At 45.0% G+C, this 64,796-nt stretch overlaps 9 protein-coding genes across 11 annotated transcripts; 1 reads left to right on the forward strand and 8 right to left on the reverse strand.

Annotated features, from left to right (window-relative positions):
* Positions 1–3,289: 3,289 nt before the first annotated feature.
* LOC120640183 lies at positions 3,290–4,655 on the reverse strand. Its single transcript, XM_039916047.1, has 4 exons — positions 4,650–4,655; positions 4,483–4,561; positions 3,925–4,379; positions 3,290–3,298 (listed from the first exon to the last, which is right to left on the reverse strand). Exons 1-4 carry the CDS (start codon positions 4,653–4,655, stop codon positions 3,290–3,292), a joined length of 549 nt encoding a protein of 182 aa, XP_039771981.1.
* Positions 4,656–8,458: 3,803 nt separating this feature from the next.
* On the reverse strand, positions 8,459–9,747 carry LOC120641197 (disease resistance protein RGA5-like). Its single transcript, XM_039917207.1, has 3 exons — positions 9,603–9,747; positions 9,357–9,435; positions 8,459–9,201 (listed from the first exon to the last, which is right to left on the reverse strand). The coding sequence occupies exons 1-3, from the start codon at positions 9,606–9,608 to the stop codon at positions 8,732–8,734; spliced, it is 555 nt and encodes a 184-aa protein (XP_039773141.1). The 5' UTR covers positions 9,609–9,747; the 3' UTR covers positions 8,459–8,731.
* A 4,536-nt stretch (positions 9,748–14,283) lies between these two features.
* LOC120643050 lies at positions 14,284–16,309 on the forward strand. Its single transcript, XM_039919586.1, has 3 exons — positions 14,284–14,462; positions 14,881–15,233; positions 15,336–16,309. The coding sequence occupies exons 2-3, from the start codon at positions 14,919–14,921 to the stop codon at positions 15,591–15,593; spliced, it is 573 nt and encodes a 190-aa protein (XP_039775520.1). The 5' UTR covers positions 14,284–14,462; positions 14,881–14,918; the 3' UTR covers positions 15,594–16,309.
* An 8,370-nt stretch (positions 16,310–24,679) lies between these two features.
* Positions 24,680–25,465, reverse strand: LOC120640184 (heavy metal-associated isoprenylated plant protein 47-like). Its single transcript, XM_039916048.1, has 3 exons — positions 25,457–25,465; positions 25,270–25,348; positions 24,680–25,172 (listed from the first exon to the last, which is right to left on the reverse strand). Exons 1-3 carry the CDS (start codon positions 25,463–25,465, stop codon positions 24,835–24,837), a joined length of 426 nt encoding a protein of 141 aa, XP_039771982.1. The 3' UTR covers positions 24,680–24,834.
* Positions 25,466–29,259: 3,794 nt separating this feature from the next.
* On the reverse strand, positions 29,260–30,307 carry LOC120643051 (heavy metal-associated isoprenylated plant protein 16-like). The gene is made up of 3 exons (XM_039919587.1): positions 29,997–30,307; positions 29,774–29,852; positions 29,260–29,675 (listed from the first exon to the last, which is right to left on the reverse strand). The coding sequence occupies exons 1-3, from the start codon at positions 30,000–30,002 to the stop codon at positions 29,386–29,388; spliced, it is 375 nt and encodes a 124-aa protein (XP_039775521.1). The 5' UTR covers positions 30,003–30,307; the 3' UTR covers positions 29,260–29,385.
* A 4,439-nt stretch (positions 30,308–34,746) lies between these two features.
* On the reverse strand, positions 34,747–35,731 carry LOC120641199 (heavy metal-associated isoprenylated plant protein 16-like). Of its 2 annotated transcripts, XM_039917209.1 has the most exons (3): positions 35,534–35,731; positions 35,309–35,387; positions 34,747–35,184 (listed from the first exon to the last, which is right to left on the reverse strand). In XM_039917209.1, the coding sequence occupies exons 1-3, from the start codon at positions 35,714–35,716 to the stop codon at positions 34,931–34,933; spliced, it is 516 nt and encodes a 171-aa protein (XP_039773143.1). In that variant the 5' UTR covers positions 35,717–35,731; the 3' UTR covers positions 34,747–34,930. The 2 variants fall into 2 exon arrangements, with proteins under 2 accessions (XP_039773143.1, XP_039773142.1); XM_039917208.1 differs by having other exon boundaries at positions 35,309–35,727.
* Positions 35,732–43,045: 7,314 nt separating this feature from the next.
* On the reverse strand, positions 43,046–45,163 carry LOC120641200 (heavy metal-associated isoprenylated plant protein 47-like). Its single transcript, XM_039917210.1, has 4 exons — positions 44,791–45,163; positions 44,613–44,691; positions 44,217–44,506; positions 43,046–43,223 (listed from the first exon to the last, which is right to left on the reverse strand). Exons 1-3 carry the CDS (start codon positions 44,797–44,799, stop codon positions 44,217–44,219), a joined length of 378 nt encoding a protein of 125 aa, XP_039773144.1. The 5' UTR covers positions 44,800–45,163; the 3' UTR covers positions 43,046–43,223.
* Positions 45,164–48,701: 3,538 nt separating this feature from the next.
* On the reverse strand, positions 48,702–49,745 carry LOC120641201 (disease resistance protein RGA5-like). 2 transcript variants are annotated; one of them, XM_039917213.1, is made up of 2 exons: positions 49,495–49,745; positions 48,702–49,367 (listed from the first exon to the last, which is right to left on the reverse strand). In XM_039917213.1, exons 1-2 carry the CDS (start codon positions 49,501–49,503, stop codon positions 48,996–48,998), a joined length of 381 nt encoding a protein of 126 aa, XP_039773147.1. In that variant the 5' UTR covers positions 49,504–49,745; the 3' UTR covers positions 48,702–48,995. The 2 variants fall into 2 exon arrangements, with proteins under 2 accessions (XP_039773147.1, XP_039773146.1); XM_039917212.1 differs by having other exon boundaries at positions 48,702–49,370; positions 49,495–49,727.
* Positions 49,746–61,034: 11,289 nt separating this feature from the next.
* LOC120643052 (disease resistance protein Pik-1-like) lies at positions 61,035–61,978 on the reverse strand. Its single transcript, XM_039919588.1, has 3 exons — positions 61,836–61,978; positions 61,642–61,720; positions 61,035–61,540 (listed from the first exon to the last, which is right to left on the reverse strand). Exons 1-3 carry the CDS (start codon positions 61,839–61,841, stop codon positions 61,197–61,199), a joined length of 429 nt encoding a protein of 142 aa, XP_039775522.1. The 5' UTR covers positions 61,842–61,978; the 3' UTR covers positions 61,035–61,196.
* Positions 61,979–64,796: the final 2,818 nt, after the last annotated feature.

Consider the following 64,796-nt stretch of genomic DNA (forward strand, 5'->3'; position numbering starts at 1 on the left):
GTGATAAACAATAATATTTCATTACATACCTGTCAACCCAATCGTGGTGTATAGAGATCTGCTCCCCAGGTGGACGAGGACGTAGCACCTCTAGGGCTCGGTGCTCAACTGCTGCAAAGAAAGACCTGTGGCTCGAGTCGATAACTGGGTCTAGCAAGGAGTCCATCTCCATACCTATATTCAAAAATATATGAGAACACATAGGTACATATATGTTCCATACAAACTGGACGCACGATATTTATACATTACAGATAGCTTCGATACAAACTGGACGCATGATTGATACATAGGTACATATATGTTCCATACAAACTGGACGCATGATTGATACATATGTACATATATGTTCCATACAAACTGGACGCATGATTACTACATATTACAGATAGGTTCGATACAAACTCCACGCACGATTAGTCTGCTCAATGTGTCGAACAATCATTTTTGGCTCATAATTTAGGTTGTCCATAATCAACCCATATATTTACTTTGCAACAAAGTCGCATGATATATTGCGATGCGAGGGCTGAACTTCTGACAGCAAACAAGTGTGCTCTGTCACAATGAAACATATCCAGTTCAACTTCCATTTTCCCTTGAATGCATGTACTCGCCATGGACATCCATCATTCACACACTTCACTTCATATTCTTTACTGCCAGACTTCACGACTCTAAATTCTCGCTTCAATGATATTGCCCATACTCTCACAGCATCTTTTACGGCTTCAATGTTTGGATATATTGCACCTTGTACTACCTCATTCCCTCTGTACTCACACTTCTGATTTCGTACGTCTTCTACGACATGATTGCCAAAACCATGCTCCTTCCACTCTTTTGGCAATGAGTACTGCTCGTCATCAGATGAGCCCTCATATTATCACATCTCCATTGCGGCTTGGTCTTCTGCCTCCATCTCGTCCACGATACTATATATCCTCTCTCCCTCATCAGTAAGGCCCTGTGGTCCGATGTTTTGGTTCTCTATCTCTTCTGACTCATCTTGCTCAACATAGTTGGTCTCTCTTCGAATACTCGGAGTTGCTTGATCTGCACCATGTTGGATTTCATTTTGTGTCTTCTCCCGAGTTTGAACAAGAATGGCCAGAGGCCACCCACGCTCTAGAGCTGCGGCAGGAACTGGCTTTTCGGCCTGGGGCAGCGGGAGAATGTGTGCTCGTATGGACGAGCACGGAGTGTGGAGAAGGGTGGTCGTTCGCCGGTTTGTCCTTGGTGCTCGCGCCAGGGGCCCCCGCGCCTGGCGGGGTCCTGTCTGCAGCAGCACCAAGCACCCCGGGTGGTGCCGTAGACGGTACGACGACACGGCCAACTTCCTCCAGGATGGCCGTCGGCTCCAGGCTCCATGTTGAGAGAAAGCCTTGAGCCGACGCCATGCCGCCGCAGAGGAAGCATGGCCGTTGCTTGAGAGAAAACCTTGAGCCGACGTAGGGGCGGCAGCGCCCAGCGGCACCTCCGCTGTGCGTTGTTGCGCCGGCTCTGAGGTGTCACAGTGGCGACGCACAACAAATGCCGCTGCCGTGCGCCGCCGCACCGTGGGCGTTGGTGCCCTAGTGCCACGGCATGTGGCGTGGGTGACGCCCTGCCTTCCTTCATCTTCTCATTCGCCGTTGCAGAGGATGAACACAGCCCCAGAAGCCTGAAGATCCAGCCAGCGCCTGACCTCCCCACAGACGGCGCCAAATGTCGTGGGATTTCTAGGGTACCCACAGCCGGGTGGCGGAGCGCACCCGCCTATTCCCAGAGAGGGAGTACTCGGGAAGTTACTAGGCGATTGGGCTGATCTAGCTCTGAGACAAGCACACAAGAACACACGATTTAGAGTGGTTCGGGCCGCCAGAGCGCAATACCCTACATCCACTGGGAGAGGTATTGATCTTGATTGTGTATGAATCTATCCTCTGCCGGGCCTTGGCTTTTACCCAGCCTGAGTTTTCCTTCTAGCGGGCGCCCCCTTTTATAGACCAAGGGGTGCGGATACATAGGACGTTGGGGCCCCGACAAGTGGGCCCAACGTGACTGTGCAGCATACTGCGCGGAGTATTTAAATGGCTACAGTGGTTACGAATCTTTCCTCCGATATGCTTCCATGCCCTGCTGACCCTCTGACGAAGGGTGGTCTTCTCTTGTCCCGTCAGCTAGGTGCCCGTTGGGGGAACGTAGCTTGCGGCGTGACCTGTTGAAGCTATTATGTAGGCGTCATAATGGGTGAAGCTGAGCCGTCGTATCCATCTGTTGTGGCAAACTGACAAGCGCGGCGTGGGCGGCGCCAGCAGCCCCACCATGCATCTTGGTAATACGCGATCAATAGTGCCCCCTGGTCAAAGAATCTCCTCGGCTTCTGCTACATCAATGTGGACGTCCTCCTACCGCAATGAATACAGCGGTAGGTGAACCTTAATATGGAGACCAAGCGACTTTATATACGTGTCTGTGCTTGCAGACACGTGGCGGCTCCGGACCACCCCGAGGCGGAGTGTCGATTCCTTCCCATGGCGAGGGGTCCGGTTACTATACCGGGGGTCCGAGACCCCAAATGGGGGTCCGGGATTCCGTGGGGATCCGGACCTCCACGGGAGGTCCGGAGCCTCCGGCTGTTCGGGCTGAGCGCCTGCTTCTTCCGGAACACGTGGAGCTCCCGGACCTTTCCCAACCAGAGGACGGGTCCGGGACCGTTGTCGGGTGAACAGGGCTTCCGGAGGGGTTCGGCTGCTGGACGTAGTTAACGATAACTACAAAGCTCTTCTTGCCTAGACACAGCAAGAGGGGGTACCCCAGTCCTGCGGTACCGACACTTGCATATACTTCTTTCAGTCATCAGTGTTGTGTATCATCATCAATTCTCATAAATCACTTTCTACTTCCCAATTAACAAGAGAATGGACGGTCATCACATGTGTCTCCGAATCAACACGGAACCCACGCTGCAGCCATTTATATATGGAACCAAAACTTCTCTCCAGAGCTTTATCTATGGCGCTAGATGTGCACTTAAAGGCAGAAATGTCTACTTCATTTGGCCCATACAAAATATTGTAGTCACCAAAAAATACTTGAAACTGCATCTTGCTCGACATATCTGTATATCACAGAATACTTATTGAGTTATACTCTTTACTTCACTACCTTATTTAATAATCCGTAAAAACTAAGTATAGATTTCCACTACAACATTTAAGTATTCATAACTACGTGATGACACTCAAATTCTATATTGCATATGCGAAATTCTATTCTAAATCGTAATTAATTTATAAACACGTCTCTAATAGTACTGCAATTATAATAATAAACGCGCAGTCTTAATTTCCTAAACTAATAATAAATACGTATCCTTAAACTCCTACTTAAATTAGTTCTACTATAGCACTAATTAAATTTAATTACTCTACAATTTCAATGGAAAAGTACATAAGTTAAATATAAATACCTGCAGATCACAAGTGCGGAATCCGGTAGGGCTTTGCCGCTTTCCTTGTCCTCATCCCTATTTTTTTTGGATTTTTGGTGGAATTTTTTGGTTCAAATGAGGAGGAAATGGGGGTGGAGGGCTTATATAGGGGACCCTGTCGCCCGGGGGCAATATGCTACAAGCCTATAACGCGTAAGTTCTTTTATTTGCAAGTCCGGTTTTGGTCGATTCCATCTGAATATCTGATAGGAAAAAAAAAGTCTGCATATGCATACAAGTATACAACCTGCAAATAGCTTGGGCACACACGCAACAGCTTCGATCTGCCGTTACGGCAATAGAAAAGAGAGAGAAAAAATGCGCTACAATATCGAGCAGCAGTTGAGCTCTGCACCGCCGTGCTCTCGCCCCTCGCCGCCCGCCGCGCGCGGTGGCGGGCGGGCGGCGGCGCTCAGATCGTGCCGCGCGATCATCGGGGAGTAGTTCACCGGGTGGCTGCGCGCCACCTCGCGCGCATACAAGCTGCTGCCCCCCGCGTAGCCGTAGCCGTAGCCGCCTTGCGCCGCCATCGGCGACGGCGCATAGTGCTGGTAGTATCCCGGGCTGGGGGTGCGGTGGTAGTAGCTGACTGCCTGCCTGTCGTGCTCGCCGGGCCACCGCCGGGCGGCGGCGACGACCGGCCACTCGATCCGGCCGCCTCCGGGCACGCTCTGGCCGAGAGTGGGGTGCCGCTGGTACGGGGACAGGGTGACGACGGTGTCCTTGGACGACGCGCCCCGTGACAGCGCGTCGTGGGCACGGCCCGGCAGAGTCCGCAGCTCCAAGATCTCGGCCTCTCCGACCTCCTCCTTGAGCTTCCTCGCCAGCTTGCCCGCGTCTATGGCATCGCCGATCACCAGCAGCAGGTCCTTGCCGCTGCCGGTCACCGTCACCGACTCGACCCCTGGCCAATGTCACGTACGCTTCCATGTCATTGCCCAAGAAATTCTGGATGAACTCCACGGGTTTCCCGATCACGAAGGACGAGAGCGGTAGTAGTGGCATACCGCTGACTGAAGCTGCCACTTTCAGAGCCTTGTTGCGGCCCTTGTCGGAATCCGGCTGCATTCGGATGATTATCTCCTTCTGAAGAAAAATTGCCAATTCAGATGTTAGCTTTTGCTAAACAGGGAGCGTCAACTGAAGGTGAGTCTGAGGAGAAATCAGCTCTCACCCTCATGGATGGTTGTGCAACGCTGTTCAGTTGGAACCCAACTGCAGCCAATTTGGCTGATGCTGAGGGAAGATGCCAAGATGGAATGTTTCTGCTGCAGAGTTACCGGCAGGATGTGTGCTGGAAACTTGTCAGACTCATATATACTCAGCTCCCATCTTCGTGACGTTCACGGTTGCAATCTTTTTTTTACTGGTTATTAAGATTAGTAAACTCATAACTAATCAAGGCGACTCTTGGTTGAAAAGAATTAAGCAGAGGTTAAACAAAAGTTTCAGAAAACGGTATGGCGGTTCAGAGCTTCAGAAAATCTGATGGTGACTCGACATCGGCCCATCGCAGACTTTGTGCCAAAGTCAAACAATGCATCCCAAATGGGCCGGCTTTGTGCAAAGTAGCTTAGACTATTGCAACTAACCGCGTAGAATAATCGCGAAGATTGGAGTTGATGTCATGATCCAGGGGTTTGAGTTGGGTCGTTCGGTAGTTTTGGCTGATCTTCACCAGCCACAAACTCAGGACAAACGCGCCTTCGGTTGAAGTACGGCCATGTTGGGGGGGCAAAATGAAAGCTAAACATGTCTTCATTATTTTTGAGGAGCACAAAACACCGTACGATAATCCAGTATTTGCAGCCTAGGACCAACGTTTTGCATTGCTAATAAACTTTCCCCTCCATTTGCCAGCGAAGTAGCCATGACCGGAGTCCATCTGTCCATGACTGGTGGCCACCGTTTGCAACAAGTAAAATGCAGTGACTGGCACGGCATGTTCGTTGTTACTTGTTTTTTTTTTTTGAACATAAGGCATGTTTGTTGTTGTTGTTGTTATTTCCTGTTTCGTTCTGTATGCGAGACAGGCAAGTCTGCTGAGCGAGCTTGGCCAAGAAGAATCTTAGCAGTTGCGAGGTAGATGCCGCAGATCCGAGGCCGTGTTTAGTTCCGCACGTAAAAATTTTTGCGTTGGGATCTTGTCAATTTGAAGTATTAAATGAAGTTTATTTATAAATTTTTTTGCACAGATGAGTTATAAATCGCGAGACGAATCTAATGATGCTAATTAATTCATGATTAATCAATAATTAGCGGATGGTTACTGTAGCATCACTGTTGTAAATCATAGATTAAGTAGGCTCATTAGATTCGTCTCGCGATTTACAACCCATTCATACAAAAAGTTTTGTAAATAGACATCATTTAATACTCCATGCATGTGTCGAAATATTCGATGTGATATTTTTTTTTACGAGTTTAGGAGGTGTGATCTAAACAGGGTCTGAATGCATGATCTGATTGACCAAACAGACTCTCTCTCTGTCTCTCTCCGTCTGACGTCTTCAGCTTGCGAGAGGTTGGTGTCGCCATGGTCACGTCATCGTCTATACGCGTAGCGCAGGGGAAAGAAAAAATTGCAAGTATCGAGAGTAGATTGGCGTCACTCGTCAGGGTGCTTGAATTTTATAAATGTCCAGAACACGGTTCTTTTTTTTAATTGTCCAGAACACGGTTCGAGTGCGCAAAAGAACTCATGGATGGTTCCGCTACTGACCAGGCGTGCTTATCCTACGCGAGAAGTGGTGTTGACGTGTCACTGGCCAGAGAAGATGGCGTATCAGTACATTTCATGAAGCAAGATAATACTTTTAGGGTGCTTTTGGTTAGGCTTTCAACGTGCTTTTACTTTTGCAAAAGCCAAAAGTCCAACCAAAAAGTTCAAAAGCCACAGCTGCTTTTGTCCAAAGCCAGCTTTTGCCTAGCACAAATTCAAAAGCACCTTCACCCAGCTTGCTTTTGGGTCAAATATTTACTCACCTACCATTCGTTACGATGCATACCAGTTCGGGGTTCTTTTTTCCTCTCGCGACCCTCCACGCCAGCTCGCCGGCGCCTCCCCGCGAGCTTGCCTCGCCGCCACCGTGAGGCTGCTCCGCCGCGCGGCCACCCCGCCTCTGCTGCGAGCTCACCCGCCGCCGCGAGCTCGGGCTGCGGGCGGTCACGGCACGCATGGCGCCGGGCGGGGGCGGCGCGCGTTGCCGCTGGCGGGGCCGTGAGCGCAGTGCCGCGGGCGGCGGCGGCACGGCTGCTCGCCGGTGACCTTGCGCAGCACCAATCTCATCCCGTGCTCGTGCTGTTGCTCAAGGAGAAAGAAGGAAGAAGATGACGAGTGGACCCCACTCGTGAGAGATGGAGAGGGCTGAGTGGTGTGTACCGTTAATGACATGTGGGGCCTATTTGTAGGTCCTTTTCAAAAGCCACAGCTTTCCACCAAACGGCCTTCTGCTTTTTCTACAGTCACTTTCTCACTGCTACTTTTTCAACAGGCACAGCTTACAGCAACTTTTCCAAAAGCTACAGCCTAACCAAACACACCTTTAGACTCTTAATAACAAACGCTTACGAGAAGTCACACGTACGTACTGGAGACCACTCGATGTCTAATTGAGCGGTACCTCCTCATACCACAAATAGAGCATCTCCAACAATTTTTCATTCCCTGATAAACTCCTGCTGTTAGAAAAAGAATATGCTCTACTAGTTCCCTCTTATATCTTCCTTTCCCGATAACTATTGGGTTATTCTAATATTTCACCCAACTCTCTTCAAACAAACAGAGGGTTCATGCTCTCTCAATATGTTGTTATATTGGTATAAGATTATTGGAAGACAACAAAAGCAACTCCCCATATAATTCTAAAAATCCCAATACTAGTTATTAAGAGAGGATTATTGGGGAACTACTGGAGATGCTTATTTAGTTTTGTTTCAACAAATCCACTTGTCCCATGTGTCTGGTTTGATGAAGTTACATAAGAGCTTGCTGGTTAAGCGCGGCAAGCTTATAGCTGACAATACATATTGTTGCTAGCAGATGATAGTTATAAATAAATTTTTCTTCTTGAACTTTTCAATTCATTATCCAATTGTGTTTTTGGTGTTAGTTGCTGATTAAGCACATCAAGCTTATAGTTAACAATAATTAATTTTTGCTAGCAGAATCCTAGACTTGTCAATTCGTTGTGGATGATTTTCTAACCGCTATGAAGTCATTTTTCCCTTACCCTGACGAATCTCTCCAAGGGTTCCCTATTAAGCCTTAGGATGAAATTTTAGCAACAAAAAAAATGTTTAGGGTCTTTAAGATTCATTTATTATTGGTAGTAGCAAAAGCAAATGACAATGTATATATGGTTTTTGCCCATATAGCACACATGCATTTTACTATTATATGATGATAATACATGTATGAGGCTTTCATCCGTAGTAGCAATGTAGGGATATATTAGGTGAAGGTCTAGATTATTTCTTATGTTGGGTATATTTATGACTCTATTTATGTCCATCTCATCAGGATGTGTTCTAAGGTTGTAAATATTTTTGTCGTTACTCTCTTGCATTCTTTACATTTTTAAAATATTTACATCCTTCACCTAATGTGTAATGAAAAATGTAAGTAGAAAAAACTTTATAAATTAAAAAATTAATATGATAGATATTTAACCGTAGCAATGCTTGGGCATTCTGCTAGTAATCCTAAAACAGCTATTGAGACATCTCCCAGTACTAGTTATTAAGAGAGGATTATTGGAGAACTGCTGAAGATGTTTATTTAGTTTTGTTTTAAGTTAATTTTTTTTTTGGCTTTGGCCATTAGGAACGTTCTAAAGGCGGTTTTAATATTGGCAGGATTCGAAATACACTACTGAAAATTCACATCACACTTACTTACTGTGTTTCAAAAAAAAAAGAAGAGATAGGCATTTGAAATAGTTTGGTCCGCAAGCATAACAATTCAACCGTACCACGAGCATCATCTCTGAAGGACAAGCAGTAAGCTGGCTTGCACTTGAATTCGTATAGTATGAAGCTTGTAGCTTGAGTATGTACACACAGGTTCAGGCAGCCACGCACGCGCAAATGCTTGCTCTACACTAATTGCACGGAACCAGAAAGTAATCCCAGTCTCTGCTTGTGACTATAACACTAACACCGAGTCACCAGGCGAGGGACACCAGATGGCACATGCAACAGGAAGTTCATTCCCAGATCACGCGAAACACCAACGGGCAACACGGCACCCCCTCCTCACATGACGGAGCATCCGTTGGGGTCGCTGGCGTACTCGTGGTGCACCACCGTGCGCGTGTTCGCGGCGGCCGGGTGGTAGAAGTAGTAGTCGTCGTGCGGCTGCTGGTATTGCGCCGGGTACCCTCCGCCGCCGCCGCCGTAGTAGTAGTCGACCCGCGGCGGCGCGTACGCCGCCGCCGACCCGCCGTTGTAGTAGTGGTCCCTGCCGCCGCCGCCGCCGGCAGCGTAGTAGTGGTCGCGCGGCGCGGGCGCGTGCTTGTAGGGGCTCGGGCTCGGGTGGTAGCGGTACGCGGCGGCGACGAGGCCGCCGCCGAGCTCGTCCGCGGCGTCGACGGTGCGCAGCTCGACCACCTCGGCGTGGCCCACCTTGCGGCGCAGCTTCTCGGTGATGCGGTTGGAGTCGATCCCGACGCCGATCACCAGCAGCAGGTTCTTGTCCTCGCCGGCGATCGTCACGGACTCCACCCCTGCTCGGTGCACCGATCGATCCAACCATATGTCAGTGTGCCACCACTAGGTGTATTACGGATAGAGCAGGTGGATCAAATGGCCCGGGTTTTGACTTTTTAGATATTGCCAGGCCTAGGTGATTAAGGGGCCGATCAGGAGTATCTTTGTTTACCTGAGATTGCAGCAGCCACCTTGATAGCTTTGCAGTGGCCCTTCTCGGAGTTCATCTGCAGCCTGATGATCATCTCCTTCTGCCAAGGTTTCGAACGACCAAAAAACCGTCAGAAGAAAAAAAACAAGAAAATTTTAACAGCGGTCGATCACAAAACATGCGCAGCTAGAGAATCATATTCAACTCGGAGAGGGTAAAATCCAATTAAGCACTAGCTTGATCAGAACTACTAGCAGGATCCCTTACCCTCATTTTTCTCCCTGACGAAGAAGCAAGAGCCAAGCACACTCCTCTTTTCCACAAGCTTGATGAGCAGGGAGGCTCTCTGGCTTTGCCTTGGTCTAGCTAACAGTAGTGTGCACACTACTGCCGCCTCCCTTTTTATACACGCCAACGCAATTATCGAATAAATTACTGCCAGTTGACTTCATTAACTAGTCAAGTCGTCGCTCCTCATCAGCTACAGTAGGATATCCGTTACGGCCCCGCAGTGCCGGACAGCGACAGAAATACTTGACCGGGAAGACCCGAGCTGCTGAGCTCGAGCTCGACCGCATCTCCTAGCTCGGTATGCTGCTGCAGGAGCAGGTAGCTTTTCAAAGGGAGAATGGCCCGGAAATTTCCGCTGTGGCCGGTGCGGTTGGCGACTTTGCTCGCCCCGGGGTTTTGGCGGGACCCGGGTTGGAGAAGAACGGTAGCGCAGCGCGTCGCTGTCGTCCCGGCTCCCGGCGGTTACAACGTGCACGGTACACTACTCGACACTGAACTACTGAAGAAGTGGGGAGCTGGTCGATCTGTCCGGGGGACCAGATGGGGTGGGGAGGATTTCGATTGGAGGAGGATGCAAGTTGCCGCCGCTGATGGGTCGAGGGATCAGCTGAACAATCTGCTCGGCTGATGGGTCGAGGGATCCCCGTGTCTTCTAGCTCTCCGGTGACGGCGATGCCTGACGATGGCAGACGGCATAGCCATGCCATGGTTGTTGCTTACGTCATAGTAGCATTTTTTGGGTCAGCCGAAGCGTTAATTAAGGGAGGGGGAGGGGGGATTTAAAGAATGGCGTCTTCAAATTCGGTGAGTATCGATCAATTGCGCCTTCCTAAAAAATAATTTAAATACCATGAGTATATAGTTCTAGTTAGGAAAAAATTCGAATTATACCCTTAAACTATCGCAGAAGTCTGATTTTCAACCTTCAACTACAAAATCGAATAACATAGGCCATCCAACTATTGAAACCGGGCAAATTTGACCCTTGGGCTGGTTTCCAAGCTAATTTTGTATTTTTTTTTAAATTAAAGAAATTCTAATTAGATTTAAAAATCACAACTAAGTCATTTTAAATCAGAAAAATATAAAACTAGTATCAAATTTTTTTTCTAAAAATGTAACCTATATATTATTGCTCTATTTGAATCTTGGTTATTCAAAAATAATAGTCATAACTAAAAGCAACAAAATATTATGAAAATAAAAAATTAGATATGAATAATTAAAAGTATCATGCCAATAGATAGGTTACATTTTTAGAAAACTTTTGATGCCCATTTCACATTTTTTATTTAAAATAAATTACTTATGAATTTTTTAGTTTAAAATTAAATATTTTTAATTCTCATATAATAGAAAACCACCTTCAATACCACCTAAGGGGCCGGATTTGCCCGGTTTCAATAGTTGAATGATCTTTGTTATTCGATTTTGTAGTTAAAGGTTATAAATCAGACCTTTGTAATAGATTGAGGATGTAAACCAGACTTTTGCTATACGGGTAACGAATTCCAAGGAGCAGAGCCCCAATTGAAATTCCATGATCCGAATTCCAAACGGTGTAGCTAACTGCAAGCCCAGCTAGACCCGGTAGGATTCCTCTATGGGCTAAATGCCATCAGGCCTATCCGCCGAGAGAAGGCTTTAGCTTTGACTAATGGGCCGAAATCAATAAAACAACAGTTGACCCAGCACCCTATGATTTGTTGATAAATTGATGAATACTCCCTAAGAAGTAGATCAGTTGGTTAGGTCTCTTGTGGTGGAACCTACCCACCCGGGTTCAAGTCCTCGACTTGGCACGGGTGTTCGCACTTTTCTGGATTTATTCCAAGATTTTTCGGCGTTATGCGTTAATTGGTAAGCGACGTTCCCGTCGACAACGAGGCGCCAATGGTGACTTTTTATTTTTCACTTCTCTGGTTACAGGTGGTGTGTTGACAATGCACTCATCAAGGGGGAGATTGAGGAATGAGCAGTACTCACTCCTGGCTGTGATGAGTGAATTGTCAACCGTGCGGTGTGATCGTGTGCTTGGTCTTTGGTTGCAGGTACACGGGCGTCGAGTGTCGACAGTGAGCTGTCGTGGAGGTGCTGTGGCCGATGGACCGTGCAGTGGATGGCGGTGAAGGGCAGCCGGGACCGGAGCTCGAGCCGGGCGGCAGCTGTGGCGTCCACTCCAGGATCGAGAGCGCAAGCACTGGTGGATGACGGGTTTCTTAGTTTGCGCCACAAAACCAAGCTGGCGGACGGCGGTTGAAGACGCCAAGTCGTGGAGGCACGGGCGTCGGTCTCGGGACTGGCGGAGGTGACGGGCGTCGACGGCGTCTAGGGCCTCGCTGTAGGCGAGGAGGTGACGGGCGTCGGGCGGCGTCTAGGGCCGTCAGAAGGCCGAGGCGGGAACGGCGTCTAGGGCCACGGCGTGGAGGCGGGAATCTTCCCGCGCATGGAGTTTTGGCGGTTTTCTCAAAACCGATCACGTCATCGGGTTTCGCGGACCCCTCAAAACCGCGGATCAGATCTGCATCGACGTGGCGGTATCGCGGAGAAGGCTTCGAGTTGAAGAAAGAAACTCCGCCGTTGGATGAGATCTTGTGCCCTTTTCGGTTTTGCCCCTACGGGCGTTTTAGTGTACGAGTCAGGGTGCAGGTCATTTCTGAGAAGGTACCGGTCTGTGAGACCGGTCGCTCCCGAGGTCGTATAAATACATCTCACCTGCCCCCTTGGACAGGTGAGCCTCCAAGCCACGAGTCCTTTTCTGTTTTTTCTTGCTCCTCCCTCTGTTCTAGGGTTAGGCCGAGGTCTCCATGGAAAACGTGGTCTAGATTATAGCTAGGTCCACAAATTTGAGAGGGTGGATGAATGGGTGGAGGTCTAGCTCTTGTATAGGTGAATTCCTCTGTAAATCACGATGAATTTGAATGAAATCGAGGACCCTTTGAGCAGCTCACTTGTGTTCTCATTCATCTTTTGTTCATAGATTGATTTCCTCTCTTTTGGTGGTTTTTGAGATTAAAGCTTTCTCTTGGTGGGTTTAGGGACTCCGTGATTTGCTTCTCGACCATCTAGCCTAGAGCTAAACCCCTGAGAATCATGAGTCCCTCGGATTGAGGTTTTGGAGTTTTTGAAAAACCCTCTTTTACATCTTTTCCCCACGAAATTCTTGTGATCCTTTGCGTTTTGGGTTGATTCCTTTTGTGGAGAGGTTCCTCTCTATCCCAGAAACCTCCCTGCAAATTTTGAGACCATTTGGTGATGATTTGAACAAGTAATCTTGAAATCACCTCGAGTTCGCGGGCTGGAATTCTGTTCTGAGCAGAAGCGGTCTGACCGGTCGCAGCAACCGGTCTGACCGGTCGGAGCAACCGGTCTGACCGGTCTGGAATTTCAAATCCAGCCCGACTGGTCTGACCGCCCAGAGAAAGCGGTCTGACCGGTCCCTGACTGTGAGATTTGCAGTTTTTCTCGACCGCTTCCGTATTTTCTCTCGCTCGTTCCTAGGGGTGATTTGTGTTGGTTTAGCTCTTCTATAGCTACTCCACACCTCATCTAGGATTTGAGGGTTTGTGGTGATTTTCAGGATATAGGCCGACGGATCGATTTCGAAAGAAATTTTGATCGGCTCCCATTCACCCCCCCTCTGGTCGCCAGTTTCGGTCTCTCAGATTGTTGTAAAGTTCATCTGATTAAAGCAATATCAAATACTAAGAAAGAATTATATTGGGAAGGGCATGGAGCCAGTCAAATTTGTAAGTATATGTTACTTTTCTGGTTCCAAAGCATTTGCATTTATTAAGAATCTAGAGAACCAAATAAACAACGTGGTCTTCAATCACAACTGCTATAGTTAATTAGGGGTAACATGATCATTTTTTAGTAGTAGTTACATGTCTGACAATTTCTAAACGAACAATCTTTCTGGGACGGAGGGAGTACTATATTACCATTGTTAATGGATGGCTAGATCTTCTCTATACCATGTACCGCCAAGCGGTAGTATTATGCGCCCTAAAAGAGCTCGAGAATCCAACGATGGCATAACTTTGCAAAGATGCTTCAAGTTTTGCAAGGCTATAATTTATCTTTTTTTTCCAGCACTTCTAAACTGCAGGCCGGCATACTTGTGCAGCTTGTAGTGTTACACGTCTCTCTGAGCAATCTCAACGCCTACTACTGAAAATAAAACAATCTCAATACCTCGTACATTATGACAGAGCCCATACATACTGCCAGACATTAGAGGTACGACTCTATAATAAATTACATGATTGTAGAAACTCTTATCAGGAATCTGGCATATGACGTGAGATTTTACACATTTCCTCCAAAGAACTTTGGTATCCATCATATCAAGCAGTATCTTTTTTGAATAAACATATCAAGCAGTATATATAGCGCACAAGAAAAATGGATGCGACAACTTGCATAGTGTACTCGTAGAACCTGCGAGTAGGTTTCAACCAACGTTGGTTGCACAACTGTTTGACAACCATGGCTAGTTACAACGCTCTTCATCTTCGCCGATATTTGATCAAATTATTGTACCGTTTGCGCGCTACTCCACACTTGGTTGGTTGAAATGAGTAGCACAGGCTATTGGTACAATTTTTGGATTGTATTAGGGTTACCAATTGGGTATCCAAACCGGAAGGAAAGGAAAAGATGCCCATGGCCCAGGCGTTCAGCTGTTCAACCCCCACGACCCGACCCCTCTCCGTTTCTTCCTCCCCGTTCCCCTTCTCGGCCTCTCTCCCTTTCCTGGCGGCGACTAGGCGAGCGGCGGCGCCATCCGCCACGTCTTCACCGGGCCTTTTGCCAGCGACGAGCACCCACAAGGTATCGCCCGACCCTTCTCTTCCCCAGGCCCGCTCTTCCCTTCCTGCTGTGCGAAACGGAGCAACCCGAACCCTAACGTAAGATGTATTCGGATCTGACCCAGTTACAATATACCTACTAACGTCGAGTTTGTTTGCAAAAATTATCGGTTTTACACACGCCCATGTACTATGCTGGGTCCGCTGCTGGCGAACCCTATTCTTGGACCTAATATGTTCTTGCGAACGATTTGCATGTTGAGAACGCTGGAACGGTTGGCAGATTAGGGTTCTCGTGAATTGTCTGATTTTCACTTAATCTTGGCGCAGATTAGGTTATGCTAAAGCCAGCGCCATAATTTCTTTCTTATTGCTCCCAGTTATTCTTGGTGAGAATGTGAATTGGAGCAATAAGAAATTTGATCAATTGAATATTTCAGCACCAAACTGTGTGGGTAAAGTGTGGAATTGGAACAACATGTACGGAACCAAACCGAAGAAATTTGATGGATGGGTTGCTAACGAGGATGGTAACGGCGGTGAGGATGATGCCACGGCTCTCCCAGAGGATCACGAGGGTGGCCCTGAGGATGGCTATGGTGGCGAGGAAGATGCCGCAGCCTCGGATGATCGTGGAGCAGCCTCGGAGGATAGCGACGATGACTACGTGCCATGGACCGAACGCGCGGTGCAGCTGTTGGCCATTCGTGCAAACTTCCCTATTTGCGCTATCAATGGCTACGACTGGCAACAAGGCCTGCAAATCTACTATAGGCAGAGCGAAGTACAAGAGGTATATACTAGCTACCTTATATTACCTACTAATTAACTGTCTTATTTATGCTTCATGTCTCTGATATATGTTAGTTAAAACCTTTCACATTCATGCTTGCAGGAAGGAATGGTCGATTTGGTCCCTATTGGACCCCGCCGTGTTCTCATGGCTTACGGTCCCTTGACCTTGGAAGTTTTCCATTGCGTTTGTGGAAACGGCTACACTACTTTTTGTGCCTGTGCTGATCCCTTCAAAGAGGAATGGGATGTTTCTGGTGAATATTATGACAGAACCGGAGGAATACACAGATATCGTCCATGGCAGACTCCCTGGCCGCAAGTTGGAGATCACATTCTTGGTGATTCCCACCGCCATTGAGACCAATGTTGAGGTCAAGTTGAAGCTCAAAGACCTCAGTTCTAGAAGCCGCGCAGTGTATGGTAAAATCAAGGCGAGCACTGCTGACTATGGGAACAAAAGTGTGCACCTCTTTAGCTGTGAAAGAGGGAGGAGTTGGTCTGTTCCCTCTGGCCTCACATCGATTCTTCCACTGAGTCCGGCTGTGATTGCCTTGCCATATCGTCGGCAACTAGAACTCCACATAGAGGTGGACCTAATAGTAATCACAATCTTTGACAACCAAGAAGAGTACAAGAATTTGAAATTCAGTCTAACATTCACTCGTGGAATTAGGAGTCAAGAAAGAGAAGTTGATGATGATCAAGTTGAAGTGAGCATCACCTTCGATCCGGAAATAGGTGAAGGGGTGATGTAGTAATCGCAGGGCCAAATCTGGAACTGAACTGGGACCACTATGAAATAAGTGAAGGGGTGACGTAGTAGCATGACAGGAACGTTGTGTACGTTTGCCCAATCATGTTATCTATTTCCTTTTTTTTGTTTTATCTAGTCATGTCGTTTTTATCAACATAACTATTGATGTAGGAAAGTGGGTACCAAAATACTAGCAAAAAGTCATGTGGATTGGTATTCGTTCGCGAACATTCATATTGAGCATTTGTACTGCAATTTACAACGGAGTAGTAGGTAGTAAAATCTTCAAAATCTGCGCTGTGATTGTGTGCCACTTGGCATAATCATAGAAGATTTATCACCTAAATAGGGCTGAAATTTGCTTGAGGTTCCTCTCGCGGCCTCGACGTCCCCTGGTGGAGCAGCTCAGCGACTTATGGGACTAGCGACTTATGAGATCCGATCTCAGCATGAGTAAGGGCTGGATTTGTCAGCTTCTTTTCGACTTTGTACCTCGATGAATACGGTATGTTTGAAGTACACATAATTGATTTCTTCAGGTGCGACCGCAGCGGCACTGGCAACACGCACCCTGCGTCAACGGTGGCCCGTCGAGGAGCCGCTCAACTCTTGGACAGCGGCCGGGCAGGAGACGCCAGGCCAGGGGCGACAAGCAGTGGCACGAGGCGCGCGGTCAGGGGCGTGTGGCGGCAGCGATTACGCACGACGGCGGCCGGACCGGCTCGAAGGAGTCGCTGCGCGTCCAGGGGCGACCACCCACGGCCGCACGCGCGGTGGCCAGCGCGGCGCCCGACCAGCGCCGAGAGGAACCACGGGAGCCGCAAAAGGGCGGGACCCGAGGTCTTGTGACGGCGCCCGCAACGCTCGGCCAGGGGCGGGAACGCGTGGTGGCGCCGCGGCGGAGGGCAGGCTGGCGGCACGTCGAAAAAGATCGACCTGAAGATGCGAATCGACAGGGCATGGACCGGCGGTGTCCTGCGTGGCGCCCGACCAGCGCCGAGAAGTCGCGGCAGCCGTACAGGGACGGACGGCGCCCGCAGTGGCCGACTACCGGGGGCACAGGGGGGAGAAGGGTAGGCGGGGGACTGAAACAAAGGAAACAAAATTTTAATCCTCGTTAATATTAAGTTAACAATTAGTCCCTTCATTCTAAATTATTGATTGTTTGACTTTTATTATTCCTAGTTTGACCACTTATCTTGTTCTAAAGTTTATGCAAAATATCACTTTTTTGTTGTGTCTAACTTTTTCAATACAAGCTGTTCAAGAATGACTTAAACTTGACGGCATCTGCATAAATTTTTTAAATAAAACCGGTGATCAAATTTTAGGTTAAAAAAATCAAACGATCTATAATTTAGAACTATAATTTGGAATGGAGGGAGTACTATATTACCATTGCTAAAGGATGGTTACATCTTCTCTATACCATATACCACCAAGTGGCAGTATTATACGCCGTAAAAGGGCTCGAGAATATATAATCCAACAATAGCATAAGTTTGCAACGATGCGCCAAGTTTTGCAAGGCAATAAATAATTCATCTTTTTTTTCCAGCACTTAAACTGCAGGCATACTTCTGCAGCTTGTAGTGTTACACGTCTCTGAGCAATCTCAACGCCTACTAGTGAAAATAATACAATCTCAATATACCTCGTACATTACGATAGAGCCCATACCGCCAGACATTAGAGGTACGACTCTATAATACTCCATCCGTTTCAAATTATAAGTAATTCTAAATATTTTGGAGAGTCAAAGTTTTTCAAGTTTGATCAAATTTATATGACAAAATAATAACATGTATGATACCAGTTAAGTATCATTAGATTCTTTGTTAGCTATATTTTCATAGTGCACCTATTTGATGTCATAAATCTTTATATTTCTCTCTATAATTTTGGTCAAACTTTGAGATGGTTTGACTTTCCAAGATTCTTGGAATGACTTATAATTTGGAACGGGGGAGTAACTTACATGATTGTAGAGTAAACAAACTCTTATCAGGAATCTGGCATATGACGTGAGATTTTACACATTTCCTCCAACGAACTTTGGTATCCATCATATCAAGCAGTATAGTAGCACACGAGAAAAATGGATGCGACAACTTGCATAGTGTACTCGTAGATGAGTAGGTTTCAACCAACGTTGGTTGCGCAACTGTTTGACAACCATGGCTAGTTACAACGCTCTTCATCTTCGCCGGTATTTGATCAAATTATTGTACCGTTTGCGCTACTCCACTTGGTTGGTTGAAATGAGTACATTCTATTGGTACAATTTTTGGATTGTATTGGTTAGGGTTACCAATTGGGTTTCCCGATATAGTATTGGATGATCTTGTCTGAAGTCTCACGAAATGCCTTTCACTTCATTTTTCTTCAGACATCAGTGACAATAATGCTGAACGGATAGACAATCCAGAAACAATCAATTTGACAACAATCTTTCCTGCGGATGCGCTCTCCACCCATTATTGAAGCTCCCCTCTATCTCTCAGTTGTTGAGAAGTCAGGACTCTGAACAGGAGCGAATATAGTCAGTTAGCGATGACATGAGACTCTCACGCGAGAAACAACGTGATAGCTTTTTCATCTCAATCCTAAAGCCTAAATTCCACAGTTCAAAAGAATACTAATGCCTAATTTATTGGTAGCTTTTAGCAATGGTTGCGAACGACAGAAAATTAGAAATCTGAAAGATATCGGTACTTGACATTGAAAGAAAGCTCAGACCTGAGTTTTTCTTTTTTCTGAAAGCGAGTAAAGTAACATCCTCCTATAGGATACTTATCCTTTAACTTTTGCTCTCCTTTTCGCTTTTCCTGATTGTCAAATACAAAAGATCGTAGCATTGTCAGGGCCAGCCGATCAAGTCATCGGGGTCGACTCTATTGACACAACAGGGTCGAATATATTAGTAAACAGTATTTTTACACTGAGTTTTGTAAAATTCATCACGGACCGGCGATCCCCGTGCCATAAGGCAGCTCCGCCCCATCTGAAGTAATTGCTGTTTACTAGATATTCATTCTAGTTCTATAAGACAAATATTTAATTTGTTTCCTCTTATTCTGAGGTGATCAGAATTTTGATTTTTTAAGAATAATGCTGCAAGCTTCTACAAGAAAAAAACGAGCACTAATAATGAAACAGTCTGATGAGGGCTCACACGAGCGCCTAGATGCCAAACCTATTCAAATCACCCAATCACCCATACATGAAGTTCCAAGACTGCAGCGCAACAAAAATTCAGAGCAATCCCATACCTAACAGTGCCTATCTCATACACATGATTATTTCGATAAGACTGGTGCGGAGGTGGAACGCAGATGGAACACGGCAGCTGGTGAGCAGTCATCAGGCATATGCACAACACAAGGCTAGGCGCATCCTGGTATCATCTGAGCCAATCTTGTCTAGGTGTAACTAGGCTTTTGGGTTCATCATGCACCTGACCTACGAAGCTACACATCTATGCAATGTGTCGCATTACGCTTACTGAAAATGTTTATATCAAGGCATGCTAATAGGGGGAAAGGACTCAGGTGCTCGTTTATATGAACAAGAACTCAGGGTTTCGGAGCTCATGATATACTCCGGATCTAACAGGCCTTCAAAAGGTTGTGGCAGGTTGTGTTACACTGATAATAGCTTCAGTACGTGTCTGCATTTTGATCGATTGCTAATATGTTCAGATAGATTAGTGAACGACCGGGACGGCCGCGCGCGTGGGGTTGGGGTGGGGTGGGGGTGGGGGAGGGGGGGGGGGGGGGTAGTAGCTTTTAAAAATTCAGAACAGGCCATATGACCATAATTTAAGTTGTTGATACATCTCACTTCTAACTACTAAGGTGACACAAGTCATCTCATGATGAATTCACTCTAGGAACAGTTAAAAAAGCTCGATGCTAAGCGAAAGCGAATGTAAAGCGATTTACTCGAGCAGAGCTATCACCGTAACTTCTCTTGATCAAGCATGCGACGATACAACAATGATTAGCAAAGCTCGAACCAAATGTAAGCAAAGCTTAACCAAATAGCCGATCAAGATTCTCGAACTAATCTAGCTTTAGCAAGAAAGCAAGTACTAATCAACACAAGTAAGCAACAGTGATAAGATCCCAAAAAGAGCTATTTAACTATTGCTTAAACAAGGATCAAGTGCTGACTATGCAAACAAGAAAGTTGCTGATTGGTACAAGCTAATAAATAAATCTGAAGCAATAAACTAAAAAGATCTTGCAATGATTTCCTCATCTCTATCACTGTAGCATGAAAGCACCATCTCAGGCCTTGTTTGGCGGGGCACCACGAGCGGCTCCGGCTCCGACCGGAGCCCTACCAAACAGATGTTTTCCCTGCAGCTCCACACGAGAAGCCCGCGCTGGAGCCAGTTGCGGCTTCCACATGGGAGGTGGAGCCACGTGTTCATGGCTCCAATCGGCTCCGCCCCCCTCCATCCCATATTGCCCCTCCTCTTGCTCCCCTGCCACCTCCCGCGCCAGCCTCTGCCGCCGCTCGAGCCCCGCTGCGCTCGTCGCTGCTGCCCCGCCGCTGCAGTAGGGGACCCCGATCCCGCTGGAACGCCCGCCCGCCCGCGCCTCCGCCGGATCTGGCCGTCCATGCTCGAGCCCCACGGCTGGAGACACGCATGGGCGGCGGCGATGGAGCCCGCGGCCAGCGCGGGCTGGAGCTCCGCCGCGGCCGCCGCGAGCTGGAGCTCCGCTGAGGCCGGCGCGGGGCAGCTCAACGGGGAGGAAGGGGAAGGAGGGGAGCTCGAGCCCTGCGCCTCGCGGCTCGATGCAGCGGAGGGTGGAGGGATGGAGGGGGAGCTCGCCATGAGGGAGGAAGAGGGGCGTGCGGTGGTGAGCTCGAGGCCGGCCGAGCTCCGCCCGGGGCCATGGCCAGCCCGCGGTCCTGCTCCGCCCGCCCTCCCACCGACGTCGTGGAAGAGGAGGAGGTGTCCGGCGTCTGAATGGATAAGGAGAAGAGGGGGGGAAAGGAAAACGGGACAGAAAAATAAAAGGAGAGGAAAAATAAGAAAGAAAAAATACAAGGAAGGGTAATTTAGACATTTCACAACCTCAATCCAATAGGTGAATTCATTTTGCCAAATGTTTTCCAAAACGGCTCTAGCTCCACCAGAGAAGCCGCTCCACCAGAAAAACCGGAGTCGAAGCCATTTTTGGAGGAGCCGGAACTCTGTCAAATAAACCCTCTTATGATGATATGAAACAATCGGGCAAACCTCGTGTGCCTAGCTTGCACCTGGCAGCTTTGCCGCTGGCGGCTGGCCGCTCTGCTCCTCCAGGCCCTTGGCCTGCTAGCGCGGCCCCTCCTAGGCTGGCTACAATCGCAGGCCAGCGCTGGCAAATCTTAGGACCCGTTTGGTTACTGGCACTCAAATTATTGCACAAAGTCCAATAACTATATTTTGTTTCGGAATAATTTTTTTTTTCCGAACAAATTATTTGTATTGTAGAACAATTAAAAAAATTGTTTTGGAACAAAATAAATTTGTTCTAGAATAAATTTAACTATGTGCCAGTTTAGACCCAACAATATAAAATCTGTATTGGGTGACAAGTCTGCTGGGATCACCCGTGTGACCCCAGCAGTCCCCGCAGCGCTAACCTATGAATCTGCGATTGGCCCGTCGCTCTGCCTGGCCACGGGCTGGTGCCTGGTGGCCCAAAAATTAGGAATCGCTCGCACGACTGGCAGTCAAACCATCGCACAAGGTCCAATAACTATATTTTTATTCTGGAACAAATTTTTTCGAACAAATTTCTTGTATTACTTGAATAATTGAAAATTGTTTTGGAAAAAAAATTATTTTAAAACAAATTTGACTGGATTACATATGTGGACTGATTTATTGGACTAGTTTAGACCCAAAACATAAAATCTGAACTTAGTGTGGCAGGTTGGCTAGGGTCACCCGCGTGACCCCAGCAGCTCCCCTGTGGTGGCCTGCAGCCTCTCGAGCCGCAAGCACGAGTGCCTCGAGCTGGGACTCGCGCGCACGTGCCTGCGCTGCGGCGCATGCGCCTGGGATGCGCTGGCTCCAGTCCCGTGTTTATGATTCAAGCAAATAATTGCAACAGTTGGATCTAGAATCAAATCCAACCCAAACCCTACACTAACGATGGATTCGAATCGGATACGGATGAAATCGGATCCGAATGTCATCTTTTACCACTTTTTAATCCGAATACGAATGCGAATGCGGATCTCGTCGGATACGAATACAAAATGGATAGTTCGAATTCGGATTCGAATCCGGATACCTTCTCGATTTGAAACATAGAGCTATCACGAGTATCAGTTTATTTTGTCAACAATTTTATCACGAGTATCAGTTTATTTTGTCAACAATTTTATAGTAGATCAAAATCATTATATAAGTAGAGAATAAAGGATTAGAAGATAGCTAATAAAAAGAATATAATTATCTATGTATAGCTTTTATATTAAATATATAATACTAATTTTAAAGGTAAAATAAATAAATATTTAAATACTTAATAATTAAGATATATAAAAAAGATTTTATCATTAAATAAATAATTAATTTGACTCATATAAAATAATTTTAATCATGAAATAAATATATTAAATAGTTAAAGTTAATTTTTATATCATTACTAATTTTAATAAATATATTATTAGTTATCTAGCTTTCTAAATAATTTAAATAGTGTACATCATTAAGTAATTAGTTATAAAGATAAGTTTAACATTGTCTCACTAGTCACTTTTTCTTTGCGGATACGGACGGATATGGATGTGATCGGATATTTCTCGAATACGAATATGGAATCAGATAGAGAAAAGTTCTCAAAGTTGGATTCGGATGCATCCATATGACATCCATATTAAAATCGAATACGAATACGGATATCCATATTTACATTTTAAGCGAATACGAATACGGATAATTCGGATGTTCAGCCATCCGGATCCATCCTTACCCTACACTGTGGTGCCGTCGTCGCCACCCCGAGCACACCGCCAGGCCGCCGCTGCCCCTGGCCACTGCCGGCCACCACCAGGTGAGAGATTTGAGAGGAAGTTGAACCAATATTGCTCTCAAAGATCCGTCAAGATATCTGACCCAAATAGCAGCCAAATACGACGAATGAAAATCATCCAAAAATTGCCCGAAAATAGCGAAAAGAAAAAATACTCGGTATGAAACAAAAAGACACCAATTTAATCTTTGGATTACATGAAAGGAAAGTTTTGAGCATAACTGGAGGAAATTAGCGAGTCTCATGCATGAAAGGAAAGTTCTGAGTATGATCAATAGCCCATGCATGCTAATGTTAGATAAAGAAAGTAATAAGTAAGTACAAAGGTAAGGTAAATAAAAGTATTTGGTGTAAAAAGTATTAAAAAATTTTGCCAGAAATATTTTAGAAACATCAAAACCGTGGGTCTTCCGTGAGGAGTAAGGTATGCCTAATTTTAATGAGAAAGGGTTTTAATTCTTTCAATTTTTAAATATTGGCATCTGTGCAAGTTGCCTGTTCTTATGGAGTCTCCTGCATCGAAACAAATTTATCCGTCAAATTAGAAGACGGTCATTTCTCATGTTCAAAAATTTAAAATTTAAAATTGAATCGTGTGTTTCAATCATGAATTTAATAATAGTTCATTTGTACGCATTATAAATATTTTAATATGAATTATTGTTGTGTGAAATGAAGAGAATACATAGAGGATATGTGAAAATAGAAGAAAAATCAAATAGGGGTCAACATTTAGAGGCTCTTATTGGATTTGAGTTCCAAAAACAAGCCTAACAAGTAGGGAGAGTACCTAATCAGAAAGTTGTTTTAAGGGCCATTACTAGGGATGCTCTAAGAGCAATTTCACCAGACCATCTAAATAACCCTGCATCTTACATTTGAAGGGTGGAGTAAAAAACCACACCCCAGCAGACCCTTTACTAAAACCCACATTTTGGAAGGCCTCCAAATCTCTTCCTCCACCTTCTATTTTTGGAGAGTCTCTAGGGAGCCCCCTATCCACCGACAAATGGGGTCTCATCCTTTAGATTAAAAGAAGATGGTGAGATTTAGATGTTACTGCTGGAGTTGAGGTTAAAAGATTAACCCTCAAAAAATAGAGGGAGCCCTTTTTGAATAAGTAGAGGGTCTTATTTGAGAGGCATGACTGGAGATGCTAAATGCACATTTAGATCCACAAACTTACTAATTGTGCCACATAAAGTCCAAATTACCATATTTAAGCTATAAAGTTGAAGTATTTATGCTGATGTAAAACTTACATGTAAGTACAAATTTATTTTTGAATTTTCGCGCTCAACTCTTATAGTTTCAAATTTTATTTCAAAACTTTATGTCCGATTTTTCCCCCAATGTTTCCTCCAAATTTTATTCTTTTTATTTTTTATTTTTTTCAATGTTTCATCCGAAATTTTACTGTTAACAAGCTTAAGGATCTAAATGTGTATTTTGAAAGTTTGAGGATCTAGATGACAACTTGAATCAAGTAAGATCCGGCGGTGTATTTTACTCAGTGAAATAGTAATTAGTCGAGAACCTAACGCAAAGGGAAGAGTGATTGCACCTTTTCGTATATCCTGATTATGTAACTAGATGATGCACTTCTTCCAAAGAAACTAAGTCGGAATATTAATCAAACAACCCGTACAAACAAACCCCTGCTTAAACGCGAGTACACGACTACACCCATGTCACTTTCCCTATGCTTATTTTTGTTTCTCGTCCACAAAGTACTACTGCGCTTGACAAGATCATCCAGAGATCGATCAAATGGTTGTTGATTTCCCAACTCGAACCGTGCACACCTACATGATGGTGCACCACGAACCCTCGTCGGAGTCCTCGACGTAGCAGCGGCCGGCGGCGTACGGGTAGACGACGCCCGTCCGGGGGCAGTAATAGCTATACCCGGGGTGGCAGGGGTACCCCTGCGGCGGCCATGCGGCCACAGGATTGCTACAACCGGTGGCCGCGTCGCCCGCCGCCGGCTTCTCGTCGACGACCTCCTCCACCTTGATGATGTCCACCCTGCCCGCCTTCACCGTCTTCCGCAGGCAGCTCGTCAGGCTGGTGGCGTCCACGCCGTCGCCGACCACCACCAGCTGGTCGCGCTCCTCCCCCTCGATCCCCAAGGATTGCACCCCTGCAACCACGCACGCCGGCACACATCGATGCCATCAGCTGCTGCATGCTCTGCGGCGGCACAGCGTATAGCAAGAACTAGTAGGCACAGTGCTCACCGTACGTCGAGCCAGCTAGAGCTAGAGCACTCCTCCGGCACTTGTCGCACGTCATGTACACCTTGATCACAATCCTTTGCTGAAAAAAGTTGCAAAAGTTGTTTCAGTTGCATTAGAGGCAGGAGAAGATGCCGTGATCATCGACAGAAGACTACTGATCTTCTGTCCCTGACAGAAGAATTGTTACCTTCGTCATATTTTTGTTGGTGTGTTTTTGGTCCCCAACGGTAGAGTTTCTGTGTGGTGTCTAACAAGTGACAACTAGCTCGAAAACCTTGAAACTTCAGAGTTTGTTGAGGAAGGGAGAAGGGCCCTTATCCAACTTATAGAGTAGGACAGCAGGCCCGATGAGGAGTGTACTTTGCGTCCCCACTAAGAATATTACCCAGTGCTTTGAAGATTCCGAGCAATTGATTTAGACGATCGATCCCAACTAAACCACCGTGCCTTTCTATATTTGCCGTGGGCTAAGCATAAGCAATGTTAAGAATTGACTTAGCGAAGCTCCCTTCGGTTGCTGCGCTTTCTGAAACAGTGCTTGATTTTCAGTTGAATAGGATTCATCGTTGATTCTTTGGTTTGCATGAGGCGTATGCTGTGGAATTTGAGACCATGTAGGTATCAATCAATAATACTAACTTGGAGCCCAAGGAGTACATCGACATGTCTTTGTTTAATTTTTTTCTCTTCTGTTCTGAACTTTTGGCGCTGGACTACTACGTTGAATGTTTGACATGGTAGCCGAGACATAATTGTTGGTGTGAGAACAGAGGAACAAAAAGAAAGAATCAGGTGGACTGTAGGTTCGACACTGAATTCTTGACAGTTAATTTGTCAGAACGTGATTGCAATTAACTGGGCTACTAATGCAACACTGGTTTTGTATGGGATAATTTTTCGAAGAAAAAAATGTGTTTGGGGGCCATTTCAGTATCCCCCAACATTCATTATATTGAGCACTGCCTTGTAGAACAGAAATCATTTATCAGGTAGAGAAAGGCAACTTGGAACTGGGGAGGAAATGATTACACCTTTTCGTATATCATTTTCATGTGATTAGACGCACTCTGGCCCTAGAAACCAAAATCACAACACTGAGTTCTTCATTAGTGCTCTAACCACTTTCTGTTAACCCTGTGCCTGGAAAATGTACAAAGTTACTTTCAGAAGCTGCACAATTTGAACATAGTAACAACGGTGTAAACCCGTTCCTTCCAAATCTTTTTTCTTTTGTGGGTTCCTTCCTTCCTTCCTTCCTTCTTTCTTTCTTTCTTTCCATATCTATGACATACGCGCACTTAAGTTCCACTTGCAACAGTATTAATCAAATTACTTGACTAGGGATTAGTCTTTGGATGGTTCATTCCGTCTCTTAAGTCCAAATGATGGCGATGTGGTCAACCCTGGATCCTGGAAAGGCACATGGATCTGAACTTTGTATGACCATTTAGTAGTTGCTGAGTTTTCTAACAAGAAGCTGTATCTTTCAATCTAGCTATTTGGTCAGAACGCGTTGCTTCAATCAATCCTACAGAAAAGCAGAATGACTGCGAAGTGAAGCATTATGCTTTATGGGGAAATAGATTTTGCCGAGGAAAGGAATTGCATGTACATAATCGCGTCAGGTTTTGAACGTTCAGTAACTTGAACTGATAGGAGCACTCCTAGTTTTAGTAGTAATAACTATTTCAAGCTTTTGGTTTTCCCTTAAAATGCTCAGAGGTATCTAAAAAACGTTTTTCTATCTGAATTTTCTAAGAAAATCTGGGAGGTAGCTTCAAACTAAAAAATAATTTCATGAGCACAAAATTAGCACGTAACAATGATGTATAAATATACAAATATACATAACACACAACACATATATCCTGATTTAAAAAAGAGAATTTGGTGAGTGTGTAACGAACATAGCACCATTTATGACATTTCGAGTGATTTTGATGATCGTATGACAACGCAATCAATGGGACTAATGCTTTTGTCAAGTTGAACATTTCTAAATCTCAGAGATGAAGTAAAAAGGCCATACAAAGCAAAACACGAAGAAAGAACTCAAAGAAACGCTGAATTGGACGAGTTCTACTGAAATCAGTAGCACCGGGAGAACCGATGCCATAGCATCGGTGCATCCGATGGTTGTCGGAAGATCCGACGCCCTGGCTCTGGCACGAGTCTGTGCGCCTCTGGAGATCAAGTCAAGAAAGAAGTGAAGCACCGGATGAACCGACGATGTCAAGAGAGGCATCGGTGCATTCAATATACTATGTTTCAGAGATGATGTCAAGCGCGCAGGAGCCACGCCTTCAGTACTGGTTGAACCGGTGGTGCATCGGAGCATAGCACCAGTGTAATGACGTCAGCAGGAGAGAAAGAAATCCAACGGCTAGTTGAGTGCTGTGAGTGACCGGTTTAACCGACACCCAGTCAGCGATTACACCGATGGTGCTGCAGACAGTGCGTCAGAAGCTCAACAGCTACTTCAGGTCTGAGAGTGACCGGATGAACCGACGCCACCCCATGCAGAGGCATCGGTTCATCCGATGGTATGCTGATTTCTGCTGACCGTTGGAGCAACGGCTACAAGACTTGGTGGCATATATATACGCCTCACCCCGGCCATTTTGAGTTTGCTGGAGTTGCTGGACATCCCACACACACCCAAGAACACCTCCAAGCCATACAAGAGCTTATTGATCATATCCTTAGATTTTAGCACTAGCTTTGTAAAGTGTGAGTGCTAGATTAGCTCTTGAGTGAGTGAACAAATAAGGTTGAGATCCTTATGGCTGGTTCTAGAGTGAACCACACTTGTATTACGGTGCGCCAGCTCCTTGGAGCAATTGGTGACTCGCCGGCAAGTCAACGACCCTCCGACTTGGTGTGGAGCGGCGTCGACAACTTTGTGTGGGAGACGGAGACCCCTCCTTCGTGGGCAATCTCCCTTAGTGAAGATCAGGATCAAGGTGACCGTGATTGTGTTCACGGAAGAGACTTGATTGCCGGGAAGCGATACTCTTCGTGAGTGCTTCAACAACGTGGACGTAGGGGAGCCTTTATGGCAATCCGAATCACAGGATAAATCCTCGTGTCGAGAGTTCGCTTCCTCTCATCCCTCTATTTAAGCTTTTGCATTTCATATTGCAACTTGTGTGACTTTATTTTTTCTTAGTGTAGTATCTAGTTAGGATTGGCTATAGGTTACAAAACTCTTTTGGGATGGGTGTTTTACACTAAGGTGAACCGTAGTTGCACATCTAGATAGCTTGTTTTAGTTTAAGTTTTGTGCAAACTAGTTGGAGCCATATGTTAAGGTTTTAAGAAAGCCTAATTCATCCCCTCCCCCTCTTAGCCTAGAGCACCCGATCGCTTTCAGAGTGGTTATCTTCTGATCAAATTGTGGGTTTGAGGGGAAGAAGAGCATGTAGTTCTGTGTCTGGATAAGCTGTCAACTGATTGGTCAGTGGCCACTTCATTGGTTTACTTGTGGACTTAACCAACTCATGAGGACAACGAAACAGACAAGAGGAGGAGAAAATTCAGTCATTGAGAGGAGCCGCTGCATAATTGAGCCTTTACATACACTTTCTTTTGAAGAAACCACTTCTAGATGGCGAAAAGGCAAATGATGCATCAACAGCATGATCTACCTACGCCAGCTTACGTCAAACGCGGATGTGCTCGTGACGTTAGTATTTTCTGACGGATGACGTCAGAATCGTGCAGGCTGCGTTGGATTTTTATCTCCCTTCATCCTACGGCACCAGGTACATCGGGATCACAGATTGGCACGTGCTGGAGTAACCCCAAATCACATGCGCGCATGCACGCTTCGCGAAGAAGCGTCTGAGAACTAAACAAAAATTTGGAACCAAAGCGAGCAATTGGGAAACTGAGATTTTTTTTTTAGAAAATAGAAAGATATCCAGCACTACGACAGAAATTGAGATGCAGGTGCCAGGTGAAGACTGAAAACTTCTTTTGCCCCCATAGTGAAAATCAATTGAGACCTCAAAGATGTCACTTCTCTTTATCTGCACAAAATTATTGAGCTCCCTCCATTTTCTTTACAAAGAAGTACAGTTCTTATTTATCTCAGCTACAAACTGCAAAGTAACTCTACATGATGGGGCAACTGCTTGGCTCCTCGCAGACGACCATCGGCGGCGGCGGGTGGTGGTAGTAGTAGTAGCCGTGCGGCGGTGGGTGCACCACCATGGGCTGCGGCGGCTTCGGCTCCTCAGGCTTCTTCTCCTCCGGCTTCTTGTCCTTCACTTCCTCCACCTGCAGGATCTCTGCGGGCCCGACCTTCCTGCGCAGGCAGCTGACCAGGCAGACCGGGTCGACGCCGTCGCCGACCACCTCCAGCTTATCCCTGGCGTCGCCGGTGATCGCCACCGAGATGACCCCTGCAGAGGCGAAGAGCACTGTCAGCACACTGACCACCACACCTTTGTACTAGCTGTAGTCCTGTAGATCACTGACGAACATCGTTGTGAACGCGTACCGTCTGCTCTGGCGGCCAGCGCCATGGCTCTGGACCGGCTCCTCTCGCACGGCATGCTCACCTTGACCACCATCTTTTGCTGCGCGCGGCAACGGCGAAGCAGAAGGAACAACACAGATCAGTCGTGTGATTCAGTTTCAGAGCTCTGAAAAAAATGCAGCTGAAACAGAGGGGTCTGAAAATTTAGGGAGCAGCAACAGAGAACTTGCCCGGCCCTGATTACCTTCATTGCCTGCCGCGGCGATGTATCTGCCACTGAAGAGTAATTTGGCTAAGCTGTCGCGATCGGCGGATCAACTGAGGCGAATTGGGTGGCCGCTGATTGATGGAGCGTTTGATGTGAAGGAGATTGCTCGGGCCGCAGCACTCTTATATAGAGTAGATTAACAAGGGATCATCAAGACATCAACCAACCAAACGCGTTATGAGCGATGGACAGTGGGTCAGCGGCTTGCCTTGACGACGAGTCGACGAGATCTGAGGCAAGCAAATCCTATTGCCCACTGGCCATGCGCTCTGCGCTTCTTGGAAGGCTCCGACAGTTTACAACTAGCAGCAAGTTGTGCAAAACCGGCAAAGTAGCAACGCGGTCTTTCTTAGCGTACAGAAGGGCATCTCTTGGAAGTCAGAGCCGCTTAACAAGTTTAGAGAACAAAAACCATACCTTTAGAGTTTACATGATTTTGATAACTCCACATAACAGGTTTAGAAATTAGCGAAGGCTTTACTAATAAGCGAGCACTATGCAATATGCATGCCACAAACACCGTTCAACTGATCACGGATCCATGGTACTCTTGCTTGTTTTCAGTTGCTTTGTCTGCAAAACCCATTTCCTGGTGTAGTACTTCTTCTCCAGCCAGTTGGCAGTTGGATCATGAAGTGCCTCTCCTTTTGTCCGTACGGACCCATCTCTAGCAAAAACTTTTGATGCCGAGGTTCTGCATCTAGAGAGAGTAGGTAGCAATGCGCATTATGATGAGATGCATAGTTTTAAAACGGGTCCCCTTCTTAAAAATTGGGATTGGTGTGAACGCACGAGTCAACGATTGGTCTCGCTCTGAAACTGTTCGTGTAGAAGCAATCCATTCCAATTGCATCATCATTGACACCTGATGCGTCCCAGGTACCCCATAATAATAAAACCTGTAAACGATGGTGATCCGTTATTTTCGATGGTTACGTCTCCCAAATTTCGTTTACTTATCAAGCACTGCATTCTTTTTCGACAATGACATGCCACTTGTTATTTGCCGAGAGTGGACCTCTTTTCTGACTCTTGTTGTTGTCACCTACTCTCACCCAAGCACCGTCAGTGAAACTCGGATGGTGGTATGAGAATACTGACTTGTTCTGAAGACCAATACTACTGGACCAAGGGAAAATTGGGCAATTTTATTTCTGTTTGCAAAGATTGCCACAAGACTTACAAATAGACTGACGGATTTGGTTCTTTCTTTAACATCTCATGGTTGAAAAATTGAACCTTCTCCCACCATACTTATGCTGTTCAAATGCTTTGCCTGGAACCCCAGTTGGAATGCAAAAATAACTTCATATTCCTGAAGAAATTGAACTTGTTTTACATTAGCTCAGTGAGATTTTTTTTCAAAGCCCATATTAGTTACTTTTTCGAAAGATCAGATGAATATTAATGGAAATGAGGTATTGATGAGAAAGTGAAATGGTGGATGCGTTATGCTGGGTTTGTGTTTTTTTTCCGTCCATTTGCCAAATGTCACACCCGGTTTTAAGGACAAAACCGAATGCATAACTATATGTATGTCAGGATCAAGTTTTATACATATAGAGACATTATAAGTGAATAATCAGTAACAGTATCACGTAAAAACAACAATTAAAAGATTATCATAGTTATACAGCTTATCCTGGAAACGAAGACTCCAAACTTCACAAGCAATCGACTGGGGGTTGCGTACGCCTAGAACTTAGCAACATCTTCAGAAAACTTCATAAACCTTCTCCTTCTGAACAGCAGTAAGCAAGAGTGAGTACACTTATGGTTGGTAATCAGCAAGGCCACAAGAAATAACTAAAATGTGATTTATGTCCATCTTTAAGTTTATTAATCATGTAAGGGTCCAAGCCGCTCTTGACCGTGAGCACGGCTAACCGGTTAGTTTTAACTCTGCAGAGGTTGTACACTTTCACCACAATTCGCGTAAAAGTTCCGAAGAACTTTGAACCCAACCACGCATATGTGCTGATCAGGCACAATACCACACTTCCGAGGTGTGATTGCATAGGGACGCTACGAGGCCTTTACAAAGAATCCATATATGTATGTGTTGGTCCCTGCCGTTGCGGTCCCTCAGAAGACGCAGTTTCCTTCACCCGCTCCACAACACAAACTCATAACCACCAAGCAAACAACCCTAACACAACATATAGTTCATCTAATTACTTAGCCAAGACCAGAGCCATATAGTATTGTGGTTGTACGGTTTTCTTGGGTGGTTCTCTATGTTCCAATTAAATCATAGTACTCTTGTAAATAAGCACAGATAGAAGGATGGTTAGGGTCACTTGCCTTTTTCAATGAAAAGCTACTCTTACTGCTCTTCAGCTTTTGCTCACTTGGAACTCTTGATCTTCAATCTTCGAACGGCGATCCTTCTACTCGGAGCAATCAACGAGCAACCATACAAAGCAAACAAAAAGATACAACTAAGAGCATTACATCATAACAAAAGGAAGGCTTTAAAAGAACGTACTAAGTGATAGGGCTCGCTGCTATGGTTACGAGAGCATAAGAAATGCAAAAAACGGAGCTAAACCGGCGATTCTATGGGTTAAACGGTGAGTTAAGGATTTAGTCGCGATTAGCCAAAAGGTTAAGGACTAATAGAAAAGATTTGTAAGACACAGAAAACTATGCTCACAGAGGATAACAAGGTCATAAAGTTATCGCACACATTGCAAGGATCACGTGAGCGCGAGAATCGATGAAAACGGAGTTGAAACGAAGAAGTTATGATTAAAACAGGGTTCTAGGGACTTATCTGCGATAGATTTGAAAGGAAAGGGGCTAGCTATAAAGAAACTAAAGACTAAAATGAGATTAAACCTAAACTACAGGGGCTAGCTTGCAAAACTACGCACTAAGGATGGCGGGTTCTATTTTGGAAAAGCTCAGGGTGTTTTCCGTAAAGATTTGGACTAAAACAGAAATAGTTTTGAACTGCGATGGACGGAGGGTTGATTTTGGAAAAACGGATGGGTTTATTTGCAAAAATGACCACGGTTGACCGGTATTTGGTTTAGTTGACTCGGGTCATATTAGATCTGGGCCGCTGGATCTAAATCGGACGGCGGAAGTGGATTGGGGTGGGCTGGCGGCGGCGCACGCCAGAGAGTCTCCGAACTTCGCCGAAAACGGCCGTCCGGGGCCCGAAATCGAGCGTGACTAGGCCGGGGAGCAAACGCGCGGGGCGGGAAAGTGATCTAGGGCAGCGGCGCGGGCTCTCATGGCCGGAGTGGAGCTCGCGGCGGCTCATGGCGGGTCGGCGGCGACGGTGAGCAGGACCGGGCGGAAACAAGCATGAGGGAGGGGGAAACGGGTCGGCGAGTTCCTCTACCTCGACGCGAAGCTCCGAGATGGTTCGAAGACGGCAGGGGCGCGACAGAACGGCCACGCGGCGGCGGCTCCGAGCTACAATCGGTGCGGTGGTGGAGGATAGGGTTTTGCGCGCGGTAGGAGGCGGCTCTGTGGCGAGCGGCAGAGCTGGCGGGCGCGGGCGCGCGCGCAGGAGCGAGAAGGGGAGGGGAGAAAAAAAGGTCGGAGAGCTCCCTTGCTACCTTGCGAAACTCTGGGGCGGTGAACTTGTCGAGGAGAAGGCACAGGGTCGACGGCGAAATGGCGACGACTCGCGAGAAGGAAGACACCACGACGAAGAGGACGACGAGCTGAGCACTAGGGTGGTGTCGGATTTCACCGGAGATGCACGGATGCGGAGGATGGTGAGATTCTGGGGAAAAGATTATTTTAGGGATTCCCAAACAAGGAGCCTCCCTATGGGTAGTCTATATTTTTATGTGGAGTTGCCATGAGAGGTTGGTTTAATATATAGGGAGAAAAGTCTCACCATCCCACATCAACTAGCAATGTGGTACTAAACCTCTCTCCCATGCTACTGGGCTTTACGTGCCTTTAGCCCATTAGGGAACACACGAATGGGCCTTTAGGTCCATTAGAGATTTATGTACTTTTGATAGACTTAGCCCATTTAAAATTCGGAATTAATTATTTTCGAAATTAAAATAATTCTAGAAAAATCTAGAATTCATATTTAAAGTCCGAAAAATATTCCAAATGGCCCGAAAATTCTAGGAAAAATCCTAGAAATATATTGGGACCTAACAAACTCAAATAAAATATTTGGAGCTCATGAGAAGATTTGGAAGAGCCTCTAAAAATTAGAGTTTGCTCTAGGGAAAATGGGAAAAAAATCCAGAAAAATCCGGAAAATTCCCGGGAAGAACTTTTGATGATAGAACACGTTTTAAAAGGTTTTCACACTCAACAACACTATGCATGTGACATGAATGCATCACCAGAAGAACAACATCATTTAATTTGAAAAACAACCAATATTTATTTTCTTTTACACTATTTCTCTGTGAAGAAAAAATAAATATTGAGAAAAAATTTAAAATTTATAAGAAAATTGTTGATTTATTTTTAATTTTAATCACATCCTGAAATCCAAAAATTTCAGGGTGTGACACCAAATCTCGCTTTTGTGGGTTTTGGAAGGGGAATTTGAAACTTTTGCCACTTCACTCATCAATTTTTCAGGATTGACGACCCTATGGCTAACGCCTAACAGCTTCTGTTATGTAACTTGACAGGATCTCTCCGATTGGAAAAAAATCCGTGGTCCTTTTTTTGCGTGCAAAAGTTTCGAAAAAAGTGACCAAGCACCAAACTGGACAGGGTGAAACTGAAAACAGATCAAATATGGACAAGTAGCAGCCTTTTGCCTTTTTTTTCTGTTTTCACTCAAATACAGAGCAGCTCGAATACACATATAAGGCGAGCATGAGCAGAATTCCAATTCCCAACTAGTAATCCATCAAAAACGGCCGCCGCTTCCATGAACGGCTGCCTGGCGAGTGGCGACCACCAGGGCCACCTCACCAGCACGGCGGCTGCGGGTGGTAGTGGTAGTAATTGTGGTACCACCAGTACGGCAGCGGCTCCGGCTTCTTGTCGTCGGGCTTCTTCTCCTCGGGTTTCTTGTCGGCCGGCTTCACCTCCTCCACCTTGAGGATCTCGGCGTGGCCGATCTTCTTGCGCAGGCACTGGACCAGGCAGACGGTGTCGACGCCGTCGCCGACCACCTCCAGCTGGTCCCTGCCGTCGCCGGTGACCCCCATCGAGCTCACCCCTGCACGCACGCACACGCACCGTCAGCTCCGGCGGCCGCGGCCAATAATCGACGGGGACAAGGTAGAGCGCGATGAACAACGGGTATAGGTGGAATGAACAATGAAGATCTTGCGCGCGCGTACCGTCCGCTTTGGCGACCAGCGCCATGGCCTTGGACCGGGTCTTCTCGCTCGCCAGGCTCACCCTGATCACGATCTTTTGCTGCGGCCAAAACAAGGTCGGTTCAGCAAGACAGCACGGCTCGTCGATCTCATCTTCCGCGGCCGAAGAGCGCGGAGCAGAGCAACCGAACAGGGGGGACACTGGGAGCCCGAGAGGATGGCCAGGCCGCTCGCTCGCTTGCTTACCTTGGTCATGGCGTGCCGCCCGCTGAGAAGGATCCGGTCGGCGCGGAGGCTTGGCTGACGCCGCTGATGGCTGTCGGATTGGTTGGATCGCTGAGCACTCTGGTCTGGTGTGCGATCGCTGCTTGCTGGCCTGTGAAGGGAGCTGGGGGGCGCGCGGCATATATAGGCGGCGGGCGACGACATGGCAGGCCTGACGCGGGCAGACGAGCCTTGGTAAGAAGATTCAGCGGCTGAGCTTCCGAGGGGACGAGGAGAGTGGAGTGGACCCCACGCGCTCCGTGTCGTCGGAGCCGGGTCCGTCTTCGGTTCCTCGAACGGAACAGAACACGACGACTCGACCCGATCCAGTTGAGTCGTGCACCGAGAGGCTGACGGGCGTGGGAGTTGGGGTAAGACCGAGTCGAGGCAACGGAGTGACTAGTGAGATGGCCTTGATCGTCGACGGGGGACTCGTCGCACTGACATGTGGTTCCAGGGCTGTGGGGCCTGCATGTCAGTGGGAGCGAATCCTTCTGCAGCGCTGCATAGCAACCGTTTTTTCATGGACGAGTCGTCTCACTAACACGTGGGTCCCAGTGCTGTGGAGCCTGCTTGTCGGTGGGAGTGAGTCCCTTTGCCGTACTACGAAGGAATCACTTCTATTTTTTTCTCAAGGAAACGGAATTCCCAGGATTTACTTTAACAGGAAGATCCACTTCTTGCGGCGTTGGACTGCTAATAGCTCTTACTCTTCCAAGTTAGCTTACTTGGCTCAACTTAACGCATCATTTTGCAGCTTCCAAGGAAGCAACATCTAGAAAGCACATGCCAGGGGGAAACACAAATTCTTTGCTTGGCTTTTGGTTCAGTCCAAAAATCTCACTGCAGACAAGTGATCAAGAGGGCATGGCCGTGTGATCCGAATTGTCCTTTGTGTGGTCAAGAGCTGGAAACAGCGGCACATCTCTTGTCTTCATTGTGTTTTTGCACAGGAAGTCTAGTTTTCTGTTGCAGGTGTGGTCAACTTATTCAGTGAAGAGACCAGAGGGGGAGGGGTAGAGATTGAGGTTTGGTGGACGTCTACTTGTTGCTGCTTTCTAAAGTTCAGCAGCGACATGTTGCTGCTTTGGTAATGTACACGACGTGGAATATTTGAAAGGAGAGGAATAGGAGAGTTTTTGAAGGCAAATCTATGACACTGCCTAGTTCCATGTTAGTCTCGTATCTTCTTTCTTGCGATTGCGAGTTTAAGCGTTGTTTTTTCATATAATTTTTTCTTTGGTGAACCGTAAAACTCTGCTTCTCCCTCTTATTTGAGAATGCTCCTGCCGTTTTCTTCAAAAGAAAAAAGGATTGAGATTGTCTGATGACTCTGGTCTCTGATCTAATGCAACCCTTTCGCGAGAACTCAAATGTTACTGCCAAATTCTTTTTTTTAAAAAAAATTGCTCCATTGGGAACGAGATCAGGGCTGCAGAGTCCATGCCCGTCCGTTCATTGACCAGCAACGTACGTGTCGGGTTGGCAGCGCGTAGGGCACGGGAAGGTTCGCAGAGTTCAAACTAAACGCGGGCCTATGGATCAACCACTAGCAGGATTTGAAAGCGCCCGGTGGTGTGAGCACGCGCGGTTCAGCGAGCGGTCCCACTACAGTAGTCTTGCCTCGCGTCACCGGGGAAGAAGCCAGAAAGGATCAAAGGCAGCAGGGCCCCCTTTCTGGTTACCGTGTTTTTTTAGAGAAATTTTACGATGCTCGGAGATTTTATGAGCCGTTGAGGGATTCAGATCCAATAGTTAAAAAGACGGAAGAACCTGTTGCGAAGAACTAAAGATGTGGGGCCGGAACCTATTTTTGTGGGCCAGGAACCACTTATAAAATTAACCTTAAGGATGTTTTAGTACTTTTGCTATCATTTGGTTCCCGTAGCACCAAGGCCTGTTCATCCCAGTGCAGTAGCATCCGTCTCCATGGCAACCTTACATCAGCTCCTGGCATCTAGAGTACAGGATCATATGCGGCGCTGCACAGCCTGCACCGAAGCATCAACAATTACAAATTTCCACCGACGTCCTTCCTCCTTTTTCCTGGTGATTGAGCTCCCTTCCTGAACAGTGATTGAGCTCCCTTCAATCAGCGCATGAATGATGCTTAAATTTATAGCTGGAAATTGAAATCATTATATAGTGCTACCTGGTTTGATATTAATTGCTTAACAATTCAGCAAACGTAGGATACAAGAATAGTTTTGGATTGGTTGGAGAGAGAACATGAGCATTAGCATGGGCGCTGGCCGGCGAGCCCCGACGTAAGGAAGCCTAGCCTACGAGCCCCTCCGCAGCAATCTCTAGTGGGAATCCCGCCCCCGGCACGGCGTCACTAGGAAATCCGATGCGCTGCATGATGCTCTTGATGGAGATGGGGAAGGGCTGCCCAGGGTGGCTGTGCAGGGGAGCCCAGCGACGTGCCCAGGCCGCCGGCGGCCAGTGGATGGACGATCGGAGTCGAGTGATCGACGAACAGAGAAGCAGACCAATTGTGCTCACATAATAGATTACTAAAGTACCCTTTATTAGAGAAAAAAATAGCTTCTAATATCTCCTAAAAATCAACGGCTCTGATTTTTTCAGAGGGAAGGAACCTCTGGTTCCTTACAAGCACCGTAACAACTCTCTTTTTTTTTTTAGGAAATAGGAGGGGTTTTATCCCGTACTGGTTACCGTGGTTCAGTCGGGGGCTCCAGCGATCTATGGACGAACCTAGTAAACCGTAAGCACTTCCTGGCAGAATTAACGGACACACAAGTTAACGCCCTGCCAATAATCCAATGAGCCGTTGATACGCTGTGGAATCTGAGAGTAAGTGGCGGGCGTCAAGCTAGCTCTGACTTGGCTCCTTCAGAGTTCGTTCGTTCCAATCTTTCCCAAGTTGTTGTTGCCTGACATGACTGCTACTTTGACTCGTTTGCTCAAAAGTAATTTTAGACGGGGAAACGGCAGAAAAGAAAAAAAACGAAAGGAACGGGTAAATAATTTTCTGACTATGAACTCAAACTCTTGACAGTTAATTTGTCCGAACGTGATTGGAATGATGCTATCTAGCTAAAGATAGCTGGAACTACCAAAGTATAACACTGAATGTGCATACAGTACGGAGTATGAGATTTTTTTTTCGAAGAAAATTTGTGCCCGGCCGAGTCATTTCAGTACGTAAGCAGTCATGAGCATTTCCTTATTACCACTCAATTTATCAGATAGGAAGTTGGCAACGGTGAAGTGGTGAACTTGGGAGGAAAGGAAGAGCCTAACGCGAAGTGAACTGTGCTTGCAGCACTAAGATCTTTATTAATGCGCCAGGCGCTTTGCTTGTCGCGGTGTAAATCTGTTCGTTCGAAAGAGATTTGCACACCGCACACGCTGTATTCCACTTGCAATAATCGAAGTACTTGACTTGAGACTTGTCTTGTTTTGGTGTATTCAGTATCTAAGCAGATATGATGGCGACTCGGTGGTCAACAATGGATGAAAATTGAAGGCACATGGTTCAGAACTTGTACAATGTTCTATGAGCTGTATCTTTCAAGTGTCAGTCTATCTGGCTCCCTTCGCTTTGCATACATCACATTCAAATTTTAGAGTTCAGCTGGAGAACTAATAGGAAGCAACCAATCTTACTACTATTAATAATTGGAGGCTCCTTAAAGCCTCCACGTGAAGTCATTTAAAATTCTAGACGGACACTGTAAAAAAAACAAAGAAGTATTAGAAATTCTCATAAAAATTAGAAATATCCTGCCATCAATTTGACAACTCTAATTGTAATAGTAATTGGATATATTATCTTTCCTACTATTAGTCATCTCTATCATTATAAAATAGACTCAAGTAACCGCCGGAGTAAATATGTATCTAAATTATCCATCTCTGCCATTATATAAAAAATTTAAAATAACTCCCTAACCTTCTTGTAAATTACCCACCTATCCCATTATAAAAATAATGCAAATAACCACCTATCCAATTTTATTATTATTAAAAGTTAAAATAACTCCTAAATCTAAATCTATAATTATAACAAAATATTAAAAGTGTACTAATATAAATTTTAAATTACTATTTCAATCATTATTAATGTATTGTTTATGTTATTATTTATATAAAATAGTGCACATAATATATGCATTGTGTAGGTGGGATGATAAGAAAGATTCGCTCGTGAGTTCGAACCCCACGGACTGCGCACGCGCATATTACGCGTGACTTGTGACTATTTTTTTTTCTTTATTTTTTTGGGTGCAAAGGGCGTTTTGGCTGGTACTAAATGCTGTGGTGTTTAGTACCGACCAACCGATATCGGTTAGCCATCCGTCTAGTACTAAAGGGCGCTGACCGGTAAGGGGCCGAGAGAAAAAAAATCGCTCCAGTAGAACCCCTACTCTGGTTAGAAGTATTTCTCTATGTAGTTGGATCATGCAGGTAATTGGCTGGCTCATATATCTCCTTCTTTTGCTTGTTATTATCTGCATGATCATTTCCTACCAGATTAATATACTGATATGTTTTTTTTGGGGGGGGGGGGGTGCGGGGGCGGTACCAGCAGTGTGTAGACGCGCGAGGAGAACCAAGAGATCTGAATGTGCTTGTTTTCAGCACGAGCTTCTCCAGCTCTTCCCGTTCCTCTGTCCGAGCTCTTATTCATAGGGATTCAGAGAACACATTTCCAGGTGTGCTTCTGCAGTTCTGCAGGTAGTTTGGTCACGAGGTGCCTCCCTTTGTCGGTACCAACGGTTTTCTGGGATCTACTCTGATGTTCTGCATCTACACACAGCTGGAATGAGTGCGTACCCCGAGAGAACATCGGCCCTGTGTCGTGCACTCGTGCGGGGCGTCGAGCCGTCGATCGCTTCGTTACGACCAATGAATGAATGGGCCAGGCCGGGCCAGGCATGCTGCTCGGCTGTCGGCTCGCAGGCCTCAACCCTGCAGTCCGACAGGTTTGAGCGGCCGGCCGTTTTTTCTTTTTTATATTTAAAAAAAAATTAAAATTTTAAAAATATATGTCTGTTTTGAAATATTTCAAAAATATACCCCGGTCGCCCTCCCATAGGGCGACAGGCCCAAAGTGTAATTTTTTTTCTTCAAATTTGCAACGAAGTCCCTTGAGAAAAAAGGGGGGCCCCAACGGGCGACAGGCCCCTGTCGGGGGGGGGCGACAGGCCCCCCTTTTTTTCCCTCCAGGGACCTATTTTGAGCTATTCGAGCGTGTATTCGTTATCATCGTCGGCAGGATCTCGGCCGCTGACTCCTACCGCACCTAACTTGTCCTTCATTAAATCATGGGAAAAAAATCACAAGAACTTCCCTTATTTCACGAGCATTATGGAACCCACAAACATAATAAGTTCACATCAATAGTATCTATAGAAACAAATAACAAGTAACCTACCACAATCATAAACATCGGATACAAATAAGCGGTCCACAGCTATCTCATTACAAATAAACATCAGAGATACAAACATCAGATACATCTAACCACCCCTAGGGCGTCGGACCCTCTTAGCCCTCTACTGGGCACGGACATGGCCCTCGGAGTAGGTGAGAACATCCGGAGACCTCACCTGTCGCTCAGAGGCCACCCACGCTCTAGAGCTGCTTGCATGTACTTCTGCCAGTCATCAGTGCTGTGTATCATCATTAATTCCCATAATTCACTTTCTACCTCCCAATTAACAAGAGACTGGACAGTGATCACATGTGTCAACGGATCAACATGGAACCCACGCTGCAGCCACTTACATATGGAACCAAAACTCCTTTCCTGAGGTTTATCTATGCCGCTAGATGTGCGCTTAAAGGCAGAAAGATCTACTCCATTTGGCCCATACATAACATTGTATTCACCATAAAATACTTGAAACTGCACCTTGCTCGACATATCTGTATATCACATAATACTTATCGAGTTATACTCTTTACTTCACTACCTTATTCAATAATCCGTAAAAACTAAGTATGAAATTCAACTACAACGTATAAGTATTCATAAGTACGTGATGACACTCAAATTCTATACTGCATATGCCAAATTCTATTCTAAATCATAATTAATTTATAAACACGTCTCTAATAGTACTGTAATTGTAATAATAAATGCGTAGAACTAATTTTCTAAACTAATTTACTACTACGTAACTACAAACTAAAGTATCATTGAACTCCTACTTAAATGGTTCTACTATAGCACTAATTAAATTAAATTACTCACCCCTACTTAAATTACTCATATTTAAATACGTAGTACTTAAATCTAACAATATATAAACTAAATGTACTAACCTGCAGATCACAAGTGCTGAATCCGGCAGGGCTTCGTCGCTTTCCTTCTCCTCACTCCTCTCTTTTTTTCTGGATTTTTTGTGGAATTTTCGGGCTCAAATAAGGAGGGAAGGGGAGGGCTGGACCTTTTATAGGGGGGTTACCCCGGTCGCTCGGGGGGGGGGGGGCGACAGCCCCCCCCCCCTCGCCCGCGTGGGGGGCGACAGGCCCCCCTGCCGCGCTACCGCGCCCGTGGACTGGGCCCAGCGGCGGTCGCCCGTGGGCCGGGCGACAGGCCCCTGTCGCCCGTTGGGGGGCGACAGGGCCTTTTTTTTCCAGAGACCTCATTGCGAATTTGAAAAAAAAAATTACACTTAAAGCCTGTCGCCCTATGAGGAGGCGACCGGGGGGTATTTTTGAAATATTTCAAAACGGACATATATTTTTGAAATTTTAATTTTTTTTAAATATAAAAAAAACCTCGAGCGGCCGTGAGATCGGAATCGGCAGTGCAGGGCCACTTTAGCCACCCATTTGTGAGGAGGATAGGAGCAGCAAACCCTGTGAAAAGGAGGGTTGATCGAAGGGAGAGCGACACGCTGTGGAATACTGGATGCATACAACTAATGCAAGTAGGTCGTGTACATATATACTTATACACATATATAAAACACATACATGTTGAATTTTATGGTACTAGTTAGCCTGTAGCTAATGATTACATTAAATTAACTAGACGTATAGCCCGCGCATTCGCGGCTAGTATTGAAAATTCAAAAATTTACATGTCGTTGTATTCTTAGTTAAAGGTAATACTATTTTTTACCATACATTATCCTGTTTATTATCGTAAATTATGTCTTATTATTGATTAAAACAATTTAACTATGATCTACCTATAATAACAATTTAATTTGTTGAGCTTTTAATAATATTATGCAGATAATTATTCTTGTTTTTATTTTATTTTGATTGATTGTTGTTAGCTTTAGTTTTTATTAATAATATATATTTGTAACTAATACATAACTAAATGATATTTTATATTTATTTTTTAATAATGGCATTGGTAGGTGATTTTTAATTAGGCACAAGGGTATTTTAGGCTAATTTTTATCGTAATGGCAGTGATGAGTAATTTTTATTTTTTCTATTTTTCTCCGATTAACGTGGGAATTTCTAGACTTTGAGAGCGAACGTGGAGGTTTTGGCTAAATGATAAGATAATAGATAGATTATTACTCTATCGCTGATGGTTAGTTAAACATATATAACTACATAAGCGAAAGCAAACCATATATAGAACCATGGTACACTTGACGCATGCACGAAGAAGCTGACGACAGATGCTAGATGCACGCGTGACCGAGTCCAATTAACTTACTAGTAGCTAGCTCAGTGTTTTCCTTACCGATCGGTAATGGGCGGTTACCGCCGATTTTTACCGATACCGCTACTAGGCGGCAACCCATACCGGCGGTAAATTTCAAAAAATTTCGCCCGAATTTAAAATTTTCAAAAATATTTGAAATAAAAAAGAAAAAATATGGTAAGAAAGTAGAGATGACATACATCATTCTAATATAGAACATGTTCAAATATTTGACTGTTTGGGCACTCAAAAAAATAAAAATACTTTCGGACCGGTAATCCCGAGCGGTATCCTCTAATCCCGAGCGGTATTCGGCGTTTTCCGAGCGGAAATCGGCGCATTTGGACCGGAAACCACTGCATTGTGAGTATTTCTTGATTTTACATTGATTTTTAGATGTTTGTTGTGTAGCTATATTCAAAAACATGTGTTCATATTAGCTATATGGATCCATTTGTTCATGGTAGTTGGATGTTAATTTGTTCATTTTAGCTATATGTATATATGTGTGTTCATATTTCAAATATGTACATATATTTTCATTTGTTCATTTGTTCATTTGGACCGGAAACCACTACTATGTATTATATATATTGACGATGATGGTTTGTGAGGACTATGGTTGTGATGATTTGCATTGACTATTGTTGTGATGATCTATATGGACTATGGATGTGAATTTCTATTTTTATGGATATGAACTTCTATTCTATGTATGTGTAAATGTTATATAATTGTTTGATATATACCATCAGTAATGATATTTACAAAATTACGGTGAAATGCTGCCAAAATTTTTAATTTTCCAAAGTCATACGGTGTTTACCGGTTAAAAACGACGGTTACCGGTCGGTAAACATCGGTTACCGGTCGGTAAACATCGGTTACCGGTTTTTTGAATTTGAATTGTCATTTCGAGCGGTTTCTAGCGGTTTCCGGCGATTTACCGCCGGTTTACCGATACCGCTAGTTGGCGAAAATCGCTTTACCGTCGGTAAGGTGAACCCTGAGCTAGCTTCACAAGATGTTGCAACCGAATGCCGGCGACTCCTCGCAGCTGAAAACCTGCAGCGGCGTCTGGTGATAAGCCGCCGCGCACAGGCACGGCGCCGGGCACCCGCAGGGCTCCGGCTTCTTCTTCTTCTCCTCCTCGGGCTTCTTGTCCTTGACCTCCTCCACCTTGAGGATCTCGGCGTGGCGGCAGACCTTCTTGCGCAGGCAGTGGACGAGGCAGGTGATGTCGATGCCCTCGCCGACCACCTCCAGCCGGTCCTTGAGGTCGCCGGCGATTGCTATCGAGATCACCCCTGCATATATACTGTTGTCAGGCTAGCTAATAACTCGTTTGCACAAATGGATCTGTATGTAAGTTTTGATCAAGTGCTGATGGCCCTTGTTGAGTGCATACCGTACCGTTCGTTTTGGCGGCCAGCACCATGGCCCCGGCGCGGCTCTTGGCGTTCGGCATGGTCACCTTGATCACAATCTTGTGCTGCAAATAAATTAAACGACGAGCGACGAGCGAGCGACGTGAGAAACAAAAACGTACGGAACTAGGATCAGAAACGAACAGTGGGTCGCTTCACTATACCTTGGCCATCGTTGATGGTTCTCCGACGACGACACTGATCGAGAATTAAGCTGAAGAATAAATAAGTAACTGATTGATCTGACTGGGGGTGGGGGCGTGGATAGCTAGCTCTCGCTCTACGACGCTGAATCGCCGATCGTACGTAATGTTCTCCTGCCGGCCGGTGCAGCAGCAACCACGCACGCAATGCAAGCTGCTTGATGAGTAGTATAGCTAGCTCCTCCTAGGACCTTGCGGCCGCGCTCGCGTCTCTCTGGTGCGGTGGTGTAATATATACGCGGCTCCGGGCCAGAGCTAGCTCTTGTTAGCTCCTAGGACAGCTAGAGGCTGCTGAACACAGACACAGCTGCTGCGTGCGTCGTCGAGCTGCTCGTCAGCTCCCAAGTGGTGAGCCATGGACGACATGGATGGCCGGGCGGGACGACGGGGACGGCGCTGGAGCCGTGCCAACGGCGCGGTCCGTGTCCGTTCGCTGTCGCGGCAGGGTACCGGGCCCAAGTTGTGGGCTGCTGCTTCCCTCCGAATTTAAGGCGCTCGGCACGGACGGAGCCGAGACAGTGAGGTCCATGTTCGTTGCCCACATGAGACTACCGACTACGGGACCAGCAGCTTGCATGCCGGTCGCTTACTTTTCTATGGAGGCGCGACCGTACCCCGGCGTAGGTCTCCGCCTTTCGCAGTCATCGCTCGATGAAGCCCGGGTATGCAAGTTAATTAGCGGTCCCGGCCGTGTGCGGCCATTGCTAGCGGCGGCGGACGAAGAAATCCTGCCTGGTGGTATAGGGTTGCCTACGCACAAAATGGCGAGAAATGGTTGTGGTACTAGCTGATTCGGAGAAAATGGAGCACAGCTGGTTAGAGCCAGGTGTGGGGCAATATATACTGAAAGTGACTCCAACATTAAATCTGATTGCGCTGTGTCCAAGAGGACACCAAAATGATAATGACGCTCTATTTGTATGGGCTAAAGTTGAGCGCTAAATTTTAGCACTTTATTAGCATTCAAATCTCTGCTAAAATTTTCTGGCTAAAGTTTAGCTCATCCTATTAGCACTCATGTTTAGATAAACTAGTGCTAATGTTTAACGCTTACATCAGACGAAGCCACGATATGGCTTTTCCTGGTGCACGTGCTCCATGGTAAAAAAAATATTACTTCCTCCATTCAATCATGATAGTTATATTTTCACATGGCACAGTGACCAAGGACACCAAATATGCTTATCAATCTATTAATCATGTTAACCATTATCTACTCGTTTCTAGTGACTATTAACTACAGCGGCTCATGTTTTACCCAATATTTCTCCTTATCGAGGCATGCATGCGGGGGATACTGAACGGGCTACTTGAGGACTCCCAAGGTGAAGGTTTAATATAGTGATGAACAATTCTAAATTATTCAATTTTCAAAATATAGCTGTCAAAACTGCATGGAGAGAGTAATATTTACCTCAAAATTTCCATATATTTCCTCTACAACTGATTTTATTTCTTTATATTTGATAGAGGGTGCACCAAAGTTAGTTTTGAGCTGGCTTTGCCCCTTACCACTTGGTTCCAAATATCCCCGTAGTTTGGCAAAAAAAATTATAAAAAAGTTCCGACCTTGAATATTCGTAAAAAGTGAATACCTACGTGCATATACTTAGACTATCAGCACATGCCAAACAAAGAAATCAAACAAACACTACAACCGCTGGAAGACTGGAACTAAACAGAAATTCTGCTCCTGAAGTTCGGCAAAGATGCATGTGGAGCTCGTTGGGAAAATTGCAAACCTCCGAAGGTTCCCAATAGGTGCATGCCAAACCTCTCGTGATGTCACCATCTTCACGTCATGCACGTGGACCTATCTCCGGCCTGACCGTAGCTTGCGAGAAAACAAGGCTGCTGGCTGCTTTTTTACCAGGCCTGGCCTGCATGCGCGGCTCGGCCCGTTGCACATGCAGCGGTTTTGGAAGCTAGCGAACTGCCTAGCTACTGTAATTGACTACTCGTCTGTTGAGATATACTAATTTGAAGGTGTGAGTAACGCAGAAATAAATAAATAAAGATACTATCAGTTACTTTTTCTGTTATGCTTTTACTTTATTTAACAATACTTCTAATAACTATGCAAGGCATTTAACTAAATTTCTTTAGGTACTCTTAATATATGAAGTTGCCATGAGACCTGCATGGTCTTGCTCGATACGATGAGTGATTGATGGTTTGTCGGGGTGGCTTGAAGATTTTGATGTTTATTATTAAGAATGTTTTAATTGAGTTCGCATGATTGCTTATGGCTAGCCAAAGGTAGTGATGGACTTGACTTGAGGACGCAAAGCGACATTTTTTTCCCCTCATGATTTATAGGTGATGTGTATGGATGGATGTGGTGCTCAATGGCGAGGTGCCGGATGATGAGCAAAGGCTCGACACTGATGGACTAATAAGTGTGTGGTGAAAGGCGAGTAGAAGTTGGTCCAATGGACCATTCACGGATGGTTAAGTTGGAGTCGTGAGCGATCCACGCCGCTCACATGGAGTGGGAGAGGGAAGTGATGTAGATGGTTTTGACCAAGCAAGTCTTGGCAGGCGTCAAGTTGAAGTCAAGAGGCAGCTTGGTGCTGGGAGCTGGAGCATAAAGCACCTAAAAGGTGTCTTGACTCTTGAGGCCAAAGTTGATGTTGCGGTAAAGCACGGTTGTCCCAAAAGATTACGGTGATGTACGGAATAAGAGAACAAAGAAACCCCTCTCAGGAGCGCCAAGACATGTATTTAATATAGTGCTGCTTTGTTGAGTATGCATGGTAGCACAACTATTCCCCTAAATAATTAGCTCATTGTCAAACTAGTCAGCTTACCATGAATGTCATAAAATAAAAAATGGAGTGAGTTTTTTCAAGACAAGTGTATACTATATATGTGATCAGATCTATGTTTTGAACTATATATATGTATTTTAAAATTATGGACAATCAAGGTTTAAAAGTCTAAAATGTTTGACTAGATGTTTTGGTCAAAGCGTCAAGTATTGCGACCGAAGGTAATATATCAGCAAACCAATCAATGGTGTGTATGATATTTATTTTGAATTTCATTTTATAAAATATTTTGTCCCCAGGTCGGATTCCCAGAATTATTCACCAATCACCATCAAAACATTGTGAATAATTTAAAAACCAACACATTTAAAGTTTATGTTGGTGGAATAGGAATCTGATGCAGACCCTTTATTGAATCTCAGGTCTCGTTGTCTTTTATTATTATTTCATCTTTTTATGTCCTACTTCTGAGTCTATAAAAAATTGTCAAAGACAAAGGAGAAAGGGTGGGATGTGTAGACTTGGGACGTTGTTTATTGACATTTAGAACGATGACAACTTTTTATGATGAGTTTAATTTGGGGCATTCGACTTATTTATATTGAGTTGCATGCACCAACCAATTCAACCTAAAAGCTTAAGCTAATAGGGAGAGGTGGACAATTCACTTATAATCTAACACTTCCCCTCACGTGGAGGCTCCCTCATGCCTCAGACGTGGAATAGGAGCGAGCAGCAATTATTTTATTTAATTGCGCTAACCAGGATTTGAACTTGATGAGATATATCTGGCTTTGATACCATATTGAGTTGCATGCACAAACCGATTCAACCCAAAAATTTAAGTTGATGGGAAGAGATGGACAATTCACTTATATTCCAACAATTTAATCACTTCAAAGCTCAAAAAAATCAAAAGATCAATATTTTACCAAAATTTATTATTTTATCCATCTATGGAATCCGAAATTTCAGTGAAGATTCACCGAAATAAATGCCCATCGCTGTATTATGATTATTATCCATGATATGTTTAAAGCTAGGTACCTGTCAGCATGGTGACTTAATTTTAGTCATTTTCACAGACGACATTAGTACGCATGTTCTTCTTAATAAGCAGGGGGGAAATTAAATATAACGATCTTTGCATCAAGTTCACAACTTGATGGATACAACGTAACCAACTCAACAAGTACACAACATACACGCTAGCTAGTGATCTAGCTAGCTAGTTACACTGTCGATGGTTGGCGGAAGCGAAAGCAAACCAGAATCACGTTTGCGCACATGCACGCACGTATGAAGAAGCTGTGTGTTGTGGCAGCAGGAGTTGAGAGCTACTCAAATCACAAATACAAATGCACGGCGAAATCCATCATCTTACTGCTAGTAGCTTCACATGACGCGGCAGATGGCTGCCGGCGCCGGGTCCTCGCAGAGAAGCATCGGCGCGTGGCAGTAGCCGACGGCGGCGCACCGGCACGGCCCCGGGCACGGGCAGGGCTTGGGCTCCTCCTTCTTCTCCTCCTTCTTCTCGGGCTTCTTGTCCTTGACCTCCTCCACCTGCAGGATCTCGGCGTGGCAGCAGACCTTCTTGCGCAGGCAGTGGACGAGGCAGGTGATGTCGACGCCCTCGCCGACCACCTCCAGCCGGTCCTTGAGGTCGCCGGTGATCCCGATCGACCCCACCCCGCTCGCCTTGGCGGCCAGCGCCATGGCCCGGGCGCGGCTCTTGGCGTTGGGCATGGTCATCTTGATCACGATCTTCTGCTGCAAAACAACAAATTTTTCAGAGAAACGAAAAACAGATCACCATGATCAGTTCGCGCGCGCGGGATGACGCTAGCTCAGCAAGCATCGCGAGAGACAAGAACAGGGTCGACGCTAAACTTACCTTTGCCATCTTTGACTCCCGAACCTCTTCAAAAAATTTGGTTCACGACGATCGACTATACTGACGACAAGCTGAGGAAATAACTGATCGAGCACTGTTCAGCCTTAGAATTCTGTCTGCCTACGCTGAGTCTTCGTGAGAAGGAGCTGCAGCCGGGCTCGTGGCTGGTGTATAAATATGCGCGCGCGGGGGCAAGAGGTGGTGGAGACAGCCACACCCGTAACAACGTACGGACACTAAGCTAATAATAAGGCGATGGACGGGCCGGCTGGGCTGGTGCCGAGGTCTTATCTTCTAGGGTGTGGCCGCAGCTAACGAAATGTGGCTAGAGGGGGAGAAGGAAGAGACTAGTGCGTGTGGGGTGTACGCAGTTGAACAACTGCCGCATCAAGCTTAGGATTTACAATAAGAAACGAAGAAAAAAAAAGCTGATGCGTCAAGCTATTAGCGACTTGAGTGATTAGCCATAGAAAAAGCGACGACCGGGCACGGGCACGGGAGGATGGAGATGTGTTGACGCTGGAGCTGATCGAGACGATGTCGTCCGCAGGAGGCGGCTGGACGGAGTTGTGCCGGGTTTTGCTGCTGCTGCTTTCTCAGACGTTATGGTTTATGGACAACATTTCCCGGATGCAAATAATATCTATGTTCTATGGACACACACGATTTAACAGAGTAAAAAACCCTTTAAAATTGTTCTTGAAAAGAGTAAAATGTGCTTGTCAAATATATATGTCTCAGTTTGGCCATCGTTCTCTGAAAAGTTTGCCGGCTACGCAGATACCTACGTATTTTGATTGGTATATGGGGGTACGTGTGACTGATGGTTGTTGGCGGGCCTATAAATGTGGTCAAATCAGAACAAGCATCCTTGGGTGTGTTTAGATCCGCGAAAATCTGGTAGAAAAGGGCACATCGGACACTGTAGCACGCTGTAGCACTTTTAGTTTGTTTGTGGTAAATATTGTTCTATTATAGGCTAACTATGCTCAAAAGATTCGTCTCGCAACGTACATCAAAACTATAAAAAAAACTCTACCCGGGGGGAAGAAACGACCCCACCGTTTTTTCATTAAGAGGAAGCCACACCGGCTTACTCGAGTAGAGAAACCCCCCGAACCCTGGCCCATGCCCGTGAGGGCCAAGCCTTACGGCGAGCACAGCGAGGGGTTTTTTTTTTTCTCTCAGCAGCCTGAAATTCGCTTCTGATGAGAATCGAACTCAGGACCTGCTGAGAGCGCGACGCTACCGGGCCGGGCTAGCCATCTCAACCGCCCGGCCTTTCGCACGTACATCAAAACTATGCAATTAGTTTTTTTATTTAACTACATTTAGTACTCCATGCACGAGTCATTTGCTATATTTAATGTTTCGATGTGATTTTGATGTGATGGAAAATTTGGAGGAGTTTGGGGGAAGTGAACACAACCTTGATCCTTCCTTTCAAAATTTTCTTCCTTTTTTGCATTTATGCCCCTCTACGTGCCCGTCCCCCTTGTAAAAATTTCTAGAGGGAGCACCGGACAATAGTAGACAGGCAATGGTGTATTTGTGTGTTGGGGACACGTGACGGTGACCAGCAGCGCGCGATCGGCTCGCAAGGGAGTCTCATCCAATAATTGCGAAAACAAGGTGAGTAGAACATTTTTTTTGCATGCTGATTACATGACCCAAACACCTACCATTTTGCGACGTCTAGGCTGGGAATCTGCATGACCAGACAACGTGGATTGGTAGGCCCAAGTGAGGAAAAGGACGCGATAGCGGCGACACAGGAAGTGTTTTGACACATTGGTGGTTTTGTCTACTGGTCGATCTGGATTCTGGAAGGAGCCAAATACTAGACGGTTTTATCTACTGGTCGATCTCTGGAAGGACCCAAATAGGGAGAACCTTCGATCGTCGCGTTAGAACTTAGAAGCCTGCAGGAGCTGTTAACTTTAGTTGAGGACGAGTCTTTCATGTGGTTATACGCGCAGGTTTTAAACAGTTACATACAGGAGCTCGTGCTAGCTTTTGGTCGCGCCATTGATACCGTGTGTATTCTTTTTTCGGTTTTAGGCCTGTGGTTTCGCCTCTACGAGACCTCTTTGGCATGTGTAACAAACTTTTTTTTAATGAAAAACGTATCCAAACACGGTCTTGCAAAAAAATTGACTCAAACAGCATCTTCACATCCTTCACCCACCAAAACATGAATAGATGAGACACATATATCTTACCAATACTTTTTACCGACAGCATTGTTCAAATCAGCTCGTGGTACCTAGCCTAGGGCCTGTTTGGATGCCTTGATTAAAACTTTAGTCTCGTCATGTTGGATGTTTGGACAACAATTACAAGTATTAAATATAGGCTAATTACAAAATCAATCGCATAAATGGAGGCTAATTCATGAGACGAATCTATTGAGCCTAATTAATTCACCATTAGCACAACATGGACAAATCATAGACTAATTAGACTTAAGTGGATTCATCTCGTGAATTAACCTTCATTTATGCAATTAGTTTTATAATTAGCCTATACTAGTCTATCAACCAGTTGCTTTCGCACAAGCTAGAATTAATATAAAAATAAAGCTTACAACTAATAATTATAATTATCTATCCCTCGCCCTCTTTCATCTATTAATTATTTTAAAACATACTCTAAAATATATATTTATCATTATCGAGTTGCAATAAATTTTATTTCACATCACATCTCCATGTGTGTTTGATATATATTTAATTGAACCATGTTTTTGTGAATCGGTATTCTTATCTTTTCCATCATACATGAATACATGATGACATATATCGTGGGTAGTATTTTTATATACATGGTGACAGAAATAGTAATTTAAAATTTTATATTGGTCCACTTTAATATTTTGTTATAATTATATAATCTAGATTCCAATTTAGAGGTTACTTCAACTTTAATAATGACATAATTGGATAATTTACATGCAAATTTAGAAGGCTATTTGCAGTATTTTTATAATAGTATAGGTGGACAATTTACAGAAAGATTAGGGGTTACTTTAGACTATTTTAATGGCAGAAGTGGGTAATTTAGATAAATATTTAGGGCATTATTTTATTCTATTTTTATAATAGTGGAGATAAGTAATTTATTAGAAAAGATAACAAATTTAATGACTATTATGATTAGAGTTGTTCGATTGGTTGCCGAATGTTTCTTATTTTTGTGAGAATTCTAGAATTTCTCCATTTTATTCTGGAGGCTCAAAAGAAGTCTCGGTTAGTAATAGTAAGATTTAATACTTCTAGTTGGTGCCCAAACGATGTGATGGAACTAAAGTTTCAGTCCAGGGATCCAAACGGCCCATCGCTGGATGAGTGCACCATGATGTTGTTGCTGGCCTAGCCTGTTGCCCGCCCACCGTATCCCAACCATCATTTCACGAGGATTTGCGTTGCTTTCCTCCTCTAGAACTGTTCAGATTAGACTCCCACTACTACAGAACTGGTCATAGCAAACGGGCTATTACCAACGGTTCGAAACGAATCGGCGGTGGTGTCCATCATCACCGCCAGTTGGTAACACGAACCGGCGGAGATGAGATCGCCGACCATCACCGCCGGTTCCATCCACGAGCCCGCGGTGATGAGGCACATCACCACAGGCCACGCATGCCCCGCTTGCGTCCGCCCATGGCCCTCCTTTTTTTTAGCAGTAAAGGGCAGATAGCCCTCCCTCACCCTCACTCGCGGCGCCGTCCACCTCGCCGTCCTCCCGCGCCCTCCCATGGCAGCGGCGGCCGGCCCTTCGCCTCATCCTCCTCCCGCGCCCTCCCATGGCGGCGGCGGTGGTAGAGGCCTGTGCGGCGGCTATGGCGGCCGGATCCGCACAGAGCATGGCGGATCTGCGGCAGCCGGCCCTCCGTCGCCTCGTCCTCCCTTCTCCTGCAACGTCCCATGGCGGTGGCGCCGGCCCTCCTCCCTCCCTCGCCGCTGTGGCGGAACCACCCAAAACTACTGGGCCCGGATGCACGGATCTTTGTTGCTAGGCAACTCTGACCCAAATCGGCACGCATCGGTAGTTCCTCGAGTGAAGGCTCGATTAAAGCCACGCTATTCCAGGATCAACAAACAACACTCACACGAAGGTGAGCCTAGAGATTACAACACAGAACATCTCATACATCTCAGAGTTTGCAGCGGAAAAAAAAATTATTACAAACCATGTTCAGAGTAGCGAAGTACAACAGAGTTCCAAACTACATAAATTATTCAAGTGTCATAGTCTCAGCGGAAGCAATAAAACATCTAACGAAAGTAAGTGACGTATCGATAAAGCCCGTACGAAAGCGTCACTCAGCAGGAGGGTGGTCAGCACCAGCTGAAAGACCATCCTACTCAACAGACCAGCCCGGAGGCAAAGTACACGGCCAAGTAAGACTTGCAAACAGATCTTCAAAGTTAGTACCTGAAAAACAGTGCCACAAGCAAGGCTGAGTATACTAATACTCAGCAAGACTGACCCGTCACCGGATATAACATAGTCCGATAACTAGACATGCAAGGCTTTTTGGTTGGTGGGGTTTGTTTTGCCAAAAACGCCACTAAATGTTGATCCTTATTTTCAGATTTTATTTAGCCATCTTCCAGTTGGATTAACCATTCCAAGTTTGCATCTAACTCTACACAAACATGGTAGAGCAACCATTTAATCAACCAGCAGTATTATCATCATCATGTTCCACTTGTTACTCTGTGTGACCGAAAACATTAAGCAATCTCATGCCGTGAGAGGCGGATGATTCTGAATCGAATTTCAACATGGCCAGGGGAACCTAGACCACACGCATGGAGATCGACTTCGCTTCCGCCCACGCTACAGTTCCCCTTTCTTTCCAGTCCGTGGATCCGGCACACCCTCCCCGATTACAGAGCCAGACGTCTCTGCACCCGTACGTCCGGACAAAAAAAATAAACCTACTTCTACCAGGAGGGTGCGAGATCGTTCCACTCGCTGGTCCAATCAGGTATTTAAGCTTACCGATTACCATATTTCTCGACATGTGGCTAGTACTTTCAAACGCTTAACGAAATGAGCCACACACCGTGACCTTAGCCATTTTTTACTACACCAGCGGGGTATCACAAATACACAACCCCGCCCGTTGTCATTATATTTCAGCAGGAATTAAAGTCAGTTAAATTCCTATATGCTCGCGAGAGGCAGGAAACCCCTCGACTTCTACCATACCTAATTAGCATGGCAACTAGTCGATAAAAAAATCCGGGTATCAAATATAGGTACCTAGGGATCATGCACCTAAGGTTTTCGATCAACTCCTAGAAAACGTAAATACGCAATAAAATTATTACAACATACACAAATAGTAAGATGAATATAATGCGTAAAATAATGGGATTATGCACCGGGGCTTGCCTTCTTGGGCACTGTTCAAAAGTAGCCTTGGGCTCTTCCGAACATTGGTTCGGGTCTTGATTCAAGTCAGTATAATTAAGAGAGACACTCTCCAGAGTGGTAGTATTCGCGGGCACCAACTCGTAATCACCGTCGAGTAGATTTACCGTTTCTATATGCATGCAGAAATGATATTGTTACAACATGATATAAATATATTTCTTTCCTTCACTATAAAGTTGTAGTCCAGTATAGCATGTGTTTGTTGTGGTGGTCTTAGTTAACTTTATTTTTCTGGGCAATCGTTTATAGAGTAGTTCTTAAATTCACTTTACTTCATAAAAGAGGTGTGTGATTTGGTTTTCATTTTTATCATTAAAACATAGCATGCTTTCACTATTTCATAACAACAAATATACTCATGAGATAGTGATGAAAAATTAATGTAACTCAGATTAGATACTCTAGCACCTATGACATAAATTTCAGCATCTAACCATAAAACAATTAACCATAACAAAGCATGTAAGTAGATTACTCTAGTTGCTTCACCTTTTTGCACAGAAAGTTTGACATGGGTTCTGGTACTACAAATTTTATGGGAGCATCTACAAAGCATCTACTCAGTACTAAAATTTTTTCAGATTTTATTCACTTATACAGCAGAGGTGACAAAATGAACAAATTTAGCAAGCTATTAAATAAGATTAATTCTACAGAGAGTTATACTAGGATATGGTACTCAAACTTTTACCAGCCTAGTCATGAGCTAAACATGTTCCATAAAAACTATTAAGCTTCATATCAACAAGATAAATTAGTTATGCATTTAACTTATCATGAGTTAGCATAAATTTTGCAAGGTTCATTTGATTAGTACTGCATGTGAAATTTCTATTATAGCGAGAATATACTCTAACTAAGAACATGTCCAAAGATGAAGACCTAAAATGACAGATTTCTTCCAGAACAAAAATAGAAAAACTAAACATGATATCTCAAGCATGGATTATAACTATAAGAATATTCAGTAAATGGTGCTCAAACTTTGAAGGCATGTTTATATGACTAAAACAAGATTTCACAAATAAACCTAGATTTTTCTAAGCACATGAACTATATATCCCAAATAATGCCTACTTATCAAGCATTAACTGAAATATATAGTTATTTAGTTCAATAATTTCTCAAACTTGTGCAACAGTAAGGATTTAGCAATATGCATACACATAAAAAGTATCATACACATATCACTAACATTTCTACCAGAATTAATATAGGAACAAAGCTAGTAGATCTAGGAATCTTGATCATTTGAGCAAGCAAACAATTTCAAACAGAGCTCATATTTTTACCAAGTTCTTATAACAGTACTAAGTTCAATATATCCAAAAATCAAGCATAGTTACTAAACCAAACTCCTAGAACATTTATGTGCCATTTAAACTAGTCTTTTTCTTAGATTAAAATAAAAGCAAAAAATGAACATGTGACTGTAACAAAAGTTATAGTTGTTGTTCTAAGGATTCCATAACATTTTAGTTTGCATTTGTCTGATTTTTATACGATTTTCTAGGCATTTTTGAATTTTGCTGTTTTGAAGTTTAAGCACATTTTGCAGTTTGACCCCTAGAAGTTTTGTTTCTTTTAACTTGGGGTCCCTGGCGGAACTCACAGAACAGAGCAAGGAAGGGCGCAGCGTTTCCCGGCGAGGAGAGTCACCGACGGCGAGGGGAAAGTGGGGGAAAAGGATGAGGAGCTCGAGAGATACCATTGGGTGGTCGTGGGAGGAGCGAAGGTGGTCGGAGCTGGGCTCTCCACGGCGGCCGGTGGACGGGGTGGAACTGGGCGGCGGCGGCGCTTCTCCGGCGACGCTGGGAGGGCGAAGTCGGACCGAGGAGCTTCGGTGGGGAGAGGCAAAGCTCGTGGAGGGTTCGATTTGGGGAGGGAAGGGCCGGGACGGTGGCTCCACGCGTGGCCAGGGAAGGGGCGGCGCTAATGGCGCCGACGATGGTTCTAGGCCGCTCCGACGGGGCTGGGAATGAGACGACCGGCTTGGGAGCTTCAGCAGTAGCTAGGGAACGTGGTGTGGCAGTCGATTTCGGCAATGTGGGGGCGGAGCGGTGAGTTCCACGGGGAGCCGAGCTTGGCGGCCATGGCAAGGAGGCTGAGGCGCTCTAGGCGCGCGCAGGGGATGTGGCGCCTTTTATAGGCACGAGGGGGAGGAGGACCAGCTGGCAAGCGATGTGGTGGTGTCTGGGGGAGGTCGATTTAGCCAGGGAGGGCGACGGAGGCAGGTGACGGCGAGCGGCGACGCCGTTGGCGGCGTGTCACGCAGGGGCGTCGGCGGGGGCGCGTGGCGTGCGAAGAAGAAGCCAGCGCGGAGGGGTTTCGGCTCAACCCGTGGGCGTGCGGGCGGTTTGGTCGGGGGCGCTACGTGTGGCCGGCCAGGTGACGCCAGTGGCATACGGCGCCATCGTGGGCAGGGAGCAGGGAGGCAGGGGAGGGAGATGGAGGCGGTGGCAGTTCTGTAATTTTCTCGAAGTTCAAAATCCAGTTATGTAAACTCAAATTTTCTCCTCCATCTTGGCCTCAAATGAAAAAGTGTTGAATACCACTTTTGTTCAGTTTTTCAAGATCTACAACTTTCATGTTATGCACTTTTTAATTCGAGTAATGGTTTGAGAGTTATTTAATTATTTTAAAAACTGTCATTTAAAGTATTTATCATTCCATGTGAATTTTGGCACTTTTACTCCTAGCCTTCAACTAGACTTTTGTTTAACACGACATGGTGAATATGCCTATTCATTTTCATAGGCTTCTTTGTATTGGTTTGAAGTTATTTTAACTTCCTTAACACTAGAAATAGAACTCTTGCTGATTTAATTTGTTTGAATTAGTAGCTCTTCACAAATCAAAGAATGGTTCCATTAATCATTTCATGTGATGGTTTTCCCGTTTGAATTTGATTTGCATAGAAAGTTTATAGCTCATTATGAAAGGTGTATTTTATTGCTTTATTTACCACACATGTCAAGTCAAGTTTAAAATGGTACCAATTATTGGTTTTCAAACACATTGCATTCAAACACATGCACACATATATTTACACACAAGTTTGCAAGAACTAGACATAGGGTTCTTATTTAAGTTTTCTTAGCTCATTTGTGTGTGAAATTATGTTAATTTCCTGACTTTGGTTAAACTGACACCAGAGGTGTCACAGCCGTGGCGCTCCGAGCTCAGGTGGTGGCCGGATCCGGGCGCGCCTTGGTGCTCCGAGCTCCGGCGGCGGCCGGATCCGGGCGCTCCGAGCTCCGCGCGTGCGGGCGGCTCGGAGAAGCAGGGCTCACTGCGGCGCGGGCGCTTTGACGTCGGCCTCCCTCTGCGGCATCGCGCGGTGGGACGATAGCTCCAGCGAGCTCCGCAGGCCAGGGACTGCCCCTTTTTTTCTCATATACATTTCTTTGCTCCTCCATTGGTAATGTTACAAAACATATTTGACCTCACAAATACAGCAACCATGGAGTGAAGGCAATAGTAACAGCCAAGGAGTTAAGGCCATGGTAACCACCATGGTTGAAGGCCATGAATTATCCTTATGGCTGCTGTTACAAAGAGAATTAATGTCTGATACTAATTTCTGGAATTAGTGACCTTGTAATCCCCCTATAAAAGGGCACCATGAGATCAATAAGAAAATGCGCCATTTCACTACATTCTTGTCTCTACCATTTTTATTCTACAATAGGTAATTTTCCTCAGGTCAACTTTAACAAATCTGTTTGTTACAGCTACAATATGATTTCTCCCAATTACTTTTCGCTATTGTAGCAGTTTATGTGTGCAATGCAATGAGCTAAGTGAAATCTAAGCTTCATTCTGTAGGATCTTACTATAATTCATTTTCATTTGTTCACATTGAGCTAATATTCATCATATCTTTTCTTTCTGGTAAGCCTTTCTACCCATCTCATGATTTGCTTCTTTGACATACCATTTGTTTACTAGAAATATCTACCATGCTGTTGCTAATTTCCATTGCTTGATCTTCATGCCATGCATGTCATCTGTGAATAGAGGATCATTAGGTATGAGATATCTACCATGCTGTGGCATTGTGCTTATGTTGCTTGTTAGACTGGTTATGATTATGGTTGTTGCTAGCAAAACTTCTGCACCAATTATAAATGCTTTTTGTTAGACTGGTGGCATTCATGCATCTTTTCTTCTGAGAATAAATGCTTTTTGTTATATATATATATATCATGTACTCTACTCTACACTAGATACGCTACTAACAGGTCTATGGACGGATGAGCCTTGCAACGCAGACGGTGATTTCCTCATTGTTCCCCAGAAAGGAAGTAAGTCGTCGTCCTCAGATTACCTTCCTTTAGTATGTAATGTTTGTTTTTTGCAACTATTTTTCAGAAAAGGGTGATGTTTCCAGATTTGGCTCCACTGATGTGGCACTCTTTTGGCACAATGATTGTGCTGCTGTATGTATGTAGCAACCCTTGTGCTCTTCTATGCATACTTATAGTATGATCAAGCTTATTTGGAGCTTTGTGTGTATTCTGTCATGTTCTGTTTTCATGATCAGTCTGTTATGTTATTCATTCCCGATTCAATCCTTGAGTTCATGGCTATATCAATTTTCTTAATATATATTTGTGAAGTTTAAACCAATCTCATAGGTCAGCCTTTTAGTATGTCTGACTACTTGAAAATTATGCTGCTATAATTATATATTATATATGTTGTACAAATGATGCAATATTATTATATGAAAATATTTTTTTTGATGAGAAAAAAGTCTTCACCAACGGTTCCAGATATGAACCGGCGGTGATGGGTGCACATCACCAACGGTTGGCGCACGCATCACCACCGGTTTATGAACCGGCGGTGATGAACCCCCTTCATCACCGCCAGTTCTGGAACCGGCGGTGATGGCCCCGCTATCACCATCGACTTAAATCCAACGGTACCCAAAACCGTTGGTGATGCACTTTTAGAACCGGCGGTGATAGGGGTAGCTGTAGTAGTGCCCCGAGGGGAAATGATTCCCGTTGTCATGTATTTTGCGTAAACGACAGCATGTACATATGTATTGTCAGAATGGATGGGACAGGTTCCCAAAAATTTTCACCACAAAATTTGTGTCTCTCCCTTTGGACACGTGTATGGAGTACTAAATATAGTTAAACAACAAAACTAGTTGCACAATTTGGATGTACACGGCGAGATGAATCTTTTGAGTCTAATTAGTGCATGATTAGTCATAAGTGCTACAGTAACTCATTTGTGCTAATGATGCGTTAAAGGCCTCAAAAGATTCGTCTCACAGTTTCCAGGTGAGTTCTGAAATTAGTTTTTTAATTAGTGTTCGAAAAATCCTCCCGACATCTGGTGAAATTGTTGATTTGACAACTAAAATTTTTTGATTTGGGAACTAAACGCGCCCTTTTCATCGACAGGACAAAGGAAGACGCATGCACACGACGACGATCGAGCTAGGTAGCCGCGCGACTCGATCAGGAGAGCGAGGAAGGGCTGGAGGGGGAGACCGGCCGAAGACGAGCCGGCGGCCAGCGGATGCCGATCGGACTCTAGGCTCTAGCCTCTAGACTGTCGCGTTGCAGACTTGCAGTCCCGTCGCCCGGGGCCGTGTGTCATCCGGTGCCACTGCTCCCCACCACTGCCGTGGCCGTCGGCTTCTGCCGGAGTGCTGCCCGAAAGCACTGCTTCTAGCTTGCAGACAGTTGCCAGTGCCTTCGCCATGGCGATGACTGATGGAGGACAGAACTTGAAGCATCACTGAAATTAAAAGGCGATATGTATGATGGCCTATAGACACGGTGTCGATCTCGGCTCCTCTATCCAAGACAAAGCAAATTGAAAAGGTTTTATAGCTCACTTGGATATTTAGCTAGTATTTGTTTACATTGCACAAATAAATAAAACCAATCAAATATTAGTCAGCACAAACTCCACAAATATACTACTCCCTCCTTCCAAGTTTATAAAGCATAATGGAACATGGCATGGTATTCAAATGATATTTTGACCATTTATTTATTATATATTATATCATTTATGATTATAAATTTATAATTATTGTAAACTATATTTGATTATGAATCCAATTATATAAAATTTACATTATAAAAATAAAAAATTAATAATCAAATTATTGGTTAAAAATAGAAAGGTTTGAATCTGTGCGTGCCTTATCTACAAGCACCAGCCACATCAATATTTCTCTGCAATTATCATTCAACAAGGCTCCTCGGTTGCCCGCGGATCGATCACATGATGGCGCACGACGAGGCCGCGTCGGGGTGGGTGTCGTCGTCGTCGTAGCTGTACCGGCCGGCGTACGGGTACGGGCGCACGGCGGCCGGCCGGGAGTAGTAGTAGCCGCTGTAGCGCGGTTGCCACTGGTGCTGCGGGCCCGCGGCGATGGCGGCGGTGGTCGCGGCCGGCTTCGTCCTGTCGGCGGCGCCGCCGCCTCCGACGACCTCCACCTGGACGATCTGCGCGGCGCCCACCTTCTTCCGCAGGTAGCTCGTCAGGCTGACGGCGTCCAGGCCGTCGCCGACCACCACCAGATGGTTCCGCTCCCTCCCTTCCATGGCCACGGACTGCACACCTGCAGCACACGAGGATGGCGAAACCGGGGAGTAGTACATGGTCAGCGACGCGTGCTCCAGGTCGACGGTGACACAGTGTATGTAATTAAGCAATGCCTACCGTGTGCCGTGGCGACTAAGCCCAGAGCTTTGGACCGGCTCTTGTCGCCGCTCATCTGCACCTTGATCACGATCCTTTGCTGTAAAACAAAGCGGAGCTGCAAATTCAGGCGCTTCCGTACATTGCAGACTAAGACAAACTCATCATCAGGTGCTTTCCGTTTGGATGAAAAGTTGAAAACTCATGCATTTTACCTTCATCAGTGTTGCTGCTCTGTTGCTGATTTCCGATCCAACTGGAGAGAGTTCGTTTTTAGTAGTCCTACAGTACAGCTCGGAAGAATCCACTTGCTGCTTGAAGCTCCGAGCGAGTGTTGTTGGGGACGGAAGGAGAGCCCCCTTATGCGACTTATATGAATGGAGAAATGGGTGTAGCGCCGAGAAATGTGCTTTATGCACCGAGTAGAAATGTGCTAAAAAGAATCGATGCAGTTTAGACGACCCAGCCAAACTACAAAGGCCACGATGCCGTGGGAAAAGCACAAGAATACAGTTCTGAAACCGTGTCTAGCTTTGATTCATAGCCTCGATGTGCTTTGCTTTGTTAAGCATGTTGTATGTATCTGTTGTGGGGGACTGACACAATCGAAGTGCTAGCGTGTGCATCATCTGCAAGCTTTTGTTTAAATTATTTTGTATGCTTTGGACAGTCTGTTGCCTGACTACACTAGAGCAACTCTAACTCTAATATATAGTATCTGAGAGGTTTTGACTACTAATTATCAGAGTCGTGTAATACTCTTTTTTTTCAACAAAAATAATCCTATTCATCAGGTAGAAAAAATGACGATTTGGAACTAGGAGTGAGAACTGAGCTCAACGTGAATAGTGAAGGCCATTCTACACATGTTGCCCCTAGATAACGTGGCCCATTGTGAGCTAATCTTACTAATCTTCGTCAGTTAACGCATTTTTATACTAACTGCGTACTTGGAATTGGAAGGTGGTAGATCATCAACTCATTCCATTTCTCAAATATGAGGACAGAGGCCATCCAATTTCGCAAACCATGACAACCATGAATTCACAATATTAAGCGATTCATTAGTGCTTCACAATTCCAATTAGGTCTGAAGTATCTGAAAAGGTATACGGTTAACCTTCAGACGCTCCACAATCTGAACATAGTAATATAACCTAGGTGTGTAATAAGCTTGTTTTTCCAAAGACCTCACGACGCGTAAGTTAACGCGTTGCGTTCCAATGGTTCAGCTAGTCATTAGTCTTGCTGATTCGTTTATAGTGTCTCTAAAGTAAATATGATGGTGATGACCGGGTCGCAATTGGGACCTGAAAGAAGGGCACACGGCTCTGAACTTTTCTGACCATGTGCTACCAATTGTTGAGTTTTCTCCTGCGTACGCGTGCTTCGATCTATCACTCGATCAATATGCATGGAACAACTACAAAAGTGGAGTGTCCACTTTATGCGCAATAGGCATCTCTATCTCGGAGAAAATGGAGGATCTTACTTTATGGTACCGCGGAGAAGCATCCGAACCAGCGGGCCCAGGGCTAGTATTGACGCATACTCCCTCCGTCATCATTCTAGAATTCTAAATCTTCTATTATATTATTAAAGGAGTGTTAAAAGAAGCCACTACGTTCGCCGAGAGGGTCTAGAAATTCCCACATTAATCTAAAAAAGAGAAGAATTTGCACCATTGGATTTTATGAAAATCTAACGGTTCAAACTAACTCAAGAGTTCATATCAAATATGATTAATAAATAGCTAATTTCGGATTTAAAAAATTAAGGAAAATTAAGACATGGCAAAGAGTCCATGCTGAATACTATTAGTAAATAGTTTAATTCGGAATTAAAAAAATAAGGAAATTATGACTTAATTAAAGAGTCCAGGTTGAATACAATTACTAAATAGGAAAATTCTGAATTATCAAATTAAAAAAATAGCATTACCACTAGATAAAAAATAATATTAGCTGAATAGCTAAATTTAAAATTAAAAGTATAAATTCTATTATATTATTAAGGGAGTGTTAAAACAAACCACCACGTTCGTCGAGAGGGTCTAGAAATTCCTATGTTATTTTATGACTGTCCAACTGTTGTCAGTTGACTAATTTTTTAGTATGTCCTATTGTTGGTACCTGTTAAAAGTTTTGCAAACGGATTATGCGTTCTGGACGATTGAAGAAGAGGGGGGCATGGGTAATACGTGAGCTTGATGGAAAAACATATGTTTTAGAATTAATCTGGACTGTTAATACCTCTTTGCAAAGAGATAATGTTGACTTGAATTCCTAGCAACTACTGGTAGCTAGCAGCACGGTGGTCGCAGGCAACAAGCTGGCAGAGGGAGCCTCCGACACGATGTGCCCCCGGTATCGTGGCACTGCCCCGACGTGAAGGGATGTCGAAGATGGATGGACGGACGATTTAGTGATGATGATGGAGTAAAGAAACGCGATGAGATGTCAAATACGATTAATAAATAGCTAATTTCGAATTTAAAAAATTAAAAAAAAAGACATGACAAAGAGTCCATACCAAATACGATTAGCAAATATAGCTTAATTTGGAACTAAAAAAAATAAGGAAATTAGGACTTAACCAAAGAGTCCAATTACTAAATAAGCAAATTCGGAATTATAAAATTAAAAAAATTAGCATTGGCACACTATAAAAAAATTATTATTAGCCAAATAGCTAAATTAAAAATTAAAAGTATAAAAAAATTGGCATCAAATATGATTAATAAATAGATAAATGCAAGAACTAGAATAAAAAAAATTATTGTTGATATGTGTAGTGATTATGAATCATATTAAGAAGAAAAATAGCTAAATAAATAGTATCAAATGCAATAATAAAAATCCAAGTTTGAGTTTCATGGCAAATAAAGTTAATAAATACTCCAAATTAACGAAGATCTAAATAGTATTTGTGTATAGGATTTACACCATTCGATTTAATGAAGATCTAACGATCTAAATTGGACAAAAGAGTCCATGTCCAATTTAATGAGATGCAATATTTTAACTACCAAAAAGTGTCTGTATCCAATTAAAGTTAAATACAGGGTCCGCATGACATAAAAACTCATGTTACCATCTATGTCTCGCATTAACCTTCCTTAAAGATGCAAAAAAAATGGCAACAGCATAAGCGTGACAACACGACCATAGTTGTAT

Source organism: Panicum virgatum, chromosome 7K (genome assembly GCF_016808335.1).
Source record: "Panicum virgatum strain AP13 chromosome 7K, P.virgatum_v5, whole genome shotgun sequence".
Lineage (NCBI taxonomy): Eukaryota > Viridiplantae > Streptophyta > Magnoliopsida > Poales > Poaceae > Panicum > Panicum virgatum.

Bases quoted from the DNA above. Each gene is read 5' to 3' on its own strand.
- LOC120641197 (XM_039917207.1), bottom strand. The intron at 9,202-9,356 runs GTAAACAAAGAT...TGCACCGAGCAG, and splicing joins GGTGGCTGCTGCAATCTCAG to GGGTGGAGTCCGTGACGATC.
- LOC120643051 (XM_039919587.1), bottom strand. The intron at 29,676-29,773 runs GTACGCGTTCAC...TCGCCTCTGCAG, and splicing joins GCTGGCCGCCAGAGCAGACG to GGGTCATCTCGGTGGCGATC.
- LOC120641199 (XM_039917208.1), bottom strand. From the start codon at position 35,693: ATGCCGCGCGCCCCCCAGCTCCCTTCACAGGCCAGCAAGCAGCGATCG. The intron at 35,185-35,308 runs GTACGCGCGCGC...GCGTGCGTGCAG, and splicing joins GCTGGTCGCCAAAGCGGACG to GGGTGAGCTCGATGGGGGTC.
- LOC120643050 (XM_039919586.1), top strand. From the start codon at position 14,919: ATGTACGGAACCAAACCGAAGAAATTTGATGGATGGGTTGCTAACGAG. The intron at 15,234-15,335 runs GTATATACTAGC...TCATGCTTGCAG, and splicing joins GGCAGAGCGAAGTACAAGAG to GAAGGAATGGTCGATTTGGT.
- LOC120640184 (XM_039916048.1), bottom strand. The intron at 25,173-25,269 runs GTGAGCACTGTG...GCGTGGTTGCAG, and splicing joins TCTAGCTGGCTCGACGTACG to GGGTGCAATCCTTGGGGATC.
- LOC120640183 (XM_039916047.1), bottom strand. The intron at 4,380-4,482 runs GTATGCCACTAC...GACATTGGCCAG, and splicing joins AGTGGCAGCTTCAGTCAGCG to GGGTCGAGTCGGTGACGGTG.
- LOC120643052 (XM_039919588.1), bottom strand. The intron at 61,541-61,641 runs GTAGGCATTGCT...CGTGTGCTGCAG, and splicing joins CTTAGTCGCCACGGCACACG to GTGTGCAGTCCGTGGCCATG.
- LOC120641200 (XM_039917210.1), bottom strand. The intron at 44,507-44,612 runs GTACGGTATGCA...GTATATATGCAG, and splicing joins GCTGGCCGCCAAAACGAACG to GGGTGATCTCGATAGCAATC.